The sequence below is a fragment of the Harpia harpyja genome, chromosome 7 (genome assembly GCF_026419915.1).
Source record: "Harpia harpyja isolate bHarHar1 chromosome 7, bHarHar1 primary haplotype, whole genome shotgun sequence".
Lineage (NCBI taxonomy): Eukaryota > Metazoa > Chordata > Aves > Accipitriformes > Accipitridae > Harpia > Harpia harpyja.
In genome coordinates this window covers 34,122,891-34,193,017 of record NC_068946.1, presented here as the reverse complement: position 1 = coordinate 34,193,017, position 70,127 = coordinate 34,122,891, and the positions used below count along the sequence as shown (strand labels likewise).

At 46.1% G+C, this 70,127-nt stretch overlaps 3 protein-coding genes across 4 annotated transcripts; 2 read left to right on the top strand and 1 right to left on the bottom strand.

Annotated features, from left to right (window-relative positions):
• The first annotated feature begins 12,743 nt into the window (after window positions 1-12,743).
• METAP1D (methionyl aminopeptidase type 1D, mitochondrial) lies at window positions 12,744-41,025 on the top strand. Its single transcript, XM_052792554.1, has 10 exons — window positions 12,744-13,841; window positions 19,073-19,239; window positions 21,732-21,881; window positions 25,315-25,463; window positions 26,133-26,175; window positions 29,957-30,120; window positions 38,813-38,910; window positions 39,553-39,600; window positions 40,523-40,601; window positions 40,732-41,025. The coding sequence occupies exons 1-10, from the start codon at window positions 13,778-13,780 to the stop codon at window positions 40,808-40,810; spliced, it is 1,041 nt and encodes a 346-aa protein (XP_052648514.1). The 5' UTR covers window positions 12,744-13,777; the 3' UTR covers window positions 40,811-41,025.
• Window positions 41,026-44,588: 3,563 nt separating this feature from the next.
• On the top strand, window positions 44,589-47,495 carry DLX1 (distal-less homeobox 1). Its single transcript, XM_052793553.1, has 3 exons — window positions 44,589-45,264; window positions 45,783-45,982; window positions 46,364-47,495. The coding sequence occupies exons 1-3, from the start codon at window positions 44,952-44,954 to the stop codon at window positions 46,616-46,618; spliced, it is 768 nt and encodes a 255-aa protein (XP_052649513.1). The 5' UTR covers window positions 44,589-44,951; the 3' UTR covers window positions 46,619-47,495.
• Window positions 47,496-54,430: 6,935 nt separating this feature from the next.
• On the bottom strand, window positions 54,431-56,656 carry DLX2 (distal-less homeobox 2). Of its 2 annotated transcripts, none has more exons than XM_052792551.1 (3): window positions 56,223-56,656; window positions 55,809-55,996; window positions 54,431-55,535 (listed from the first exon to the last, which is right to left on the bottom strand). In XM_052792551.1, the coding sequence occupies exons 1-3, from the start codon at window positions 56,545-56,547 to the stop codon at window positions 55,218-55,220; spliced, it is 831 nt and encodes a 276-aa protein (XP_052648511.1). In that variant the 5' UTR covers window positions 56,548-56,656; the 3' UTR covers window positions 54,431-55,217. The 2 variants fall into 2 exon arrangements, with proteins under 2 accessions (XP_052648511.1, XP_052648512.1); XM_052792552.1 differs by having other exon boundaries at window positions 55,809-55,993.
• Between the last annotated feature and the right edge of the window lie 13,471 nt (window positions 56,657-70,127).

Genomic DNA, 70,127 nt, shown 5'->3' with positions numbered 1-70,127 from the left:
TCAGTGACAGTTCTGCTGGTCCACTGCAAACTATGATTTCAAAGTAGTGCTTGATCGTGTATGCAGTCTGTAAAAGGCCTTTTCTGTGCTAAAACCACCTGTAGGACCCCTAGTTACAATGATCTTCTCAATTCAGGATTGTATGTATAATTTTCCCTCTTTTTTTTTTCTGTTCTTCCTTCCTCCTCCGCTGCCCCAAAACAAACACATTCCTAAGCACTTGGAAATGCACATCTGGCGAGAGACACTTGCTGCCTCTTCTTGTCTTTGACAGTTTGACATGACAATGTGCCAACCCTGAATAGCTTGCAGTGCTTCTAGACACCACATCCCAGTGCTGTCGATTGAGCAATATTTATTAGCATTAAAATTTAATTTGAAAATATCTTGAAGTAATGAAGTGGGAGGGGGGAGTGGGTTACAGGGCAATTGCTTTCTTTTTTTGGGGGGGGGAAGGATGTTGTGCCTGTTCAAGCTGTATGCATTTATCACAGTGGTTTCTTTCCTATGTATTTCTACTTAAAAATCAGTGTTTGTTAAAATATACTCGTGTGCCTGGTCTAACTTTCATATTACATATGTGAAAAAGCAAGAGAACGTATACAAGGAGCGGTCTGTATGTTGTACGCTCTCTGCCTTACAGTTATTGCATCCTGTACAAAGAGGCTGTTTGGCTACAGCCGTGTTTTAATTTCATTTTTTAGTTTTCAGTTACACGTTTCTGGAGTCTCCACGACCAGTGCTGTTACCTGATGGCGCCTATATTTCATCGAGTTTAGACAAGCAGTCTACCTGGACTTAGGCCCAGAGGAGCTGCTGCAACTGATGAACATGATCCCCTCTGCCCAGGAATCCAAGACCTATAGTACCACGATTCCCAAGGGAATTGAAAGAAAACTGTGTTCAGGCCTTACCTCCTGCTTTTTTTGTTGTTGTTGTTTTTACGTAGTGTTGCCTTGTACTGACAGGTCGTGCACCTCACCATGAGTAAAATCTGGTATAACATTTGTTGATAATTAGGAGAAAAGATTCTTTTTAACCTAGACTGAAAAGAAGCAGCAAAGAGCAAGAGCACAGGCAGTGACAGAAGTTACTCTGACATCTCTTGGTTACTGGTTACAAATAAAGTGACAAGTTATTAAACAAAATAACAAAAAATGTTGCAGCACTTGTGTTATCAAGTTGGGAGTTTTTTACTACATTGTCATTTTTATGCTCTCAGAGTTTAGTGGATACAATTGCATATTCTAATTTGTTCTTGCATGTTTCTCTTTCATCTGTTTCATTCTGTTGGAAAAGCTGCATTATATAAACATTGTATATTATTTTAGCTGCAGAAGATTATTATGGTGGATTTTTTTGTTTAGAAAATGTTTTTAGAATTTTATTATGATTGCAGAGTGAATGTTAGTGTTCAATGTAATTAAATTTAATTGCATTTCCTATATGTTTTATTTTTAGTTTGGTCTTATATGCCTTTATTTTCAACAGGAGTTGTAAATTTGACTTTTTTTTTTAAGCATGGAGTTGGAAGTCAGATACAAGCCCATTTTAAAGCAATGAAATAATTATCTTAGAATTATTCTAAATGTGGGGAACATGTAGTTTCTGCTTAATGACCAAGAGCTCTTTATTCATGTTATTTTGGATTGTGAGACCTTGTTAGTTTTTCTTGTGTAAGTTTAAAAAATTAAGATGGGGAAGATTAATTAAAAGCTGCTTCTTTCTTCCTGTTCTAGCTTTTATGTCCAGGTCAACTGGACAGGCAGGCAGGACATGTTAATTACTCTTTTAGCTACATACATTTTTGCTGTTGTTCATTTATCTTTTACTGCCCATGTTTACCTAACTAACATGTTATACCATTACTTGTAGAGAGCCTTTTTTCCTTGATATCTTAAGAAAAAGTGTGGAAAAACTTGCCTTCAACTATTTTTTGTTTTTCTGTTATTGCAACAGTTTGTCTGACTTATTTATTTTCCTAAACCTGAGCTGTTTACCCTGGGAGGAACTACGGTGGCTGGAGAACTTGTAAAGCTCTGGGTTCGCAAATGTGAAGACTGAACAGATAAGGATTCTCAGATTTACTTATTTAAATCTAGTGACTAATAAACATCTGAAATACAGATGTCATTACTAAAAATTAATTATTCTTTTTGTCTGTGTAAGGGAATATAAGGTCTGCTGTAGCACAGCACAGGTATTGTATTACAGTTCACATCTTCCAGGCTTCTTGTCTGCTCCAGGTTTGACATTCCTGGTATTTCTCAGGTGGTTTTTTTTTTAAAGCATGAAAAAAGATCATATCAGATCTTTTTAAACCTCAATAAGGTAAAAGTACAATCATGTGGTATAATCACATTAAGATTTTTTTTTTCCGGTCACCAGCAAGGGAGATAGTTACTGTTCTTGCTAGACAAAGCTCATTCCAAGTTTCTGATAGTTAGAGAATGCCTGAAGAGTGAAGCTGAAGTTCTTTTCTTGCATCATGGCAGTACTTGGAGGCCACAGGCTTCAGGTTTCTGTTGTCTGAATTGTAGGAATCTCCTGCCCTGGAGACTGTGGAGCAATTTGTGAAATAAATACGGGAGAGAGGCAGAGGCATTTGCCAGCGCAGAGGCTTTTGCAGCTCACTGCTCAGAGGCAAACTCACCTGCTTCAGAAACGGGAGGTTCTCCTGCTCGTCTGCTGCCGTCCTTCTTGCAGTAAGACAAGTTGTCCTACAGCTGCGTGGCTGAAGAGACGGCACGATCTTAACACAGAGTGGGGCTCAGGTCCTTCATGGGACTAGGAGCCAGGAGCTAGGGATTTTGGGGCTGGTGGTGTGCATGGCCTTGGATAAGCCATTGAACTTTCTGTGTCTTTCTCCACCTACAATGCAGATATTTATCTACCTTGCAGGTGCATTGGTTGAGATTAATGAGTTGTTTGTAAAGCACTTCAAAGATGAAAAGCACTATAAAAATGCTAAGTATTATTATGTATGAGCTCTTGAGTGCATAATGGCTGTTTGCCTGCCAGTATTTAAAGCAATTTGTTACACACTAAGTATGAAAGGCAGTGTATGAAGTCAAGTTCTAGTTTCCATTTAAGAAAAGTTCCTCATATTTTGTGTTCAGCAGTTCAGGTCACACACTGGTCTTCAGTGTTATCTAGAGTGAAAACAGACTCTAGAAGTTTTTTTAAAAGGAACCATTTCAACACTTCAAAATCAGGTTGTTATTATAATAAGGGTTTCTTCTCAATTGGTCATTTCTTACTCTCTTTATATGTCTTGGGTTTTGTTTGCCAAATTCCCAGGTCTTCTACCGTCTTCTGTTTTGCCAAATGCTTCTTGCACTTCTGTCTGAACGGCCATAGCTTTTCTCTCCCTGACCTTTCCATCTGTCTCTACAGTTGTCACCAAAGCTCCCGTTCTTTGTGCCGCTTCTGCTCAGCAGCTCTTGCCATGTTGCACAGGTTTCTTCAGCCCTTTGTCTACCCATTCCTCACTTTGGTCATTTCTGCACCTGGGCTTCCCCTGCGCTCCTGCCCCGGGTGCTCGCTGCCGGCCAGTGCTGCACAGTACGGTGCTCTTCTTCAGGATGCTTCTCCGATAAATATCAGAGTGAACTGCCTGTCAGACAGGCAAAAACATCCACAGAAGGGGCGACACTGCTCTGTGTTTGAGAGCAGACCTCCCTGTCCGTGACCTGTTGGTTCAGTGCTCTTCAAGCTTTTTGAGCATGGGTTTTTCTAAGCGTCCTTCAGTGGCAATGTGGACTCCCATGTAGGGAGCTGAAACAAATTGGTAACAAACTTGATTTCTAAAAAGAAGTCTTTTCACGGTCTTTGGATGTAGCCATGAAATTCCCAGGTTGCCTTGAATCACAAGTTGAAAACAACTGCATCTTTTTTAATATGTATCAGCACCATATAGTCTGTCCAGCTTGGATAATAAAATGCTCACTTTGGCCTCAGTCCTGGTTTACTGCATCAGGTTAGAGATGTGAAAGAAACAAATGCCCCATCTTAAATAGATTCACACTCAAATATAATTACTTAAGTGCAGTCCCCTTCACTTTATAAGGTCTGTCACATAACCAGAATAGCGCATGTTTTAACTGTAGGCATAAAATGTGAGAGTAGGCATGAAAATTCTTGTACCACGGAGTAAGGTCTTGTAGTTTATTGGATGCAATTCAGGCAGGAAAATATAGTATGTGGCTATGTTATTGCATTATCTTGCTATGTTTTTAAAAGGATCTAGGAGAAATCATTTAAGGTAATATTTACAAGCTGAACTGTTCATTGGCAAAGAGCTTTATCTGTATAACTGGCTGTTCCTCAGAGGTAGTTGCTACAGACGTTCCTGGACAAGGGAATTTTGAATTTTTTTTTTTTTTAATTCCTTTCAGATAGTTCATATTAAAAAACATTATTTGAATGGAAAACAATCTGGAAGTGTTTTATGACATAGAAACAAAGTATGGAAAGTTTGTTTGTTTATTTCATTAAATGACTGTTGTCCTTCCCAAATCAGTAGATGTCTTTCCCTTTACTTTTTAATTTCTGAACAAAGAGGAAACTATTGGAAACCAAGTGTTCAACAAACTGCCCTGCTGCATGGAAGCCTTAGAAAATGGGAATAAAGGGCTCTTCAGAGCTTCTCAGAGGTCTTTTGGCAGGCGCACTCTGTAGCATGCAGTCTGAGAAAACTTTCATGAGTGTTTTTGAAAGTCGCACTGTTCTCTTTCGAGTTTAGATGATAAATAACCAGCCACTCTAACCAGCTGTATAAAGTCTCCAACTTTCACATTTTAAAGATGTTTACTTTCAGGTATTTATGGTTAAAATACCTGTTTGAAGCTATGTTTCAATTTTAAATCAAGCTCATTCTGAACCATGAAGGACTACTGCAGTAATGAACATGATCTAAATTTATACATTAATACTTATGGCATATCAGATGTTCTGTAAAGGAACATGTACACTTCTCAGATTATCTGTTTCATGTTTAGTTGTACATAAACTTAAATTAGGTCCTGCCTTATGTATTTTTTAAATTATGAAAATCAACAGACATGCCATAACATTGAAAGAAAATGGCAAAGAAATTGTTTGTTTCTCACATAAATTCCAGCTGTTCAGTCTCAGATTTTCTGATAGACACAGGTAAAGATGGATTTGGAAAAAAGCAACAGTGAGGTCCTGACCTCCTTCCACAAGTCGTAAAAATGAGGTGCTTTATGTAATAGAGGGTGCAGCCACTGCAGATCTGCTTATATGCTGCTTGGGTTTGTAGCTTTTGAATGTGCTTGTAAACTCACTTAGAGTTTTTGAGTTGAGGTCCTTCTCCACTAGACAAAGTGGACAGTCGTCTTGCAAAGATGTCCTGGTTTGACACTGAGATGAAGTGTTGCCCATAGTGGTTTGTGTAGGTCTGAGAATTGAGTCACACTCTTGCATTGTGGATGAAATGGTAGGTCGTGATGAGGCTTAATATCATTGCCATGTGCTTTCTGAACTAACACCTGTGAGGTGACTAGGCAGGTCTCACCTCTCCGACCTATTTCTGGTTGTTCTGCACTGATTATTGTTAACATACTACTTATGGCTCATGACAGAGACATAAAGGAAATGGGTGTTCTTTAAAGAAATAAATAAAGTAGTGGGATTTGTTTGGACTTATAAAGATTAATTCATGCTCTGGTACACCCTACAAATTCAGCAGAAGCTCAGCTCGTGGAAGAGTTCTCTTCTGGGAATGCTTAAATCGGTTCCTCAAAAAGATCGAGTTGTACCATCAAGAATTATTTTGCTGGTATAGCTCTGTCCCAGCAGTTTTCTGAGTGATATCATTACATTGTCTAAGAGTTTTGGGTTGTAGAGTACTCTCCTTAACTAATACATGTTCTCTAGCAAAACTAATTGCAGAACAATGCAAAGGTTGCAGGAGAAGCAGCTGTTTCTAAAACCTGCTTGATAAAGACAGTCTTGCTTTTGTTCATTTGGTGTCTGTTTTGTCCAAATAACTCTTTTGTAAAAACTGTAACACAAAATCAGGTGTAGAATAAGGTAGCTGGTAGACAAACTTCAGCAGCTTTTGCTGCAACAGTATCCCCAGCTGTGGGAACCAGCTGGAGGTTGCAAACAGGTTGGCAGGAGGTTGGCAGCTGGAAGTTCAGCCAGCTGAAAATAATCTGCTGGGGTGGCTGGGGTAAAGGCACCGGTTCTCTCCTGTCCCCTCTGGTGCAACAAGTGGTGATGATGGACTACCAACCACTGCGCTATGAGCAGGCATGGCGGAGGCACAGGCACATCGCTTCTTCTGACCGTGCTGTTGCAGGGGGAGCAGTCAGGTCAGAATCAATTTTGCTGTAGCTGTTTGCTCAGTGAATGCAAATCGGAAGCACTGACATTTATGAAGTTGTGGCCAGGGTCGTAAAATTCGAATTCACAGTCATATCACTTTGCAGTAGGCCATGTGGGTGGATTGAAATGGACTTCACGTTTTCCATGATTAAAATATGCAGCAGGATTCTTAGCACATAATTGACTGAATTCGCTGATTTGGGGATGACTTTACAGTCAAGGGAGTTGAGACTTCCTCCTGTACACGTCTCAGCTATGATTTTGTCAATACACGTAACTTCTGTTATCACATCTTTCATATATTTTAGCGCCAAAGCTTCTCAGAATTTACCCAGGCATTGGACCAAAGTCTTCCAAGAGACAGACCAAAGCTATGAAGTCGAATGCAGAAGGTGCCTGGTTCTGTGGCTGGGCTTCTGCAGGAGGTTGTGGGAGCACCAGCGCTCGCTTCAGAGTTGAGGCTTTTATACTCTCTCTGTCCAGCTCTATTTTATAATTCTCAGAATAAGTTATAGTGCATCATGAATCGCATCTGGATAGAGGTTTAATGAACAACTTCACTGGCCTGATTTTTTAATTAGAAAAATAGTGCCTTTGCAGCTGAAATCACCAGTAAAATTGAGACATCAATGTTTCCCCATGCAGATCTGCAGGTTTAGTAAAGCACTGTCAAGATGGGTCTGCACTATCATCATATTTACCAAAGGCTGCCAGGATCACTGGCCTTTCTTAATAGCACCAATGTGTACTTCTTGCCACATGCGTGGCTTTAATACTAGCCCATATTTTATTTGTTTTTTCAGTCCTCCCCGTGAGGAATGCAATATGTGCCCATGTCTTGCGTGACACACAGACAGCTATGCAGTCTTCTCTTCCAGTCATGTTAAATTTTACTTAGAAGTAAAAACACCCTTTTTTTTATTATTATTAAATTGAATAGGAAGCTTCTGCAAAAATTTTTCTTTTTATGCAATTAATATCTTTACAAATTTTGTCTCTTGTGTCATTTCTGCCTCCGGAGCTCTTTCTATCTAACCAAAGCAACAAATAAATAAATACATAAGTGAGCTGATTTCTGGTTGAAACTTCCTCACTTGCAAGCAGTTGGCCCCTGTCAGAGTAACTGGGAGATCCAGCTGTGGACTCAGGTTGCTGCCCACACTGGTCGGTCTCTCCAGTGTGCAGAACTATTGCAAATCTGTATATTTAAACTGGAAACATGTAAGAACAACAACAGAATAAGAGAGTCAAGGTGAATGTTTGACAAATCACGCAAGACAATCTAAAAGTTCTGAGTTGAGTCTGCAAATTAGTAATTGTTTAAGTGGGATGTCCCCATGGAGGATTTCATGGATTACTGCCCAGCTTTGCAGACAAGGTAGCTAAGCTTGCTCTGAAGAAATGCCTGTTATATTTAGCTGGCAAGTTAGATTATCTTCATCCTGTGGAAAGCAAAACATTTATTGCTTCTTACAGATTTACTATCTGTGCATAAAAGAGCTGTGTAAACCCTTTTGAGTCTAGAAAAAGGAGCTGGAGACCTAATTTCTTGCAAAGACCCTTTGCTTACTCTATCTTAGAAAATCAGACAGTGGAGTAGTCCGATAAACTGTACCGAGTGAATAGCCTGGTGAAGATAGTTTAGAAATTAAGTACTCTCTTTTTTTTAAGTCAGTCTGTGTGGGGAGTGGCTGTTGTAGGCCTTGCCGTACCCATCCTTGGAGCACCGTATGCAGTAAGGAGGTGTTATGTGGGTGACTGATACCTGTAGAGTGTGCGATGCCTTAGCGCTTTGCACTGAACAGTTACTGCATCCAGTTAAGGTGCCTGCTGGACCCAGCTGTTTATTAGGTACTGGTGAAACACTTGTCCAGGGCATGAGTGTTGCAAATGAAGTCTTGTGAGGTCTGAATAGTTGGAAACCTCCTACTTTGCCATATGTTGATTAGTTTACTTTAAAAGCTGATGCACAGTTCCTACCCCCCTTCATTTACATCCATGGATTGGAAGAGCAAGCACGGAGAAGGCTGTAAGAGAAAGCTGGTGGCCAGTGCCTAAGCCATATTACTGGTTTTCAGATCTCAGAATCAGTAATCTGGGATTGTGTTGGCAAGTAAGTGACCAGTATAGCTTCTGGAGAAGAGATGTTATGGGAGCTGACACCTATTTAGCAAATAACAGCTACTTTCAATGGTAAACAAAACCAGTTTCAAGGATTTAAGTTTGTTCCTAGAAAATAAACTGAAATATTGATGGCTGTGCTGATACCAGTGTGTCTAAATAAGGATGGATGTGGGGAGTGGTCACTGGTAAATCTTCACCATCCATCGCTGGATGTCCAGCAGCGATAAGGGAGGAGGTAAGGAGTCCCACCGCCTGCCTGCCTGTTGCCTCGCAGCCTGTCCATCCCATCTCTGGAAAGCTCGGACCTCCTCCAAGTTGTCCAGCAGGATCTGCCCCGTGGTATGAGCAGTGTGGGGTTTCCCAGGCAAGCTCTGCCAGCCGTGTTACACCATAATATAATCAAATGTGCCATCTCTGCCTTTACAGAGATTTTGTGCTATGGCAGTACTTTTGTGTTTGAGACAATCTTGATTGCTTCTTTTTTTTTTTAATCCTAATAATATATTTATTTAATGAATGAGTCTGAATGTTTGGTACCTGATCATCCTGTTGCTTTCTGCCTGTTTTGTAGTTAATGTTCTTTCCCTTTAGCATTTATTAGAACAGCTTCCCTTTCCACAGAAGCGCCATTACTTATAAATTATCATTTTGTTTGTAATATGCCATGTATGAAATGGGCTGTAGATGATGGCTACATGGCTTGAGAATAGAGCCCTTAATTTTAATGTGTTTTATAAACAATTGGCAATAAATGGCCTGATCCTGTGTCCTTTGACTTTAGTGGGAGTTTTCCGACAAGTGTATTTACGCAAGAACAGCCCGGCTGCCAGCTCAGCGTCAGTGGGCAGCACGCCTTTGCATTCAGCGCAGTTGCATGTCCCTGTGCCAAGAACGTATTTTGCCGATTCAAATTTGTTCAGTTTGTCAACGCCCAGCTCCCACTGAACTTCACGGGACGAGAATCATTCTTGGCACGGGGCCGTGGGCAGCCCGGGGAGTGCTGCCCGCTGCCGGCACCGGCTGCGGCAGGAGCTGTGCACCCACGAGAGGAGCAGCACCCAGCCTTGGCTCCCCGGTTTGTGAGGCTCCCGTCTCCTGTAGCATGTGTTTGCTGTTGTTTGACTAGTGGGAAGAGTCGGTGATAAAAAGAGATTTCCTAGGTTAGTTTTCAAGGCTTTTTTTTTTTTTTTTTTTTGTGGCTGTCTGGATGATTAATGTGAATAGGAAAATACTGTTGACCCATTTAAATCATGTTAGACGACATCCATTGCTCATCTGCATAATGAAATACACACCGAACATTACAGCCTAAGTATAAGAGCCAGTGAACTACAAAAATAATATTTTACTCATTTAGATTATGAAGTAAAATATAGGACATTAGTACTAATCATAGTATTAAATTTTAAGCCATGCAAATTGTAATTGTCAGTGAAAAAGAACTATAAGTTGAAAAGGCTATTAGCATTTCAGCTTTAACAGTTAATTTGAGTAATCTTTTTTTTTTTGCCAGTGTGCAGCTTAGAAAAGTCTATAGGCAGAACATTTAATAGTAAGTACAGGAGTGTTTGTTTTATATCATTATTTAATTTCAGTCGTTAAAGAAATGTTAGAAATATTAATTTGCAGTATTAAAATGTATTAACATTTTATATTACTAAGAGTAAATTGTAATCTTTACTTGGATAAAATAAAGTCTAAAAGGCAAATTATTAGTAACCAAGAGATTAAATCATTTTAAGCATTTATTTAAGTACCAAAGCAAAACCTGAAGCCTCTAAAAATATGGATTTGGTCAAATAGAAACATCATTTTCAGCATTTTAAACTAAATACAAATTTTAAAGTACTGAATTTAGGCTGTCAGGTTTCTATGGTTACCTACCTTTCCAGCAGTTTGGTGAGATGTGTAAATAGGCCTATGAGTCACTTGTAATTATTTGTTTTTTGTTTGTTATAGTTGTAATTCTGTGTTCAGTTTGAATCTAATATAGCTTACACCACATGCTTTGGTTTATGTATATTTTAGTGCGTATGATTGACAGTGATTGAGCATTTCTTATGGAGTGCTTGTTTTTTTTGTCATAAGTGATGTATGTTGGTACTTCTGAAAATGTAAACAACTTCTTCCTGTATCGCTGTTTGATAAACAGGGACTTTTATGATATGAAAGAGGTCTTTGTAAATGTTAAGCAAGGAGATAAGTGAAAGGTATTTTTAAAAAAAATTAAAACAGCTCCTAAACATTATACCGTCCTCTTCCAAATTCTATCCATAATCATATTATAATTCATTCAGTGACCCAAATGTCACATATTTATGAATAAGCTTCCAAGTTACACATTAATAGCACATACTAATGACTGACAGGTTTAAAAATAAATGTTTTAATAAGGATGCTACAAGTTATCTGCAGCAAGCTCCTGATTGGAACATCTTCCTTGTGCAGAGCATCTTCCTGAAAAAAAAAAAAAGAACTTATTTCCACCATCACCACCACCACAGTAGTTTAGCAGAAACAGCTGTAAACTCTTATACCTCTCTGCTCATATATTTTGAAGTCCAGGTTTTAGGAAGTAATTCTCCAACCTTACACTCTTCACTCTAGCAAAGGACACCTACATGTTTTCTCAGTAACGACTCACTGTCCTAGTGTAACTTGTGTTTTCATGTGAAAACAGGACAATACAGGTAATTAACAACATCTAATACAAGGCAAGAAATACTGCTAGCTGTCATTTTTACCAAATGAGTAGTAATGTAATCTTATTTTATTAAGGTATTCATCCCAAAATTGCTAGCAGTGTACGCTTTTTTTTTAATTTTAAGATAAGACTGGCTTACGATTCAGAAATCATCTTGTATCCTTAGAGATTTGGCTGCAGGTGTATTGAAAATAATTATTACAATGGTCTTGTATTTTGTGCAGGGAAAAGACTCGTGACTGCCCATTCTCCTCCTGTGTCTCAAGCTATGCAGAAAATCCTGATACAATGTTCAGGAGCACTCCTAAATTTTCTATGCAAAGATTACTCTTATTTCAGCAGCCTTGTTCACCCACTGAAAGGGTTTCTGTGGGAAACGTTTTTTGTGGTGATTCAAACATTTTTTCCATTTCAGTTGGAAATTTAAGAGGTTAAAGTAGGATTTATTTTTAACATTTAATACCGTATCAGGCACGTATATAGGACATAAACATACCAGTTGAAAAACAGTTGTTTCACAGAGCACCTGAAAAGATTTTATCCCAGTAGGATTCAATGAATGTTGAAGCTGTGGGTGGGTGCATATTAACAACAAGATTCGGTATTGTGCGTGTGTGTAAGGACTATTTGAATAGCTTATTATTTTAATCTGAAACAACTCTTATTTTTTAAACTGAGTAACTTGTTCCAACAGTTGTTACTTCCCTACAAAATCAGAATCATGAACACAATAACCAATCTTTCAAGTGAAAGTAATTTCTCTGATCTTTTAAAAAAAATAAAGATAGATAGAAAGTGATTGAAACATGTATTTAAATATGCAAAGCTGAGCAGATATGTTTCTCGTTCTAATTTATTCACTTTATGATAAATTAATTTACTCAATATAGGAATGCAGTAACATAAGAGGAATGTTTCTCCTGCTAGTCACAGAAGTTGAAACTTGCCAGATGCTGTGATCTGGAGCCTAAATTCCCCTGATATTAACTGTGTGTGAAACTCTTAATATTGCTTTGTCCAGCTTTTGTACCTGACTTGTTTTGTTTTGCTCTGATACTGCTTTAGGCAACACTTTCGTTTTATTTTCTGCTTGTGTTATTCTATTGGAGAGAGAAAACGTAATAGAAATAACACTAGGACGGAAGGCTCTGTTGGAGAACTGCAATGCCCTGTTCCCGAAGTTAAGCCTGTACAGCCCAGTCCCATTTTCTGTAATAGACAATTAATTTCCTTTGGTATATGAATGAATATAATTCAGATATAGTTAGATTGTACTCTGTATTTTTTAAATCCTATAATAAAATTGGAAAGTGCTGTTTAATGATACCAGAATTTTACTCAGTCAGTGAATTTATTTCTTATACTGGCTTGGTGTGACTCTGTGTGTGTGTGTGTGTGTGTGTGTGTGTATATACACACCAGCTCAATTGGTCGAATGGGTTTTTAAGGATATAAAATTAATCTTTCCTTTTCTTCTTGTTTGTTAAAGTTGCACTGTCAGTTGCTGCTGATAAAAGGTGGCACCAAGCCAGCTTCCTGAAGGAGCTATGGGGAGGGTCATGGCTTGTCATGACCTGGGCACTGTTACTTGAATGTTGTTATTATTGAGATGAAGTACCCTTAGGCTGTCATCCTTCCTGTAAATAGAAGAGGTTCTGATTCTCTGTGGTTTCCCAGTTTACCAACTTGTAGAACAGCTATTTTGTTGGCCCTAAGTTTGACTGAATAATGAATCAGAAGAACGGCACTATTCCAGAAGGCACTGATTCATCATTTTAGTGTGCTGGTCTAGACTAAGTCATAATAAGTAAAGCCAAACAAGAATGTATTTTCATATAGTTTATAAATTTACACCCAATTAAAAAAACTCAGTTGTATTGGCATACGGCAAACAAATTGCCCGGTTCCGCTCTCCGTGAAGTAAAGGCAAAATTGTAATTAGCAGGGAGCATAACTGGTCCTGAGGGCCAAACTTGACTTTTTTCAGTGCTGTGGAGGAGTCCCAATGGTGTTGGCAGAGGGGCTGACTCTGCTCCCTTGCAGTCGGTCGGCATTTGGCCATTGCTTTGCTTTATTGCCTCTTAGGAGAGTAACAAGAAGAGCAATTCTGTTAATGCCTTTATTAACTAAACAACTTCTGTCATTAATTTCCAGTTAATTTCAATAATTAAATAAACCAATGCCAATTAGAATATAATGTTTACAAGATACTGGCCTGTGTTTCCGTTTATCAGGGTACAGTCACAAGCATGCTGTTGTCGAGGTTTTCACCAATGTGTTGCTGTTGTAACTGAAGTCACATCTATCCTGATGAATATTTCATCTCCCCAATCATGCTATTAAAAACAGAGTGTTTTTACCCTTTCATTTCTGTTTTCTCTTTTCCAGTACCATCATGACAGCTGTGGCTGCGTCCTGTTTACAAATTGCTGCTAGTCACATTTTCAGTAGTCCTTGTGTGTTTTGCTTTCCCCTAATGTGGGCAATTAGGAGGAAATATTTCTCACGAGCATGGACTTGCTCTTCTCCTTGTAATGACATAGTCCTGCAATCCAGGAAACCGTGCTGCATGGTGTCCATGTCCACGATTTCCTGATGTGGGAAAAACGTGTGGAAAGCATCTGGAGAGGAGGAGACCCCCTTTACCAGCTTGTTTCCTGTAAGCGAAATTGGAAGACCTTGTCTGTGCAAATAGATTTCAAAATAGAGTCTGCCCTTTGACTGTCTCCATAATTACACAGCGCTCTCTGTATTTTATTTGGCTGCCAGAGCAGTTAACCCCTGGAAGTAAGGGCTGATGATGGCGTGACCAGCACGGGTATGCAGACATGACCATGTGAATACACTCTTGTTTGGAGAAGCCTGTCGTTAAGACCTCGTTACAATATACTTTTACCAAATTTAAAAATTATTACATGTTGGGTTATGTTGATTAAGATATGTTATATCCTTATTGTACAGAAAACGTGGGGTATTAGTTGCAAAAAAGGAAAAAAAAAGAAACAGAAAAAAGTTCTTTCATGGCTTTGATGTAATCAACATCTGTCAACAGAATGAATTTGCTTTTGTTTAATTTCAAGGGCTCTTGTCCTTCTACTTTGTCCAATCAGTTTCAACTTCTGCCTCAGGCATTTCCCTATGTTGTTCTTCCCCCCCCCCCCTTTTTTTTTTTTTTTTAGCAAATGCACAGGTTATTGCTTGTGAAATGTGAGCTGCTCTTCTGCTACACAGGTTACACAGAGTTGGAGAGAACCTTTAATCTTTCCCATCCTATTTTTGAAGCTTGGATGTACCTTTGCAACACAGGGATTACAAAGTCAGTGTTTTATTAGACAGTTAGAATTACAATTACAAGTAAAGATCTTTCAGACCACAACCATTATTCCAGATTGAAAAATGGGAACATTTCATCATTAACAGTAAAAAGCTATGTATTCTTACCTAATTGCATTGGTTGGATTCCACATATTATTACCCACAGTGATTTTTAATACCTCACTTTAAACTTTCTTCCTCTGAAGTTTCAGCAAAATGAATATTTGCACAAGAAGCAAAATTATGACATAATATTAAAATGACCTGACAAGCCAAATTAAAGATCTGTAGTGTTTTACCCTCAAATGCATGTATACTAAGAAAATCTCCAGTCATTCTTTTTTCAGTTTAAAAAAAAAGATTAAATCACATATTTTGAAAAGAGTTATCAGAACAATGGTTTTAATGTTGTTAATTGCTCGTATATATTAAGTAAGATTTACTTTATCGAGAGCAAGTTGATTTTATTTCCTAAAGGGGTTGGATGTTAATTCTTGTAATCCTAAATAATTTTGGTACTGTGCTTCTGTTGATACCATGACTAAATTATTTTAAAATATGTTAATTTTATTTCTTGGCTCTTTTTAAGATGTACCCTTGTATTTATTGTAGCTTAGAACTGTCATGAAGTTTATCCTTTGGTAACATTTTTGCTAATTGCTTGGAAGTTTGAAGTCTTTCATAAATAAATACCAAAAAAATGGTTGCTAACAATCACATTTGATGAATCATGTAGACGAGCAGTTTTTTGCATGGCTACCCCACACCTCATTCATTGAAAACATAGCTGATAAATTGCTATAACTGATAAACAAGAAGCATTAGGAAAGGGCTTATGTGAGAGTTCATTTCCAACATCTCCCTTTAAAAATACTTCTTGACCAGAGGAGAATCACATTTAAATGACTAAAATCAACTTAATTAAGGGTCATTAATAGAGATATACATAAAAAAACTCTACTCTGTGAGTGAAATGGGAGCATTTCATTATATAGTGTAGCATGCATGAACAGATAACAATTAAAATAGACCTAGAGTAAAAGGCTAATAAATATAGGGCACATTGTGCTGCAAAATCAGTCACTTAAAATGCTCCCACCCATCATCATACTTGAATTCTGTATTCAGCCCCTTTGGCTGACTCATTTAAAAGAAAAAGAAAATGTAATTTCCACACAAGATAAATTCATCTGGTAATTCATAAAAGCTCACAGTGCATATTTATATTATTAATACAAATTAAGGTCTGGAAGGTATGCTGAGGAATCCAGCGGCTCCGGCAGGACATGCGTGCATACAGATTGCACAGTGTGATTCACTGTCGAGTCAGAGGAGCAGTTGTCTGTAATTTTCTGTGCTCAGTACCTCGCATCTGCTGATGTGATTCAGTAACGCTGGTAATAATTCTCCTTATTGCAGCTGATAGTAAATATTCTGTTACTCGTGGCAGGTGACGTAGCCTTGCTGTTGGGGGAGAGAAGAAATGCGTAAAGGGTCAACTTTGCATCCTGGCTGTGCTGGTGTGTCTCCAGGCTACCTGGCTTCAAACTCAGGGCTCTCTCCGGTGGCTGCAGTTTCCACTGGAAGCTGCATAAATCTCGCATTTATGAACTATCTTACAGCAATTAATATACATGGAAAGCTTAACAAAAAGGGTGTGCATGAGCACCAGTGTTGCAGAAGTAAATAAGGCGCTGAGAAAAGCTTTGATAGGTGTAAGGCATGGGGAGGAGGGAATATTTGAGCCAGACTTGGAGAATACAGCCAGTTGTTCCTGTCTCTGGTGATTGATGATGTTGCTATATCGAATTAGCTGAGAATATGGGAGGTTAAAAAATAAAAGGAGCTGTGGAGGCATTAGGAAGGCCTTCTTAAGGAAGGAAGTGTGTGGATGGAGTCCAGATTTTCATTATAAAACAGTAACTTTATTATAGTTTAATGCCATTTTATTTCATTTTATTTTTACTTTGTAGGAGAATGTTTTCTGCTACAATTTTTTATATTTCAAATGAAGGTTTAGTTGTCCTGTGTTTATAATCTTGTGATGTATTTTAGGAGTCATATTATACTATGGTGATATTTATTTGGTTGTTGCATTTCACCTGTTCAAGTAGTAGATATTTTTGTATGTGTCTGGTTTATAATGAATAGTTAGTAGAATAACAACAGACTACAGTACCTTATTATCCTGTTATCTTGTGACAACACTTACAGTGTATCTTTGGGAGAATAGAGGTAAAAATTTTATTCCAAATAAAAAGGTATCCCTTCTGAATGTGGGATGGTCAACAGGCATGCACCCATGCACCAATATAATCTGGTTTAATGTATTTCAATGTCTGTATTTGCAACATTTGGAGTTTTATTGTTGAATAATTGACAAGCACACTTGCACCTTTTCTTCCCTAATTAAACTTTCACACAGTAGACAAGGTGCCCAGGCAGCATGCCGTGCACCAAGGAGAGCATTTGAAATACATGTTCATATATTGATGTCCTCATGGGCTTTAACTGACCACATCAGTGAGTGTGGGTTTAAAATATATTTATAATACCTTCAGCTGTGGTAAAAGCAAGGTACTTCCACTGCACTCTGTAAAAGAGCTACCTTAGCTTACACTGGCGGACTGATTGCTACTTCTGATGGCCCGAAAGTTGCTGCCTCAGCAGATTCTGTGCTTCCAGGTTCTAGAAACAGGTGCAAACCAGCCAGGGAGTTTGTAGGATGCTTTGGGCTCTTTGGATGCACTTAGACATTGTGCAGGTTGGATGGCCCAGATTTATTTTTTTTAATTGGACAATGATTTTTTTTCATGTGAAGGAGACCCTAGGAAGGCAGTACATGATGAGGTTGTTGATTAAATTATAGTTAAAATGCCACCAAACCATTACGGCCCTCTGTTAACTGGGCAGCTCCACTTCCATGGAGACACTCTCTTCCCTTTTGAAGCAGGCAACTTCCATTGGGGTACCTAGGTTATACTGAGAGCTTGATCTGAGCCTCACTCTCCAACTCTGCCTTGTTACTTATCAACAATTTAAAAACACAGTAAAAATTTGCTTGCATTGAGTAAAAGTCTCTACAACCTTTCACTTACTGGCAACTAAACGTAGCACTGATCAGTGGGCAAAGAGACAGTCGGGAACACTTCTAAAGCAAACCCCATGCAACTATTTCATTCATTCTGGGGTTTGGGGCTCCAAAAAAGGTGCATAACTCGAATCTCCTGTATATCATGGAATGCTGGAATAGGGCTGTCTATGAAGCCAACTGTGCCTGTGGAAGGATAATTTCTGCATCTGGACGTGCTAAACGCATCCAAAGGAAAGGAAGAGAGGTACAATAAAATAAAAACATACAAGTTATGGAAGAAACTCTTCTTCTAAAAAAAAAAAAATTTTTTTTTACATAGTTCCAAAAAATGCAGTAGATTAATTTCTTAATTTCTGTGATATAAAAAACAGACAGGTGTTCTGTTTAAACAAAAACACTTCCTTTTTACTGAAGAGTAATCATTCATATGGGTTACTTGCCACAAAATATTGCTCTTCTGTTTGTATACATATGACATTTTTCAGAAGCAGATTAGCTATTATGTGAAACTTACGTTTCAAAAAAACCCTCTGTTTAGATTATAGAATGTTTGAGTAATGGAAATATGCTCTACATGTAATTGTAGTTTAATTGGGCAGTGTCAATAATCCTTTTGAATTTAGTATCTTTCCTGGTTTTGATGCTAGCATTGTCTTTTGTGATGCATTATTTTGGTTTTGATGTTTCTGACAACGTTTTTGCCTCAATGGCCTTTTTTTTCCCTTTTTTTCTTTTTTTTTTCTTTTTTAAGGGGGGCAAAATGTGTCATGCCCGACAACTAAGTTTGATCGATGCATAGTCTGATGAACTGTCATCCCAAATTCCCATGTGAATTAAGTGGAAATCTGATTTGAATATTCCAAGTCAATTACAAATTTTAATCCCTTCAATTGCCTTTGGCCGAGATTAAAAATATCTCTTGAAGTTTGTTCTGTTGCCCTGCTAGGCAGGACAAATCGAACCCCATTCCTTGTGTCTTCGTGCAAATGACAAGAGCAGCATTAACTTTATGCTCAAATCTGTGACCAATTCTGGAAAAATACAGCTGAAAATATTGTCTGAAATCAACATTAAATCATTTTTTTCTCTCCTCTTTTCTTGCTGTCGTCCCTTATTCACCGTTTTGTCAAGCCTTGAACAGTGCAGCTTCTAGCCATGCAAATTGCTCCAAGCAGGGGCCAGTTGGAGTGTCACTCCTGGCTGTAAGCTTTGGGGAATTTACCCATGCTACCTTTTAATGCATCAAACCAAAACAGATCTAGTATTTTATAAAGCTTCAAAGTATTGTTTGGGGAGTTTTTTGTTCTCATTGCTTCTCGGTGTTAATGCTCTTTCTTTAACAGTACAAGATTTGAACTACCCTTGGCTACTACATGGGTTCTGTGGTTTGTTTTACATGGTGCTTTTCTTTTTGCATACTTTCCATTTTTAATGCGGTAGTAGAAAAAAGTGTTAACCATTTTTAACTTGTCTGTTAACAGGTTCTGTGACTGGCTGCCACGTAATCTTTTCTTCCTGCAATTGTATCTGCCTGCACAGGCGGTCAAGCAATCAACAGCGAAGATGCTTCTTTTTTCAGGGACAAAGAAATACTGCTTATAGTATAGTTTGGCCAGCCACGGTTTCTCCAGCTCACTCAGTTCCTAAGGTACTGCAGTTTCTATTATCTAATCTGTTCTTCAGTCAATATCGAGTTTGACTGCAGGCTTGATCAAGTGTATTCATTGTCCGACAGTGGGGCGTTTGGATCACCGTCCTGTTGCTTGGTCTGGTATTTGAAATAGGAACGCTGGTGAGAGAAGTTTTCAGCTGCCTCCCATGTTAAACACAGTGGTATATCTAGTTATTAGGGAGTTTAAACCTGGGGCTTGTTCAGTTATGGTAGTATAAACATGGAATATTATAATCATCTGTCAACACTTAACACTTCTGGGTCCAGATTCTCATTTTGGACAATTATAGGCAATCCTACCAAAAGTCCATAGGAATCATTCATAATCGTCTGAGTCCTTTTCTGTATAAATCTCTAGCAAGCTAATTATAAAAATGTTTGTATTTTGCTGAAGGTTTTGTTAATTGGTTATGTCAGATTTAGGAAGACAACATACAATACCTGCTGGTAGCTGCCCCGCAGCCCCACTGCATGTTCTAAACTTGTCTTTGCTGTGCCTGAGTGTTTTTTTTTTCTTGCAACATATACTTTTATTTTTATTGACTTTGGAGCCAAAAGGAACTTTTTCATGCAATTTTAACATGTGTTCCACTTCTGTTTCCCCCTTTTTTCTTTTTTCTTTTTTTTTTCCCCCATTTAATTACAGCATACAGATTAACTGTTTAGTATCTTTCCTTTAGCCAAAAGAAAATCAAAGTACCCTCTCTAAACAGTGCTTTTCAGGATGTGTATTAGTACTTTTTTAATTTTACTTTTATTATAGATTTCTTATGCAAAATATAAAGTATTTCCATTGCCCAGAAATACTAAAAAGTTGTTAGACAGGAAAGCAGATAAGGATGCTGGATGTAGGGCTCTTACACCTAAGAAGCTGTGGAAGCTCTGTGTGCAGGGACAACATAGGATTACATGCTTTATATGTTTTCAGAAGTTTAAAAATTGTAGACAAACTTTTTTTTCTGTATTTAGATACTTCTTTTAGCATAAAGAGGGCAAAATATATTCTCATACTGAAAAGTTGTCTTCACAGGTCAGAGTTCTCAGACTGTCTAAAAATCAGTCCAATTCTTCCACTCTGAAAATTTGAGGGCAAGTTATTAATTTATACAGAGTATGCCAGAAATAACATTGAAATAACGGGTTTTTCAAGATGTTGGTGTGAAACTGTATACATAGACATTTGTATGTATGCTGCTTTGGGCTTCTCCCTTAACAGATCAGGTCAGCAGGGTCAGGTCTCAGCAGTTAACTAAAGTGCCCTCCAAGGGGAAAGCAGGGGTGCTGCTGTGTATGGAGTTGATAATCCAGCAAATGGCAGGGCAGTCTAAATTAAGTCCCAAACTACTACAATAGGATGTTGTTAGGGTTGATACACCATTAATCTGAACGAAATGTAAATCTGAAATTCCGTTGACATAAGCCCACTAAAGATAGTTTCACTTTTTATCGGAGTAGAAATGAAATACCCGTAGGAGTAACAATAGTCTTCCTATTTAAAGTCCTGCGAGAGCTAATTGGTTGCCCCACTCTACTCCTACACCCTGCTGTTTTATGGTCTTGTTGTGTACAGCCCAAGTGCCCACTTTGTTTTCTGCCTGCCAGCTTGATTCTGTATTTTGTGAAGTCAGTGCAAAACTCGCCCTGTGGCCAGCGTGGTGAAAGGACTCTTCCCCAGCCAGTGAAACAGCCCAGGACCCTCTGAGAGAAAGTACATTTCCATCTCTGTGCAAGACATTACCGTTATTATTAGTTGTGTTTATACATGTGTCATTAAATTGTTGTGGATTTAAAACAAATCAGAAATGAAATTTCACCTCTACATGAGGGCTGAGAACTTTATGTGTGGGAAAAATTAAGTTTATTACACTTTCCTTGACACAGCAAATTGGGATACCTGTGCTTAATGTTGTAGATGGACAAATTTGGGCACAGCATATGAACTAGATTAATAAGTAAAAACCTCTAAATTAAAATAAGTTAAATCTTAAGGTTCTTAGTCAAATCCAATCTCATGGAAGTTAATAGGAGTTTTCTCTGAATGAGAAGCTAAGGATTTGATCAGTTTTATTTTTGAGCCTAATTCTTTATGTTTGTCCCATTAGTTCCAGTGTTTAGGTGCCTTTTGTAGAAAGCGTGCCTCTTTGCAAAAGAAAATGAAGAGTTTTTAAGTCTCTTTCTCACAGTTTCAAAACTTGCGACTGTCTGCTGGAAGTCAGCTGCAGTATCTGGGGTTTCAGCACTGGAAGGCTAACAGACTGTGTAAGTCAGTAGTAACAGGCAATGTTAAGTTCAAAAGGGCAGTGGAAGAAATACTGAGGCAGCCTTGAGGGTTTGCCCTGATGGCTTAGGAAGGTCGATACTACGACAGAAAGGGCAAGCTGCCATGAAGCAGGAGGCAGTATCTGAGAAAATGATCCCATTGTCATGCTCAGTTTTCTGATCTTCATTTTCAATCCTTTTTCTCCAAGCACATAAAGAAGCCAGACTATGTGACGACAGGCATTGTACCAGACTGGGGAGACGACATAGAAATTAAGAATGAAGATCAGATTCAAGGGCTTCGTCAAGCTTGTCAGTTGGCCCGTCATGTCCTGCTTCTGGCTGGAAAGGGCTTAAAGGTAACAATTACAGAAGTCCCATAACAGCTTGGATGTCTTTTATGCTTTCACTTATTTGGGGTTTTTTTCTACTTTTTTTTTTAACTTTCCCTTAATGTGCATCTAACTTTAAGTTAGATCCTGAAAAAAGAAGGATTTATTAACTTTTGATTCAGTCCATGATAGGCCTGTTTAATTATTCCTGTATTTTGGACCTATGTAGTACTTTAAGTGAGTTGCTGGCTGTGATGCAATATCTCTCTGTCTGTAATCTTCCTCTGTTCAGATTGTGCCAAATCACCTGAGTTTCTCAGAAGGCCCACACTACATTTTTTCCTTTCATTTCATGGCCCATCTTCCTTGTATGTTGTGCTTTCTGGCTCTGCGTGTGTGCAAGTCCAAAGGGCTGGGCTGCCTCCTCCGTTCCCATCCATCCTTCAGCCCCTCGCTGTCCCGCGGGGTCCAGCGCAACTCGTAGAGCTGCTGTTGAAAAAAACAGCTGCCAAATTCCACACAATTTTCCGGAGTGCACTGATAATAAAGCTTCATGGTTTCCAGAAATGTTTCTACATTACGCTTTTTGGGATACCTCCCAAGTTAAAATGTCCTGGGAGGAGCTTACTACAAGGTTTTGCAGATGAGAGAGTGCTTTTTTAGCCTTGCCATGGTATTTCATGTAATAGCATACTGGATAGGGTAAAATGGGTTGAGTAGCTATGAGATGCAGAGATAGATGGGGACTGTAGGTCAATGCCATTGACTTAAAAGGGGAAAAAATTATCAGTTTACTGTGCATTTTTCTTTCAGCTGTCATCACACTTTCCCAGAGGTTTAATTCTGGAGCTGGGGTGGCCAATAACAAAACTGCCTGAAGCTTTGATCTTACATAGGCTCGTGCATGTTTAACTTCTTTATGTGCAATTATTTCCCAGTACAGTAAAACTTACTCATGTGAAGTTAAGGGCATATATATGTTTCTGAAGGATCAGGGTGCAATGTGGGTTTTGAATGAGAGCAGTTTTTCGCTAATACTCTTTGGTTGTTATCATGTGTAAAATACATATGTATGCAGCACGGTGTAGCTTATGATGCAGTTCATAGTATGTGCCAAATCATACATAATAGCAAAATACTACATACAGGTAATGAACGTTTTGGAGCAAGAAGGTGTATAAGGTAAGAATTACATGACCATGAGCTGTGGACTGGGAGGGAGGTGGCATTTGGAGTTGCAGTGCCGAGACCGCTGCCCAGGTCAGCCGCAGACAGGTGGTGAGCTCCATTTTACACCAGTAAGTGTTTGGCCAAGACTCCCCTGACTGGGAGGATGCTCCAAAGCCCTCCCTCATCGACAGCGAGCGTCTTCTGCTTTCCAGCCTGACGCTGCACATGGCCAGTTTATACCCATTTGTTTTTGTGCCAACACCGCTCTTTAAAGAGCTTCCTGCCTTTCCTTGAGTCTGTCCCCTTCACACAGTAACAGAGCTATTACAGCTTTCAGTGCACCAGACTAAACAAACTGAGCTCTTTTAGGCTATTTTTCTAAGGTAAACTCTGCATTCCCATTTTATCTGAAGAGACCCATCCCTCCACTTGTTCCTGCTGTCTTGCTGAACCCACCTTGCATGCAGCCCTCCAAACCAGCTCTCACCTGTTCTTTAGCTAATGGCAGTAACATCCCCCAATATAACAAAGGTGCGTTATAATGCATGGATGCAGAGAGACAAAGTTTGGGCTGAGCGTGGTTTTGATACTACCATTTACTGCCTGTGGGACTTAAAAATACAGTATGGTATTATACACGATAGCATTTCCTGGGTTTGAGTTGAAGATTTGGGAATAAAGCAGTAAATTCTATAACATGGAAGTATTTTGTTGGATACCATCAGGTTGCCCTGTCCCAAATAAGGGATGAGGTATGCAGTAGGTGCCTCCCCAACCTTAACCAGCTAGCAAAAGCTCCTTTAAAAGTAAAGCAGACACTGTCAAAAGCAGAACTTTTCGCAGTGTGTAAGCCTGCCATGCAGAGAGCACGGATCTGTCTGCTGAGTGTCCAAAAGCAACATCAAATTCCTTGAGCAGAGCAGCGGGAGACAGCACCCAATCTGGTACATAGCGGTTCAGTTTGTCTACAGGCTGAAGATAGATGGGTGAGCGAAGGCAGGAGCAACAAACCTGTATTTATCCAGAACCGATGGCTGCAGTACCCAGTGCATGCAGACAGTGCACCAGGGCTGCGGCTGCCGTCCCAGCACAGAGGCTGCAATGGCTACTGCAAAGCAGGGGGGTTGTGTAGTAACCCCAAATCCTGGTCTTGAGTGGGTTCATCGCTCCTCATCTGCCCAACCACGTTTTCATGCTGAACAAGATGCAAGCTGAGCAAATAGACCTGGTTTTATCCTCAGCGCAGTACACAAGTGCACTCCCCTGTATTCACTGTGCGTGATCACGCAGTATTTCAATATATGGATAAGTATGCCTCCTGCGCCACAGCCTACCTATATTCCATGTGTTACTAAAAAATCCTCCAAAATCACAGCCACTGTAGTGTATGTGTACAAAGTATGATTTTCAAAGGCTCAAAACTCATTCAAATCAAAATCAATTTGCAGAGGAACCCTCAAAGGCACTTCTTCTCAATGAGGGAGGTTTCCCTACCAAATTTCAAATTTCAGCTCTAACCATTTCAGAGACAGAGTCAATCCAAAAGAAAAGCGAGGAGAATGTTATTTTAAGCATGTGCATTTTCCACTCCATGGATACTCAGAAAATGACTGAATGATTTATGAGAGGGTTTTTTTAATATGTAAAATCGTGAGAAAAGGATGAATCTAGAAAACGTCAAGCATAAAAATGAAGATTTCTAAAAATGATGGATAAGCGCTTGTAGATTCACTGTGATCATCCAGGCTATGGCAACTTCAGGTAAAATATCCTCAAGATATGAAGCAAAATATTTAAATCTTTTATAAAATTAAAGAATACTTGGAAAACAATTTCATAAAATGCACAAGTGTATTATGATAAATGTACAGGGAAATTACCAGAATTAAGATCCTTTCTTTTACAAATAAGAAGGGAAAGTAATGTTGTGTTTGAAAGGATTGAAACCAGACATTTCTATAGCAGCTACTGAAACAAGATGCCATGGAAAATTGGTGTCTTTGAGAAAGCAAATGTGGAAAAAAGAAGGGAAAGGAAATAGACAGTATTTTAGGTTTTCTAGGAACCTTTGAGTGCTCATTTCTACTGCATGCTTTATTTAAAACCTTTTTCTCTTTAAAAAAAAAGTCCAATATATCAATAAAGTATATCAGACAGTTCAGTGTTTTGTATCAAAGCAGCGTATTTGAAACATCCAAGATTTCATTGAAACGGTTGGCTGCAATCACATTTAGTAAATATGAGAAACTATTTTTGCTTTTTTAACAGGATGTTATGTTTGATATTTTAGGTTGGCATGACAACTGAAGAAATAGATTCCATTGTTCATCATGAAATAATCAGACAGAATGCCTATCCGTCACCTCTGGGCTATGGAGGTTTTCCAAAATCTGTTTGTACTTCTGTAAACAACGTGGTATGTCATGGTATTCCTGACAGGTATTTCCCCAATAATATACATTTTACCACCGGGAATGAAAATGTTAAACTGAAATTAATAAATTGTGTTTAATATTGAACATACTTCAGCTTAACTAAATGTCATATGTAAACGTATTGCAGATGCATATCATGTTACCACACAATGCTGATAGATGTTATAGAAATGTATGTGAAATAGAAAAAAAAATATCCTGTTTGTCCAGACACTTAAAAAAATAGCATAATGCCTTTAGAGTTTAGTGTGTGGGGAAAAAAACCCAATACAGTCTGATTTTTTTTTTCTCCAGCAAAATATAGGGTAAGGAATAAATATATTTGAATTTATGTGGGTTTTTTTTTAAACTTGAAATACATTCAGCTACTCACAAAGTAAAATATGAACCCTAGTGAGAGAAAAAGAATAAATATAATGGTAGATTTTTCAGATGTTGATATGTTTTTCTGGTAGTTGTTTCTCATTATTTTATATTCAGCTACACTTGTTCTCTAAGTAGTGAGAGCTGAACATTAAAAATGATTATTCTGTTTGCCTCTGCCTTCCTCCATCACAAAATATCTACCCCCTGATTTTTTATGTATGTGTCATTAGGTGTTTATTCTTATATTCCCTTTGTTGGGAACTGTCTGTCACCATTTTTTTTTTTTTTTTTTCTGTTTATGTTTCAGTCGACCTCTTCAGGATGGAGATATTATCAACATTGATGTCACGGTGAGTAATTCATATAAAAATAGTCTTTGATCAACTTTAGAATCACTAGTAGCAACAGGAAGAATAGTGGATTGGAGATGGGGGATGCACAGATGGATGTGCTGTTTACTTCTGAGCCAAGGCACAAGCAGCTGGTTTCCTTTTTTGTTTTTAACTGTGTGTTTATTCCAGCTAGACCCAGGCCTGACTTGAATTTAGGACTGGAATCAGATGCACTGAGATCAATGTTGGCCTAAGTGAAATGTCAACCCAATCCTGCTATGTGTCATGTTTTTGAGAAGGTGTAATTGTTATTGATCCACTGTGTAGTTAATGCAGAGCACCACAGTACTGGGCAGCAGCTGAAGATAGATATGTATGAGATGAGCTAACATGAAGAAAGCCAGCATTTTTCCTTCACTCTGCCAAGATTGATCTTCCTCTTCCTGCTGATTTTGAGTGGGGCCTGTCATTATCTTACTCTGTCATTAGAGGCTACATTGGCCTGTGTATGTCAGTCTATTTGGACAGCAACTCTTTTGCTAGCAGTGTTCCCTACATTTATTAAAATCCCCGAAGGTAGTGTTGTGTTCCATTTCTGGTATAAAAGCCCTGAACCTTTTGCGCAGAAACAGAAATAGTGTGATATAATCGTGACTTAATATTTCCAGAGAATGGTCAATTATAGCTATTTAAATAAACACTGGCTGGATTTTCTTAGGAGCAAGAAAGTACAGAAACTGGAAACCTAATTCTCGTTTCATTTTTGGGAAAAAAAAAAAAAATTATTCGTCTCTTACAGAAGCTTTTTTTCTTTTTACTATGCGTGTTTTTATTTTCCCAAAATGCCGTTTATTTCCAATATGAATGCAGACGTCTTTTGAATCCCACCAGGTTTTTTTGCAATAATATGTCACGTACAAGGGAGTAACATCTCATAAAAACAAGCTTTTTTTAATCATTAAAGAAACTCTTGGTAACTTGATACTATTTTCCATGGCCCCAAATTTCATACAGGCGGAAGCGAAGAAACCTCTAGCAGACCTACGTCTGAGCATGAGTTTCAAGCTTTATAAAAATTTTTTTCTATTAAAATTAGGGTCGGTGACCTTTTTTGCATGGTATACTCACGTGTGATCCAGAACTGGGTTTGGTTTGGGTTTTTTAATCTTGCTAAATTCTTCCTCATCTCCATACTTTCTAACTGTAGAATTCCAACTATCAGGTTTACACAGTGCGATCTATCATTTTTAAAGTATATTTTTGGCCTACATTTTTACTTTGGTGATCTGGTGTAGCTTTGCTCATTTTATGAGACTAAATCAGTTTGCAACAGCTAAGGATTTAACATCTGATTTCTTTGTATCTCATTAAGGTTCATTTTATTTTTTTGTTTTATCTGTCAGGATAATAATGACGCCTTAGATTATAAAAAAGTGGAGATTCATATCACAGATACTTTCCATGATAAACTAAATGAAACATTTTTATATTAATGTGGTGTGCATACCCTGTCTACTCTGCTTAACAAATTATGTCTGACTAAATGTTACTGGTCTTTTTTGAAGACATATTTTTATTTGTTTTCGGTTTACTATCATAAAATAAAATAAATCTTGAAGTTGCTGTGAATGTGAAGATTCCTGCAAGGATGGGAATTGATGATTATCTTTGTAAGATTTTTTTATCATTTAAAACTGAACTGTGCTGTGTTTGATAATTGCTCAGTTCCAAAATAGCTGAGGAAAAAATATTACTTTTCAGCGTTGCTAACTGATCTTTTAGCTTATTTTTAATGAGCAAAACTGGGACGTTTCACAGGTGGACAGAATAAAAATCAAAGTAAATATTGCACAATAAATTGTTTATAATTGTGTACAGGTTCTATAAAATGATTAAATAATATTCTGGTTATTAAGTGTAAACACTTCAAATTATTTGAAGAAAAAATCCATATTTGCGCAATTAAGATGGGAGAATTTCATAGAGGAAATACAAATTTTATTGGCTTGAATCATGCAGCATTTGAATTGTATTTTAGTGTAGAAACAATAGCATTATCCATCACTGAATCCTCAGCATAGTGCAATTTTCAGCCTGCCATTACCAGGTTAATGTTTCTTACAACTTGGTTCTTTCATTGACTTTTAAGGAATTAGTGTGTTACAGTTGCTGTGGTTGTAGCTTATTAACGTCAAAAATATGTAATTGCAGTTGATGGGCTGCAGTAAATATTATTATTATTTTTAAGCTCGCCTGTTTTAAATCTGTATTTGCTTTTCCAGGATGATGATGTTTAATGGTGAGGTTTTGTGTGTGGTACTTGCTAGAGCTAAAAATGAACTAGTTCCATTTAAATACCAACTAGCTAGATTAAAACCTGCCCGATGGGCATTAAATTAAAAAAAGAAAAGATTTAGTGGCAGTCTGGACTGGCAGAGGAAGGTATAGAGCAGGGGATTGCAGCTGCTGTCTGCCAGAGCGGTGGCAGCACGGTTGGGCCCTTGCTGGCACTCACCTTTCTTTAAAACACCCCTCGTTCCTAATTGCCTGCATTTTCTTCACATCTCAGCCTGAACACAAACCGGGCCTTGGGATAAACTGTCTGTAGCCAATTTTTTTTTTTTTTTTTTTTTTTTTAGTTTGGAATCGACCAAAAAGAATGTGAGTCTGTCTTTCACAAATAGGTCATCAGTGGCAAAAGTTCAGTGTTTCGAGCTTGGTGAGTTATTAGTCCTAGAAGGATAGTTGCCCACTGTTCAGGAGAGAAAAAATGTTTTAGAAGATCAAAACTGTGCACCATTATAATCTGTCTTTCCGTAGGGAAATTTGGCTTTGTCTTACAATTACGTGCCTGCCTGCCGTAACTGTAAACCGCATTTTAATGGCACATTGCAGAGCTCCATAGCGCATAGCCAGGGTTTCCTGTGCCCAGCAGAGAATTTCTGGAGAGCTGAGGTTTAAAACCTATGAAATGTCAAAAAAAAAAACCAACAACAACAACCCAGTATGTAATTAATTCAACAGGGTGCTACATTTTCAGCACATGAAACTTTGTGGTGCCAGAACGGTATGTTTATTCTCTTTCAAAATTCATCTCTGGAAGTCAGAAGTAAAATCCAATGTTAATACCACTTTGTAGTTTAAAAATGAGATTGAAGAAAACGTGCAACAGCTGGCGGTGGATTTGGCCCGTGCTTTCCGTGGGGCTCCCTCTGGGTGTTGGTAGCAGGGTACACCTCTCACCCAGCTGTGCACAGCATCCCCTCAAAACCCCACTGGAGGATGCTGTCTGCGGAGGTACGGCTCTCCCTGCCAGCCCCTGCTGGGTCTCCCAGCGCCCACGGCCAGCACCGGGGCTCAACACCCTACCCCTGTGGGGTGCAAGCAGGTCCCTGGCCCCGGGGGCAGGTGGCCGGGGTGGGTGGGCACCCCACAGCCCCCAGGGCCCCCTTCACCCATGCACGGCCCCCGCCTGTCTTCTTGCATACTGCCCAGTTAGCCTCATGTCCTGTAGCTGAGCAATGTCGTCGTCTGGTGCACTGCTGGGCAGTGGTGCACAACTTCTGCTTTTCTTGAATTTTTAATTGGCAACCCTTACACACCTTGCAATCTTTCGTGCTTTTTTTTTTTTCTCTGCAATGTTTCACTTTTCCAGTCTCATTCTCGCAAATACAGCTTACCCGTGGTCTATCTGTTGCAATATATAGCTCATTCCTAGAAATAATGGATTTAATTAAGGAGATGATCTGTTTCTAGATGCAAAACAAGAAAATGTCTTTACATTTCTGCATATGTTTAGGTGTATTACAATGGCTACCATGGTGACACTTCTGAAACCTTTTTGGTGGGCAATGTGGATAAATCTGGTCAAAAGTTAGTGGAGGTTGCCAGGAAATGTAGAGATGAAGCAATTGCAGCTTGCAGACCAGGGGCTCCCTTCTCTGTAATTGGAAACACAATCAGGTAAGCCTTATATTGACAAGTAAAGGGAGGGCTGGCAAGTGGGACAAAGGTTATTGGTGGTTTGGTATAAAGCTGATGACATGTTTTATGATTCAAAACCATCATTTCAGTCTGATATCAGTATGTGAACTGCCAAGCTATAATGTTGTTCCTTGGGTAAGAGAGATTTTTTTTTTTTTAAGTGAATTACAGTAGGGTCAGCAAAGATAACTGTAGAAAGAGACAAAGATATTCATAAGGTAGATTTAAATTAACAGATGTAATTTGCGGTGGGTTTTTGTTTATTTTTTATTTGTGTGTGAAACTACACCACATCTGTCTAACAATGTGAGAAGGTTAGAAACCATTGTTTTCGTTGTATAGCAATAACAAATGTTACAAAGGAATTAGTCAACATAAATAAGTCTCTTTGTTTAAAAAGTACAAAAGTATTTAACTCGAGAGCTTCTGATCTTACAAAGAGCAGTGCATGCTAACGTCACAGGGGAAAAAAGAGTTCACATTCAGAGGTTTTTCCCTGTTTTGCATCTCTTCTATCCTTCACATAAATGTAGTCATGACTCTTCTTCTGCTGGTGGTTTTGAATAAAAATATGGCTTAGTTTTTTGAAGGTACCTATGGATTATTTTAAAATGTTTTCTAAAAAAGAAATAGACATATATTGTATACATTTCATTAAGCAATACTTCTCTGGACTATTAATGGTCCCAACATGCTATTGAATACATTCTGATTACTTAAAAGCTGCAAGGCTTAGTCACCTTGAAAGGATGCTGCTTTTTTTTCTTTGTAAATCTTCAAATACTTTAAGGAAAAAAGAGAATGGGAAAATATCAGTTAGATGTATTTATAGCTTTAAAAATATTGTAACAGAGTCTGAATCAAACTTTAGTAAAACCTCTTTGGGTTATATCTGAGAAGCTTTTATTGAAGACTTTGTATAAAATTGTGTTTTTGACAGTTTTAAATTATAGGCTAACTAGCCTGGAGAAAAAGGATAGTGTCTTTCTGTTCTTTCATAGGAAATGTTGAATCAGACCCCTACTGGGAAAAGAAATTTAATGCATATCTCACTATCTTACTGTCCATGAATATAATAGAAGTGAATTCAAAATGTAGTTTTATTTTTGCAAATGGGATGAGTCGATAGATGCACCTCATATTTTTGAACACCTAGGGTTCAACAAATTTACTGGTGGTGCTCTTGCATTTTAACAAAATTTATTCTTGAGTAGAAGGGGGCACAGAACACTGGATTCTTATTCAAGCATTCTATCGAGCTCTGCATTCATGGCTGTGTCTAAAGGGCATGTCAGCCTTTGATTCTCTCTGAGAGGTAATTATCCTTTTCCTGTCACGGAACAACAAATGATAGCTAACTACAGAGGCACATTTGCAGTAGTCACATTCATCAACTGCAGAAAAAAAATTCAATTTAATTGTGCAACACAGCTGCACATAGGCTTTTTGAGCATTTCTGTTGTTCTCCCTGTCTTGCTATTCCTCCCTCCAGATCTATTTTTTAAACTTTTTTTCTGGTTATTTTTTTCCCCCTTTTTGTCTCTTCTTCCATTTTTACTCTCTGTACTTTCTTGTTAAAGTAATTTTCCTTTGTGGCTCTCATTCTTTTTTCCCCATTGAAGGCTATGAATGTAGAAAATTATCACAATTACTCATATAATTGAGCCTCTTTGTAGCAAGTGCAACTCCAGTAGCCTTTCTCCATCATGAAAATGGTTTCATTATAGGGTTTTTCATATTCTCTGACACCATCTACACAGAGGAACAGGCGTGCAGATGAGATGTACTAGGAACAGGGTAGATCAGTAAGGTCACAGTAGGAATAATTAGCTCTGCTATGGAAAGAGCATCTAGGCCTTTTACTGCTACATAAATGTACTGTCCGTGGCTTTTAGTCACAAAAAAACTTACTAACAAATGGAGCTCCCGCCTACTACTTTGAAAAAAAGATTTGTATCAACACTACAATTTTCCATCATTAAGACTAATAACACAGAGCCTAGTATACATCAAGGGGAATAAAAAGAAAAATCTCACATTCAAGTGGCGGCTGGGTGCTGACCTTTGTTCCCTTTTTTTGTGTTCAACTTAACTCTTTACAAAAAAGAGCCACACGCCACACCAACATGCAGGTGAACTCCAACTAGTGCTAGCAAAGCATGGCATTCAATTGGAAAATCTGATAAATCTCCATGCAGGATAATGCATTTCATTACAGATTCACTACATTAATTCTAGCTGTATTAAAAAAAAAAAGGAGGGGGAAGAAGAAGAAAAAGAACAGAATTGAATGTGACATTGGATTTTTGCTGTGTTGGTACGGAGGTCAGTTTACTTGCAAAGTGTAAATATATAGTCAGCGCCCCCTTTGAAAAGAAGATTAATCAAAGCTAGTAGCTGTTCAAAACTACATATGAAATAGCAGGTCATTAACTTTATTTCTCAAGATTTTATCGTGTTGACGATTTAAGTGTACTGATTTGTTTAGAACTACTTTAACACTGCCTCTGCTGAAAGATCACCTTGGTTTGGTGAAGCTGTGTGTTTCTGGTTATTCGTCATTCGACATTTGCATGCAGACAGACATATATAATACATACATACATCACAATCTTAAGTTTCAGGAGAGTTGGATATCATAAATACCTGAGAACAAGCACCTACAAGCTGAAAACATTTAGGCCCATCAGAATGGAAATGTGGCTAGGTTTCTTTCATCAGTATTTCTATAAAGGTGCTCAAGTGATATGCAGAATGTATCTTAGGCACAAATAATCAGAATATTTCCTTTCTACAATAGGTTTGGGAATAATTATATTGCAGACAAATGCAAATAATTTGTGATATTATTTGCATTCAGTTTTCTAACATAGTCTTTGTTATGGAAGCTCGATAGCTGGCACTGAGTGTTTCATGGATAGCAGTTCCTTCTCCCATCAGCTACAAGTTGCAAATAAAAGATTGCATGGATTCGTGAGTTACTTTGCTTAGAAAAATTTGAATCTTTGCTAACCTGTTCTTATTGGTGGTGGCAAAACTGTTCTTCAGTTCCAGTGGAAACAGAATTGGGCCCTATGTTCCGTTTTCTTCTACCATTTCTGATGCTTCTCTTTCAGACAGAAACAAATCTAGTTCGAAATCTACTTCTTAGGCAGTGAGTTTAGGGACATGGAAGTGTTGTGAGTGTAGAGAGCTAAAAAACATAAACGTGATATTGTTAAACAAACCAATTTCCAACTCTTAGGAAAAAATAGTAGTGATGAAAGTATTAATAAATGGTTTAAAATGTTTAACTCGTAAGTATATGTTTTGATATTAATTTAGAACAATATAAAGCAGATTTTTTAAAAAATCTGTTTCTATCAGATTATGCACATTTAAACAATAAGTGGCTCAGGCAAAATAAGTCATTTTAATGTCATCTGTGATAGATTTTCCTTGACAGCTACTGTAAATTACAATTACACTGCTTCTCTCTGCACTTGAAAGTAAGCATTGCAATAAATTATCTTTTATTTCAATCCATCATGTCTGCTTTCAGAAACAGAGAACCTCAAATAAAAGTTCAGCACTATTGTAAGAAAAATACAGTAATTTGTGTTACAGTTTGAAACTAAAATGTACCTTTCCTTCAAAAAACAATTGTTGGCTTTCAAAAATATTACTAATTATACCTCAACATTTATTGTCATTATAGGGAATCCCTGAAGTTGTGCATTCCCTCAGTCTAGGATTACTATTTAAGAGAAAAATACTTTTAATATTTTCCCTGTAGAAATTTGTAATTTCTCAAGTTAGATAATATGGTACTATTCAAAATAGATATTTTTATCATGAGCAAATCTAGTTGAGGCTGATGCTGTTTTCAAGAATTAAAAAAAAAAAAGGCAAATATGCCATTCAGTGGTCATTTTGCTTACAATATATCTAAGAAAAACATTATTACTTCTAATTAAAAAAAAAAAAATTAATTCAGATCCCTAGGTAAGAAAACAATTATCATAGGTCTGTTATCTCTTTCAGTGTTTCCCAAGCGTGTTCACTGCCCAGAGGTGTAAGACAGGCTTGTTTAGCAACTTCAGCCATTCATGTCACGCTGCTCTGCAAGACTGTTGTTGATAAAGTTTCATCTCTGGGGAGAGAAAGTGGCACTGCAAGAGAAGCGTCCCTAGCTGGGAATCAGTTCACCGGGATGTTCAGCCTGGGTAGCAAAGCAGTTTGTGCCATCTTGTCTGATCAGCCAAATTCTTCCCTCATGCCACCAGAGAGCCCAGAGAAGCACTTGCTATCGATGCTCAAAATGGGATTTGTTTCACTTTGTTTCTTCAGTGAGGGCTTGGAATACTGGACCAGACCTACCTTGAGGAAAAAGTGGCAAAATTTGGTAAAAAGAAAGGAAAATGGTGGGGGGGTCCCCCCATAAATGGGAGTTCCAATCCTAAGTCTGAATGGATGGTTTTTCCTCTGGAGCTGGGATGCCTGTTATCCCGTAGGTGCTCCTGCACAGAGCCAGCCCCCTAAGGAAATTCTTTCAACCCGCTTTTCAGCTTCTTAGTGGGAAGGATTTATCACCCAAGAGCTCCTTTCAGGGCAGGCTCCAGAGTATCGGGGAGAGCTTTGTAGAGAGTTGATCCTGCCTGTTGCTGCTTTGTGGCAATTTCCCTGTTGGGCTGCTGGCAGGATGGCAATGCATGTCTCTGCACTCATCCCTCCTTTCGGGGAATTCACTGTTGTCTGGCAACGTGGGAAGAGGATGCTCAGGAGGGAACTGACACCCAGCTCTTCTGTCTCTGTTCACTCTCAGAAGCATGATACCACCATACCAGAGGCTCTGCCTATGGGTTTAGGTGGACAGCCTGGCCCTCAGTGATGTTCTTTTACCAGCTCGGCCGCTGCCGGTCCATCCCAATGCCAGACACTTTGCCTGGCTTTGCCATCAGCAAAAGAGGAGCAGCACTGCAGGTACTCTTGACTCCGCAGCCACTGGGCTGGAACACATGGCAGCAAAACATAAAACCAAGTACTGGGCTCATTAAATGATTATGCTTTTAATCCTGCCCAATTCACCTCTGCCCAAGCACACAACATGGCTCAAAGAATAAAATGTGTGATGACAAATGTTGTCAATGGATATTTTTAACGATTATTCCAAAGAACCCTTTTTTTTTCCTTGATGCTGTTGGTGTGGTGTGGCTCTGCTGCCCCAGCCTTTGCTCTGGAAGGAAGTCCCCGCGGCCAAGGGGAACTGGCAGACTGGCACATCCACCCAGCAGCGCAGCTCTCCTTTCCCACAGCAGATGCCAGGCAGCCCAGCTCAGCTATGCCGACTCCTGCCTCCCACCTTCACTGCTTTCCCACTTGCAGTCAGAACTCCTCCGGCTGCCTGATCTTACGCTGCCTATCTGCAAGGAGCAGCACATGGAGCTGGGGCTGCAATCTTGTAAGGTTGCCTTCCAGGGAAAGCTGGAAAGAAAGGCCACCGCTGACAGATCCTGAGCTGGGCAACGAGACAACAAGACCAAAATGTTGAGCTGTTGTCAGCAGCAAATGGCAAACTTGTGCAAAAATGCTCCACTCCATGGCATCCTGATTTTTAAATCAGATTCCACAGCCTGGGAATCCTGGAGGCCGGAGAGGCTGACGAAGATGAACAGTTCAATTCACTCTTCTCAGAGCTGTTTCAAAGTCCTCCCTGCCAGCATTTACAGCCAACACGTACATTTACAGGATTACCTTTGCAAGTTGTAGCTGGGGTTAGTAGCTTTGGTTTTTTATGAAAGCTAGGCGTTTTACTGTAACTCCACAAGGATGTAAGAGCTCACTAGTATTTTTTAAATACTCCAAAGTAAAGCTAGTAGTTGTGGAATGAAATTCCCTCTAAGGTGCTTCTGAAGCACATGCAAATGCTAAAACCAGATTGAACATGGCTGAGTTTCATACCTGCAGCTTATTTTCTCCACAGGTGTGTCACTTCAGGTTCATTGACCATGTTACATTTTATGTAAAGAATACCCCAGCTCTGTATGTAGACATTATTAAGCGGGAAGGAGGAGGGGCACCGGCGTCTGTCAGTGCAGATGTCAAAGCCCTGTGAGCTCCAAGGTCCCCTATTTTGATCACAGACAGTAACCACTGAAGTCCTGATGCCAACAGAGTTGTTTTCAAGCTGTTTGGCAAGGAAGTGGCAGAATTCACCATTGAAATGCACGAGAACCACTTCTTTCACCACGTGAGGACGGAATACTGTCTTAACACTGCCTTCTGTGTGCCCTGGTGCTCGTGGTGCCCGGCACGCAGCTGCTGCTGCTGCTGCCACTCTCCTCACCAGCAGCTGACTGATGGGGCGAGAGCTTCCCCTGCCCGCAGGAGAGTATGTAGCCATGGTGCTCGGAAGAATAGCTGCACAGAAAAAAAGCTTTCTGTCTTGTGACAGAAGACGGGTTTTTCTGGGGGAAAAATCCTGTAATAATACAAAACATCTCCAAAAATGACCATGCTCTTTCAGTGGTCAGGAATGCCATGTAAGGACATCAGCAAAGCAGAATAATCAGTGGGATTGTTTATGCTTTTGCAAAAAGACTTGCAGAAGAAGGTGAAAGAAAAGCGTATCAGGTGTTGCATGGACAGCTTCTCCCATCTCTCTTCAGAGAATCGCTTCACCCATATGGGAATCGTTATCTGCATTGCTCTGGGCTTGGTCACTGGAGATCTTCCGCTTCATTTTGTGTATGTTTCTGAGTAATCTGGCTTTCTAACTCCTCGCCATTCCCTGTGCTTCTTCCTTGGCCTTCAGCATCATCATAGCCAGTGGGCCAAGCCTCTGACCCAGACGTGGGTGATGTGATAGAAAGGCAGGGGAGAAAGTCTTTTCCATTTTTAGTAGGACTTTTCACTGCATAAACCTTCATGATCTTTTTCCACATAAAGGACGTATAAGGTAAAAGCCTGGACTTTGAATACAACCAAATGAAGCCCAACTTCTAGCCTTATCGGTAACCCTCTTTGCCAGTACTTAGGACTTTGGGGGCAGCTAAATCTGAAATTTCCATTCTTCTCCAGAGTTAATGAAAGAAATGTGATGAGTCTTTGTTGCAGGGCAATGGGTAGGTAAAAGCTAATATACAAATCCTGTTAAAACGTGCTCTTAAGGTCTGAAAACTGCAGCGTTATTAACCATTGACCTGACTCTTCTCTTTCATTGCCGTTTCGCTGTGGTGGAGCACCATGTCTCTCAACTGCAGTGACATTAAATTCTGGGACGGTGACCCACGGGCACTGGAGCCAGCACTGCAGGGTCTGTGAAGCTTGGTGTGCAAAGGGATTGCTGTGTACAGCAAGCTGAGGCCACTTTGCACCTGAGTAAGCACCTCCCCATGGGATTTAACATGCTTTAATTTCTGTGAGCGTTTACACATTTATTTGAGTTTCTTAACTTTTCCGCTTTTCCATCTGTAGTCAGACTCTGAGAAAGCAATTGTTAGGGTGTAAATACAGGCAAACCTGAAGTTTTTAAGTGCCTACCTTGATTTAAAACAAACAAATTAAGCTTTTAATGTTGTAGGTGACATCTTTTCAGGCGAAGTGCCTTCCTGTCTTGCTCCTGTTTGATTGTAGAAATAGTGTGGGGATGATATGCAGGGACAGGGGTAGCTTCCTTGTCACTTCTAATCCACCTCCAGGCCCCCCCCAGTCTCCATACATTTCTGTTTTGGCTGTGGGCAGCCCTCCTGGCTAAGCTACCTCAAGTCACCCCCTCCACCGCTGCCTCCACTGCTTGAGTAAGGGCAGAGCCTGAGAGTGAAGCCTGCAGACATGGGGTGGTGCAGCAGCCAGAGGACACCCCAAATATCTCCAGGTCCTCCAGTTTTTAGGGACCGGGATAGAAATTTGCTTTCCCAACATGGGTGGGGATCAGTGCCCAGCCGTGTTCCTGCAGGCAGCTCTTAGAGACGCTCCTCCCTGAGGCAGGCCATGAAGGACAGGACAGATCTCCCAGGCAGAACTGAAACGCCATGATCATTATGATTTGGTGTTGCTAATGTGGTGATGGGTTCATCAGAAATACGTTGTTAATTAGCGTGAACGGATTTGCTTGAGTTTCAATACATTCTGGTACTGAATGTTTGCAGTATTCCGAAAGGGAAGCAGTAGGGCTCTTAACTCTCCCTGTCGGCAGCAGGACCCTCTTCTCCTGCAGAAAACCTGGTGCAGGCAGTGGGTAGGCAGCTCAGCATGGGCTCTGCACCTAGGGAGGACTCAGCAGAGGCTGCAGTTTGGTGCTGTGCTGGCCGCGTGACCTGGCTGCTATTTAGCTGTCCCATGTTAAAATGAGTTCCCAGTGTGCTCGTGGAAAAGGTTGCTCTCCATCAGACAGGGAGAGGACACGCTGCCATCTTGCTTAGACAGCAGGGCTGGCGCAGGAGCTAGCAGTCTCCGCTGGCAGGCATGTTAACTCTGAAACCTAAGAACAGCTCACCGGTGCTAGCTCTGATGGCTGCTGGCTTTTGGAGCAGGTGCAAAGTGGTGACCAGGTGCTAGGTGGGGGTGAGAGCTTGCAGAAGCTGGGTGATGCCGCTGCCGGTACCAATGCGGTGGCAGGGGCTGGGGCCAGCTAGCGGATGTGGTGGTTGTTGGGGCATGCTCCCTCACGGTGTCCTCTTTGCCCCTGCAGCTCTGTGGCACAGCGGGGTGGCTTCCAGGTCTGCCCCTTCTTTGTCGGCCACGGCATCGGGTCGTACTTCCACGGGCACCCCGAGGTGTGGCACCACGGTAAGCGGCCCCCGCCGGCCGGACCCGCTCCCTCCCCGCGCTCGCTCCGCCACCGGCGACCGAACGACTGCGGCGGAGGGGAGAGGGCGGTAAAACGAGCAAAGCCCCCCACACTCACCCACGCTGCCGGTCCTGGCGGGGGTGCCGGGGGTTGGGGGGCCTTTCCGCGCTGGGAAACTGGCGGGCAGCCCCAGCCTCGTTTTCTGAAAGTCGCGCGGGTATTTTTGAGGGTAAATCGCTCGTTTAGCGGAGTCGTCGGGGCAGCTGGGCCCCGCGGACCGCCTCCCCCGCCCCGCTCCGGGCGGCAGCCGCCCTGTCCCGCGTCCCCGCACCCCCGCATCCCGCCCGCGCCCGAAGCACGCCGGCAAAGTTTGTCACGGGGCAAAGAAAAATCACCGCCGAAACGTTAAAGCCCCCAGACCCGGGCTGGAAGGAGCCGCCGTCGGGGCGGTCCCGCTGCGGCCGGGGTGGGATCGCTTTCGGCGGGTGCTCCGCTTCATAGCGGGGACCGGCGTGCACGGTACCTGCGAGCCAAAAAAGGGTTTAAACCAAGTGCTGGTTGCGTCTACTTAAAAAGAAAAAAAAGAAAGAAAGAAAGAAAAGCCCCAACAGCCATAAACACGATTTTATCTTCTTTTGTAGCCAATGACAGTGATTTGTTAATGGAAGAGGGAATGGCGTTCACAATAGGTTAGTAACCCTCTGCTATGGTTTGTTCTTTTTTTTTTTTCTTTAAAAAAGCACACACGGGGCAGCCCAGATCCGTACCGTTTCTTTACTGGGATATAGAAATATGCACGCAGGTAGGGGGACGTCGGCGACACTGACCCCTTAGGAAGCCGATTAAAATTTCATTTTTAAAGAATGCATTAAGGAACCAATTGGGTGAAATAGCTTCCAAATGATAAGTGTTAGAAAATGAAATGCTTATTATAAATCTTCTTAAATTACATATTTGGCGCCTATTTTTGGCAAGGCGGAGACTCTGCCGGCATACTTGGGCTGTGGAGGATGAGAAGGATGCGATTGTGTCCCCGAAGCCGTGGTTCACCAGCAAGCAGCCTGGTGGCTCTTATGTCATTTGCTGCCTGCCAGAGCTGCTGTTTGGGTTTGGGGACTGCAGCGCCGGGAACCAGTCAGAGCCTGGCCCCGCAGACTGAACGTGCTAAATACCAATCATGGAGAGCTGATGGGGGAAAAGCCCTCTTTCTCACTGTGTGGCTAAATGGCGTGGCAATTAGAGGGAAATAAGAAAATTGTTGTTTTGCTGATTTAATGAACATTTTAAGCCTGTCTAAAAAAATTCAAATATTTAAAACTATCTGCTGTTTAGAAGTGTGGTTGGTGCTTTGGTTATTATCCACGAGGTCTTAATTAAAGCTTGATTAAAATTCCCCGCTTTTACAAAAGAGGAATGGGCAACTTCCTACCTTGATATTTTGTCTTCCTCTTTAGTTCACATTTTAGTGTTGCAAGAGAGTGCCGCCCCAGGGAGGACAGGACCTGTGAGGAAGGGGAGCTACCTGCTGGGACACCCCCCTTTCTTGCTTGCTTCACAGTCCACACAGGAGTGCAACTAACTTTAGAATACATTTTGTTTTTCTTGCTGCAGAGCCAATAATAATGGAAGGATCCCCCGAATTTAAGATTCTGAAGGATAAATGGACTGCAATTTCTGTAGACAATAAAAGGTGCCTGATATTATTTTTTGATCTTCCTGAGCTGTGGAACTGATCGCTGACAGCCAAAAAAAGAACGCGTGAGTTTAACGGGCGTGGTGGCCACGTTTGCCCCCTAATAACTGCTAAATGTGCATTTCAGATCAGCGCAGTTTGAACATACCATTGTGATTACCTCAGAGGGATCAGAAATCCTCTCTAAACTGGTGGAAGAAGCCTAAAGATGGAGCAAGGAGTGGAGGCACTTGCTGTACTTCTGGGATTTCCAGTTTCACTCGGGACAGAGAGGAGGTTTCTGTAATTTCTGTGGGGAATGGGTGCTGCCTAAGTTGCTGCAGGAGACAGAAAAAGCAGCTTGAGGGGTCAGCTCTGGACATAGTCCTTTCTGTGTGTTACCTGGTGAGTATTTAATAAAAGTCCCTTGGCTTGTTTGTGACACTGGAAGCAGCCACACACAGCCTGCAAGTGCAAAGGGTTTGGGTTATTTGGGGTGAGGGGCAGAGAGCAGGTCCCCTCTCTTCCAAATCCTCTGTGGGACAAACACGTATCAGATGACACTGTCTCTGTGCAGCTGAGAGGACAGAGGAGCATAGTATTTTCCCTTTATAGCTGAGCTATGGAGTCAATTTGTCTTCACTGCGATTAGCACAGTGCTGTTTCCCAGGCTGTAACTTCTGCTAGGATGGAAAAAAGTTTCCCAAGGGTGGCAGGCAGAGAGAGGCAGCAACCTCTTCCCCTGCAGCCTTCTCAGCAGCAGTCCCCCCCTTCCTGCCTCGGCTAATTTCTCTTTGCACAGCACAAAAAATGATTAAAAATTAGATGCGAAGCACGCCTCTCTGGAGATCAATAATTGCCCTGCTTGAAGAATTAGCCGGTTTGGGGTAATCATGGCTCTGCGGTGCCCATGTTAGTTAAGGGAGAGGCACTCCACAGTTTAAGCGTTTAACACAAACGGAGGAGTTTGTGGTCTGGAGGATGAGCCCCGGCTCCTGCCCGGAATTTGGAGCTGATGGTCCTCATGAGCTGTGGGTCCCGCTCAGCCCCGTGCTCGCTGCGGTCCTGCCGCAGGCCTGCAAGGGGTGGAGGGTTTGATTTGCCATTAGCCGGTTGCTGACCGCCCTGTCGGGCCGGACGGATCTGGCCTTGGTACTTAGAGGCTACCAGAGCAGGATCTGGTCCTGTGAAATGCAGGGTAGCTTTGGAGATAAGCAAGTGACATCTAGAAGTGCCCCAGACCCACGGCAGCAGCGGATGCGGTTTTGGTACAAATAACTTGCCTTTAATTGTAGGCAGATGCAGTGCCGTGCCGAGGGCTGGCCGGTTGCACATGCAGGCAAGGGGGGCTGCTCAGCACTGGCTCCCTCAGTGGTTCAGGGCAGAAGTAAGCCGCTTTCTTACAGCTTTACTCTGCTGTTTGTTTTCACTCGAGTACAGCGAGCTGTCAGCTCCAGTAGTTTCTAACAGCATATTTTCAAAAAGCAGGAGCCCCCCAGAACACGGCTAACGCCGCGGGCCAGCCGCTCAGCTCCGTCCTCCCCGAGAGGAGCTTGGAAGGCCTTAAAACCTGTAAAAACAAACGATGCAGCCAACAAGTTCAGAAATACACAGAGGTTAAACAGCGTGCTGCGGACGCGGGAGGCGAGGGGCACCCAGCACTGCCCGGGGAGGGAGGGGGGGAATTCATTTTGTTTCCTGACACCCCGCCGCGCTGCCCGCTCCGAGGGGGGCTGGGGGTCCCGCGCGTCCCGGGGACAGACCAGGGGGGCCTCCCGGGGGCGGTGGCCGCGCCGGGAGCCCCCGGCTGGCACCGCAGGTGCTAAGCTTCTCCCCGTCCCCTGCCCCTCGGCCGTGCCGCCTCCGCCGCCCGTCCCGCGCTTACCGCGGCGTGGGGTGAGGCGGGAACGGGGCAGCCGGGAACAGGGACACCCCCCCGCCCCCTGCACCGCAGCCCGGTGTAAGGGGACTGCTTGCAGCTCCTGGTAGTCGCTGTTTGCTCTGAGGTCGCCCCGGTAACTCTGATGGGACTGCGGGTTTTACCGGCCGCTGCGGAGCGGTGGCGGCCAGGCGCTGGCACTGACGGCGCACGTTCGTGATCCTAATTGCGAAGGAGACTAAAGAGATGCGTCGGCTGCGCGGGGACAGCCAGCGCCTCGCACAAGCCCCTCACGCAGGGGGTCTTGCCGGGCAAGCGCGGTGAGAGCCCTGACGGGGCGATCGCCCCCGCTGGGTAGGGGCGTCCCGCGGCCCCTTCGCGCCCGCCGAAGCCGCGCTGCCCGGGGCCGGCGTTGCGCGGAGGGGCGGCGGCGGCCCTGCTCCGGAGGACGGGGCTGTGAGCAGAGCCGCGCCGTCCGGTCCGCGGGGTTTTGGCGGCCCCGGCGGGACTGCGGTTCGCCCCGGGACTACCTGCGCCCGGCCGACCGGAGGAGACCCGGCGAGCACGGAATAGTCTCCCCTCCCCGCAGCCGCCGGGCTGGAGGCCGGCGAAGGTGCCGGAGCTGCCGGGGCGCCCCGTCCCCTCCTGGGAGAAGCGCGCAGACCCGCCTCGGGCGGTCACTTACATGGCCAGGGGGGCAGAGCCGGCTGCCGGAGGAGTCCGTGTGGGGACACACCGCTACCGCCCCTTCCCGCGCCCAGCCGCGGCGATTTTGCGAAAATGAACTTTGCGCATCGCGAGCAAAACAAAAAGGGGAGAAAAAAAAAAGGAGGGGGGGAGGAAGTAAAAGAGGCGTTAGGAAATGGGCAATTAAAACCGACAGAGCCACTAATGAAAGCAAAAAAAAAAAAAAAAAAAAAAGACCGGGAGCAGAGGGGCTCGGTCTTGTCAGCTTTGCACAGCCAGGAGCCGGTTGCTTCGAAGACCGTGGCTGCCCGAAGGAGCCCGAACACCGCGCGGGCGCTGCCGGGGGTGGCCCAGCCCCGCTGCCGGCAGTGCCCGCCGCCGCCGGCGGGGGAAGGCAGGTCGGCACTAATACCTCTAACGACATCAGCGCCGCGATTTGTTTTGAATGTTCACTTTTATTGGTGTTCTCCCTTTGCCAAAATGTGCTTGATTACATAGACGTGGTGCCGTGATAACTGCGCGCTCTAGACGGCCTAGGTGTAACCGGCAAAGTTCAGCCCAGGCCAGATCAAATCCCAGGCTGTTTAATGCTGGAAGGCTGCATGTTGCTATTAGTGTTAAATATATGGCTAATTATGCGTATGAAAATTAAACATCAGTGTTATGCTAATGGGGCCGCCTTCAGCTGTGGATCAGAGCACTTGAGACTAGCATTTAATCAAATGAATCAGTAACTAATACATCTGCACGTGTGAACTTTCACAAGATCATTTTCCTGTTACAGTCACACCGCTGAATTATGAAAGAAATAATTATCAACACTTTCTAATTATCTAACAAAGTAATTTGGGATTCATCGTGGGCTTTCTGGGGAGGATCTCCCAAGTCCCACCTCATTTACCGCTCACGCACGCGGAAGTTTTCATTTTAAGCTCAAATGCGCCGTTTGGCCCGTTCGGGGCGATTTTTGTTTCGCTGGGCTTTTTTCTTCCCCTTTACGGACGACCACGGCAGCAACCGGGCGGCGCGCCCCCGGGGTGCGGGCGGCGCTGGGACCCGCGGGCCGGAGCGGAGAGCCCCTGCGCGCCCGCGGAGTGTGCGCGGCCGGGCAGGCGGGGGGTCGCCCGCTTTGTCCGCGGGTCCCGCCGCCGGCTGCCGGCGCGGGGTGGGGAGCGGGGCCGGCGCGGCGGGCCGGCACCCCCGCGGCCCGCCGGGGCCGGCGGAGCGCGGCCGCCGTCCCCCCCGCGCCGCCTGCGTGGCGAGGGGCGGAGGAGGGAGGTGCGCTGCCTCCAGCCGGGCTCCGGCTCGGCGTCCTCCGTCGCCGGCGGCGGGAGCAGGGGGCCCAGGCGGCTCCTCTCCCGGGGCCGGCCGGGGCGCGGTGCCGGGGAGCCGGCGGAGCGGGGCGGAGGCCGCCGAGCAGTGCCGCCAGTGCCGTCGAGGCGTGCGGCCGGCGCTCGGGGACGCGCGGCGCTGCCAGTCCGGCTCTCCGCGCTCACCGGGGTCCGGGCGAGCCCCGAGCGCCTTGGACCAATCCAAAGCGATTATGCAAGACGGCGGACCAATCAGCTCCGCCAGCTCATGAATATTCATAGGCTTGGCTGAGTCAAAGCTTTTAGGCGAGTTTGTGTAGATCTACAGCATCATGCTTAGACTTTTCAAAGAGACAAACTCCATTTTCTTATGAATGGAAAGTGAAAAACCCTGTTCCGCTTAAATTGGGTTCTTTCCTGTCCTGAGAAACACAACAGACCCCAAAAAGGCAAGCTGAAGAGAGAACACACACACAGACCAAGCGACAAGAAATGACCATGACTACCATGCCAGAGAGTCTAAATAGCCCCGTCTCAGGGAAGGCTGTCTTTATGGAGTTTGGGCCGCCCAGCCAGCAAATGTCTCCTTCTCCCATGTCCCACGGACACTATTCCATGCACTGTTTACACTCCGCGGGCCACTCTCAGCCTGACAGCTCGTACAGCACAGCTTCGTCCTTCTCCCGACCGCTGGGCTACCCCTATGTGAACTCGGTCAGCAGCCACTCGACCAACCCCTACATCAGTTCAGTGCAGTCCTACCCCAACAGCTCCAGCCTGACTCAGACCCGGTTAGAGGAGACAGGTAGGTGCACTCGGCTTTGGGGAGGCGGGGGGGGGGAGAGGAGGGGGGAGGGAAGGCAAGGAGGGAGGGAGGGTGCTTGTATCAAAAAAAAAAAATCTATCAGGGGGGAAAAATTAAATTAAATTACGAAATATTAGTCAGGAGAGGCTGAGGATCACAGGGGAGCAGTACACAGAGCACACAATGCCTGGCTGGAAAATAAATCAACCCAGATGTGCACGTATTAGTCTTCGTAATTATTTATTGCGTAGCGCTATAAACAATGTATGCAATTAAGGGTAATTAAACCTAAACTACAGCCTGCAAAAATAGCAAACTTTCTCTGGGAAGAAGCCTGGGCTGCCATAATCGCCCGGAGCCTTTGTTAGCGTTACTCGAGCTTCACTTTTCTTCCTTCTCATTATTGTTATTGTTGATGTTGCTGCTGTTATTGTTACTATTGCTGCTGCTATTGCTGTTACTGCTATTATTACTATTGCTATTATTATTATTTATTCTGCATCGTTTGTTGTTTGTAGGGGCCGAATCGGAGAAAAGCACTGTGGTAGAAGGAGGGGAAGTTCGCTTTAATGGGAAAGGGAAAAAAATCCGCAAACCCAGGACTATTTATTCCAGTTTGCAGCTGCAGGCTTTGAACAGGAGGTTCCAGCAAACCCAGTACCTGGCTCTGCCCGAAAGAGCCGAGCTCGCAGCATCTCTGGGACTCACCCAGACCCAGGTACAGCTCCGACTGAGCCGGCCCCTTTCCTGCGTCCTCTCCCTGTTCCCACCGCCGGCGTGGGAGACGCCACTCGTGATGCAGACGGGTCACAGCCGCGGGCAACGGAGCCCGGAGCGACGTCCGCCCCGCCGCGGAGGCGCAGCCGGTGCCGCGGAGGCCCCCTCGGGGGCCTCCGCGGCACCGGCTGCGCCTCCGCGGCGGGGCGGACGCGGGGGGGATCTTCCCGGGTGGTTTGGCATCACAAAATGGCAACGGGCACAGCAGCCACGGGGGGGACAAGGGGGAAAAGCTGGGGGTCCGTCGGCCCCCGGTGGGGGTGGGGGGGGGGTGCTGGACCGTACCGAGGGATGCTGAGCCCTGCCCCGTTCCCGTTTGCAGGTGAAGATTTGGTTTCAGAACAAGCGCTCCAAATTCAAGAAGCTGATGAAGCAAGGAGGGGCCGCCCTGGAGAGCAGCGCCTTGACCAACGGCAGGGCTCTCTCGGGCAGCTCGCCACCGGTGCCCCCGGTGTGGAATACCACCTCCGCCTCCGGTAAGGCCTCGTCGGGGACCCCGGGCACCTACATCCCCAGCTACACGTCGTGGTATCCTTCGGCCCACCAAGAAGCTATGCAGCAGCCGCAGCTGATGTGATTATAAACCCGTTTTCCCCTACCGCAAGCACTATCGGTCCCGAAAATAATTAAAATAATTACGGAAAAAAAAAAAAGAAATTAAGTAAAATAAAAGGAAAGGGGGAAAAAAAGAGAGGAAAAAAAAGAGGGGGGGGAAGAGAGAGAGAGGAAAAAACACAAAAGAAACCCAAGCAAACAAACAAACAGGAGGTCTCTTGCCCATCCAGCCATTAGGACGCTGCACTGTAGCTCGGTGCAGAGCACAGATGTGATGCGGGCCGGTTCCCACCGCTGACAGCTGACGGAGCGGCCCCGAGCACTGCACAACAGCCTGGGAGCAGAGCGAGCGCCGGCCGCGGCTTTGTGGGACAATCAGAAAAAGATGTTTGGGGGGGGGAAAGCCCTCTCCTCTGTCCTGTCTGTCTGTCTGTGTCTGTTGAAATGTAGGTCATTTATTTACTATCCCGATCTGACGGTCTCTTCAATTGCAAGGGGGAAGGAAGCCGTACAATTTCCAGAGCTGCTTTCCCTCGACATTTTCTGTACCTTTCACTACCCATCTGTGTATTTTTCGTTGTTGTTAAAAGGGGAAGACAGGGGTTTTATTTATTGATTTAAATTACCACTATGAGAGTGCTAGAAACAAACGGACAATCCGGCTTGCTGAGCGCACTGCTCGGACACGGCACAGTTTACTTTAAGCAAAACCACACACGGTCCCCCGGCCCCGGCCCCCCCCCCCCCCGCCCCAATAAATCACCACAAGAGAAGGATGCGATTTTTAACTTTTACAATAACTTTTATACTTCGCTGGCGTGGAGAGGTTTGGTCCGAATGATTTGCATTTCTCGCGTATTTAACAAAGGAAATAAATGCACATTGTTTGGTACTCTGAAGTGGAATCGCAGCAGCTGCCGAGCGCTTTTGCTGAGGTGAAGCAAGGCGCGGAGGACGGAACGAGAGCCCCGAGGGCGGCGGCGGCGGCGGCGGCGGCGGCGGGGGGGGACCCACCGGGCGGGCGGCGGGCGGGCGCACCCGCGCAGCTCCGCGCAGCCACGGCGAGGCTTCCCCACGGAAAGCCGGCCCGAAGTCGAAATGCACAAACCGACGTGCAGGAGCTACTCGCTGTACATATTTTATTCTTTGTTATTATTATTATTATTGTTCTGTAAACATGTTGCACAAATTTAGCCTTTTTTTTAATTATTATTTCCGTTCTGTTTCGTGTGGCTGTAAAACATGATGCTTTGTGTACTGAGATCTTGACATTTTACTTGTGAAACTCGGAAGATGTGATAAACTGAGCTCGGCTGTGTTTAGTGTTCTATATGTCAAAGTTTAGTTTTATATTGAGAATGTTAACTTATTGCTTTGTATCTGGGGAAGGAAAGGAAAACAAAAAAACACACAAATCTTTGTACATAAGTTATAAAGTTTCTTTGAGACAGTAAAATTATGGTTTGGAAAAGAGACACGCGTGCTCTCTGTCTCCTAGCGCGGCCGGCAGCGGGGCCCGGGCCAGGCTCCGCGCTCGGCGGCGGGCCGGCGGTGCCCGTAACCGGGAGGCGAGGCGCGGGAAGGGGGGCGGCCCGCCCCGGGCCGGGCCCAGCCGGGCGGCGGCGGCCGTCGCGACGGGCGGCGGGACCCTCCGCGGAGGGACGGCCCGGGGGGGTACCCGGGAACAGCTCCCAGGGCCGGGAGGGGGATTGCGGGCGGGCCGGGACAACCCCGGCCCCCGCCCCGGCAGCCGGTCCGGCTGCCGGGGCCGCGCATCCCCTCGGCGGCGGAGCCGTCCCGGCGCGGCCGCGGCTATCCCGGCGCCGGCCTCGGCCGTGCCCGCTCCCCGGGGCGGCCCAGCGCCGCGCACAGCCCGCAGCCGCTACCGGGGGTAAAGCGCTGCAGAGGGGAGGGGAGCCGGGAGCGGCTGGGCTCGGCCGGCTGGCCGTGCGCGGCTCTGCGCGCAGATTCCGCGGGGGAGCCGGCGTGCAGCCCCGCGGGGGCCGTGCTCACCCTGCCCGAGATAAGCACCCGGTCGCCCCTGCGCGGGGCCGGCGCGCAGCCGATGCGCGGCCGCGCAGCATCCGCCCGGGCGCGCACACGCGGCGCGGCGGCCCGCGGCGGCGCGCCCAGGGCGGCCCGCGGGGGTGCTGGATCCGGCCCGGAAAATTCTTCCCAGCCCCGCATGTCCCGCGGTGCCACGGCCGAAGCCCGGCCCCGAGAAGCCCGGAGCCCCGAGCGGAGCGGGAGCGGGGCGGCTCCGCGCCCCCGCCGCGCCCCAGACCCCGCGCAGCTCCCTTGGCGGCTGCAGCCGGAGAGCAAACGCCTTTGACCGGACGGGAACGGGGTGGTCAAGCTGCTCGGAGCGCTTTTAAAGATACATTAGCTTCTCCTAATTCAATAACGTCTTGCTAACCGTTCAAATAGAGAAATTATTAGTTTTCTCTCAGCGAGGCGGTCTTGCGTTAGAGTCTACTATAATTGTACATTTGAAAATGTTAATCTCAATACAGGCCTAATTAATTCTGCCTTGTTGCTGACAAGTAGTTCATCAAATATCTGATTCGAAGATTTTCGTAATGAGGATATTAATTAAACTATGAATAATCCAAAGGTGCTTATATTGAAACAATACCTCATTACAATGATTAAGTCCTGATTTTGAATATTATACCTTTAACAATTGTCACCCCGCAAACACAACCTTATGGATGAGCCTGTAAATGGCAAAATGTAATTTTGGGATATATTTTTTCCTTGTTGGGGAAAAAAAAAAGTGCCCCTCATTTTCAAACACTTCTGAAATAGGTTACACACAGCTTAATGATGATCAAAATGACTCTTTTCTGCAAAAAAAGACCCCAAAGTGCGCGTACAGCTGCAAACCCAAGAGGGTCAGCATCATTTCACTGTATTCTCTTCTTGATTACAAGCCGAGCCCATCAAACACAACATAATTACAGTAATTTCAGGTTTATTTATTCTAATGCAGTTTCCCCATCTCTGTGGTAATTATGAGCAATTTTTTCGCCCAGGGAATCTTTTTGCATTAACAAAAGAGATAACGCACTGAAAGCCAAATTTGCTGTGCATTGAGAAAAGCGAAGAAAAAAAAAATAAAATAGGTGCGAGCTGCCATCTCTGCAATTCTCCTATATTGGAGCTCTGCAAATTGCTTGCAGGTGTATGGAGCAGAGCTGTCAATAGGAAGGGGCTTCCAAATTAGCAAATGCACAATGTTGAAGTAATGAAGACAGACTTAGCAAAATTGCCAAACAACAGATACCTCTTTAATATCTTCCACCCAAAAAGAAAAAGGAAAAAAAAAATCCCTTTGGAGTGTCCCTGCGAACCCCCTTGAATGGCTGGGGATGTTGTACATGTGTCAATCTAATTGCAGAGCACAGAGCGGCCCCTGAAACTAGAAAAAAATCAAATATCAGAGCCCAAGCCCGTCTGCATTCGGAATTTGCTCCCTTCGTTTGACAGAGGGGGATCAGAAATCCCCGCCGCCGCCCGCACGGCTCGCCCCGCCGCCGCCCGCCCGCCCCGCTCCCGCCACCGCCGCCGCTCTCACGCCGGTGAAAAAGTGCCATGTCCCGCCGTCGTCGTCGTGTCCGTCCCCCCCCCCCCCCCGCGCCGGTGCCCTCCCCTCCCGCCTCCCGGCTGGGAACCGGACAGTAACGCTCCCCTTCGCAAGGAACCGACAAACGCACACCGCGAAACCACCACCGAAAACGGGCGCTCCCCGGCCCCGCGGAAACCCCGGGCGGCGAGTGCCCCCGCTCCGCCCCGCCGCCGCTCTGCCCGCGCAGCGCTCCGCGGCTCGGCCGGCGGCATGTCCCGGCGCGGCGCGACTCGGCTTGCCTCGGCTGTGCGCGGCGTCCCCGCCGCCCGGCCCGGCGCCCCGCTCCCTTCCCTCGCCCTGGCGCTGGCGGCGGGAGGTTTTGCGGGGGAAATTGGGCCGGCGGAGCCGCTGCCGGTGCTTCGCCCCCCCTCCGCGGCCCCGCGTGGGGCATCCGTCCACGTCGCGCCCCGTGCACTCACCTACCCCCGCGAGAAAGGAGCCTGTGTCGCCACCCTTACCTTCCGCCTCAGTCCCTGAGGCTCTGGCACAAGTCTTTGCTTTACAACAAACCAAAGGACCGAACGCGGCTTTTTGCTACCAAAGTTACAGGAGCAAGAGAGTGTGAGAGACGGGGAGAGGATCGGGGAGGGAGAAAGAAAAGGGAAGGGAAGGGGAAAAAAAAAAAAAAAAAGAGAAGAACCCGAGCACAATAATAATATCCTGAGAGTGCAAATGTGGATTGAGATCCCCCAGAGATGCACATGCCTCTGAGCGCAGCAGCCTTTTTGCAGCTCTGCTCTTGCAGAATATGACTGAAATTTTCTGCTATATAGCCTCTGTCTTTATAGCTGATGAAAAAAATTGCAGATTATTAGCATAAATGTTTACTCTTCATTACGCTGATGACATTGTGCACTCGAGATCTTGGTAATCTTTGGGAAAATTATGAGTAATTTTTAAAAATTTTAAAGCAGCAGCAGTTACCATGCAATTCAGGCTAATTCTGCGTAGGCTCCGAACGGATATAATTATCGAGGAGTCAAGATGTTATGCTAAAAACTATGCATTGATATTCCCATTTATTATGTACATACAACTTTGACAATGTTGATGCTTGAAATAGCAGGAAATTGTCTTGCGCAAAAATTACAGTCCATATTAGGACATGTGAAATTGCGAAGAATTATATAGTAATTGCAGGCTTTCAGATGGGAGAGCCAGAATGCTCAAACTAGTGCAAATGTGGATAAAATTACAGATCAGAGCAAAAATTAGGGAAAAAAGGGGTCTGGGATTTTTCAAGTTGGCTATAGGATTCCGGAAGTGTCTAATGCCACATGATTGCTGCAGCTTTAGGGGAGACATTCATGCCTCAAATAACTCCTTTTGCCAGAGCCGCTTTAATTGAATTTCTCGTGCTTTTTCTTTTCACCGGGGCAAATGAGTAAATTGCCTACCCACGGCACAAGCCCGGCCGGCCCCGCCCGTGCGCCGGGGAGGCAGAGGGTGCCCCTCGCCCGGGCGGCTGCCGGGCCCCCCCGGACCGGGCTGGCCGCGGAGCCGTCGCTTATCCCGGCCGTCCCCCCGGACCGGGCTGGCCGCGGAGCCGTCGCTTATCCCGGCCGCCCCCCCGGGGCCGGCCCCGACGGGGCGGGGAGGGGGGGACCGTCGGCGCTGGGACGTGGGGCGGAATCGGCCCACCCCCACCCGCTTCTCGCAGTGCTGGGGGGGGCAGGGGCAGTTCTCGCCCCTCGGCTGCCCCGCTCCCCGCGGTTCTTCCCGGTCCCGGGCGGCCGAGCCCCGCGTAGCTGCCGCCTTGTGCGGGGGGCACATGCTTCACAGCAGTGCCTGCCCCGTCCTATCGGACAGGAGAAGAGCATGAGAAAACAGATCACAAACATACACACATCTATACGTATGCATCTAGGGTGCGTGCGGCGGTGCAGCGCGCCTATGCATCCGCGGTGCCTTCGACGCCCCCAGCACGGTGTGAGCCGCGTCCCAAGCCCCTGCGAGCAGCGGGCGAAACGCGGAGCCTGGCGGGGCTCCGGGAGCTGCGGAGGGGCTGCAGGGGGAAGCAGGAACACACCCCCCCGCACACACCATGTGCGGGCAGCCCGGGGAGAGCTGCTTCTAGCAGGCAGCACATAAATACTACTCAATAAACCGTTAATAAATTAATAAATAACTAAAAAGGAGAAGGAAAGGGCGGAGGGCAACAGGGGCGGCCTGCGGTCTGCCCCGTCCTGGAGCGGGGTGCTCCGCTCCCGGACCGCTGACAAGCGTCCCCCGCCTGGGCAAGCCCCCCCCCCCGGACCCTACGCCGCCGTCGGTACCCTGCCCGAGCCCACGGGGCCGAGCCACGCACCGCACCGCTGCACCGGGCTGGAGTCGCGGGGCGAGGACCGACGGCGGGGAGGGGAGGGGGCAGGTGTTTGGGACGACGACGACATTATTTAACAGCGAGAAACGCCCGTAAAAACGACGGGGCGGGGGGTGGGGGGGCTGTCCCCGTCCCGGCCATGTCCCGCGCCCACGGTTTCCTCTTGCATCCCGAACGAGTGGTTTAGCAGAACTTGTCACCTGGTAGAGGGGTGTCCCAGCCCCCCGACACCCCCCGCCCCCGCCAGACCGCGGGGGCGGGGGGCTCCACCGGGCTGCTCGCCACGCGTGCCCCCGCCACGCGCGCCCCCGCCACGCGCGCCCGTTTCTGGAGGCGGCCCCGCCGCCTCCCCCCCTCCCCCCCCCCGTCCTGCTCTGTGGCCGCCTCCCCAGCGCTTCGCCACCCGCCAGCGGGGTAACTCCTTCCCCCCCGGCCGGAACGGGCGGCGGAGACCGCGGCCGCCGGGTCTCGCCGCGGCCGGCGGGGGGGTGACGCGGGGGAGAGGTGCGGACCGGGCCGGCCCCGCTGTTTCCCGGGGCGGCTCTGGGCTCTCCTCCCCGTCCGCGCCGCCGGGGCAGCGCGGAGGCCGGCGGGCAGCTGCCGCTTCCCCCTTTGTCTCCCGCTCCCTCCTCTCGCCTCCTTTCCAGGCGCCCCTCTCGTCGTCCAACGCCCCCCTCCTTCCTCTCTTTTCCTCTCTTCTCCTTCGCCCCCGCGCCCCCCCTCCCCTCGCCCCCAAGCTTTCCCCAAGCTCTCAAGAGCAATCCGCCCTCCCGAGTCCCCCCCACTCCGGCGTGTCCCCTGTGGGGCCGCCTTCCCCGGCCCCTCCCGGGCTCCTCATGCCAAGGCCTGTCGGGAGAGTGCCAGCCGGGCTGCACATTCCCTGCCCCGGGCCAGTTGGCCTAGGCCTCTTCATCATCTTGTCTGCAGCGGGATCCTCCGCACCCGTCCCTCTCCCCCCGCACTCTCCCAGGCTGGCGGGGGCCTCGGGGCGACAAGGGGCAGAGACACCCCCCCCACACACACCTCCCTTTACTTCTTCCAGCCGCCAGGACCTCCAGGGGCGCAGCCCGGAGGGGTACGCCCCTCTGGGTTACAGCTTGGAGGGGCACAACCGGGAGGGGTACATCCCGACGGGGGGCAGCCCGGAGGGGTGCAGCCTAGAAGGGGGTTCAGGTCGGAGGGGCGCAGGGAGGGGTACGGAGCCTCGCACAGGGCTACATCCTGGAGAGGTCCAGCCCACGAGGGGGATACATGCCGGAGAAGTGCAACTTGGAGGGGGCGCAGGCTGGAAGGGGGGTTCAGCCCGGAGGGGTCCAGCCCTCGCGGGGCACATCCCAGAGGGCTTCAGCTATGAGGGGTGCCCTCGAAGGGCCACAGAGGGGCTCGGGGGCACCCACCACCTCCCGCCGAGGCAAAGCTTCCAGGCAAGCTACCGGCCTGGGCGCCACCGACGGGGGGGTGAAGGGAGGGTGAAATTTCTCCGGGGCGGGGCTGCGCCCGGCGACCAGCTGCAGGCGTACTCCAGTCCCCGGACACGGCCCTGCCCCAAACCCCTCTGGCCCGTCTGGGAGACGGCAGGAGCCAGTCCCGGGCGAAATGTCGCTGGCGCCAGCAGGCGGGGGGTGGGGTGGGAGAGAGGGGGGGCAGCTCTGGGCTGCTGCAGGCAGCGCTGAGTGATTCATGGCCTCGCCGAGAAGACTGGCAGGGACGAGATTTTATTGTAGCCGGGAGAGGAGAGGGGGGGGAAAGGGGGGCCGTTGCCGGCTTGCGGCAACAGTTGCAATGGGGAGGGGGTGGAGAGGACGCAGCTCTCCCCGCCAGCGAGCGCCGGCGTCCGGATCGACACCCCCAACCTCCCCCATCCCCAAAGAAACGGCGCGGGCACCATGGAAACAATAATTTATTTAAATAATCTCTGCTTATTGTAAAAGAAACATTAAAGAGTGTTTAAGTTTTCCATAATAAATAACCCAAAATACCCTTTTTTTTCCACGACTCTAGACATCAAACGGCGCAGGGGCAGGACCAGTGGCTGGGTTGCCGGCGGGGGGGGGGGAGGAGGGGAGGGCTCGGCGCCCGCCCCGGGAAGGCCCCGTCGGGTCACGAAACCCGCCCGGAGGCACCGCGCGGGCGGGAGCCCTCCCGCCGCGGGGAGCAGAGCCGCGCCGGTACCACTGCCTGCGACCGGCCCCCCCTCGCCGGACGGTTTCGTTCACGGCTAAAAAGGGTAACTTAGACACGGGAGGCTCTTGTTTTAAACCTACATATAAAAATTATCTTTTTTTTTAACATTTTATTTTTTTAATCCCCAGCATCAAAGTGAGGTCATCCGCAAAGGCACCTATCAACTTTAAAAAAATAAAAAATAAAGTTAACCAAAGCTCTGCACCGGTGGTTTGATGAAAAAGCCGGGGAGGAGGAAGGGGGACGGAGGGAGTGGAAGCAGGTGCTTGCTCCACTGCGCGGTTATTTTGGCGGCGGGAGGGCAGGCCCGGTGGGGCCGATCGCACAGGGGGTCCGCCGCCGGCGCCGCGACGTGACGGGACGGGGCGCGGAGCGGTTCCTCTCCGCCGGGACGGCCGGAGCCAGGCTTCACCAAAACACCAGTGCTGCACCTCGGTGCCCCGCGGCCGCCGGGCGCGGCCCCGCGGGCTCAAGTCTCTGCGGCATCTAGAAGATGCCGCCGCCGCCGCCGTGGTGGGGCGGGGGCTGCGCCGGCTGCGGGAGGGGGGCGGCCGCCGGCAGGTGCGCCGAGCCGCCGGGCGCCGGCGGGTACCATGAGTAGCTACCGAGGAAGGCGGCGGCGGGGCTGGGGCTGGCGGTGCCGGCGCCGCCCGCCGTGCGCGGGTGCGGAGCAAAGTCCCAGGCGGGGGGCGAGGAGGGGGGCGGCGGCGAGGCGCTGCGGCGGGGGGGCGGCTCCGCCGGGATCTCGCCGCTCTTCCACATCTTCTTGAACTTGGAGCGACGGTTCTGAAACCAGATCTTCACCTGGGGGGAGAGGGGCGTCAGGCGGCCGCAGCCTCCGCGGGGCCGCCCCGGCGCCCGGGTCGCCCGCGGCGGGGTAGGGACAAGCAGCTTTCGCAGCCCCGAGCGGTGCCGGCGCTCCCTCGGCGGCGCGGCCACTTCTCCCGCACTCCCACCCCGGGGCCGTCGAGGCGCCGCGGGCCGGCCCCCCTCCCACGCCCGCACCCGACCCCGCGGAGGGCGAGCGGCCCCGGCGGGGCGGGACGTGCCCGGGGCGCCGCGACGGGAGAGCCCTACCTGTGTCTGGGTGAGGCCGAGGGAGGCCGCCAGCTCCGCTCTCTCGGGCAGGGCGAGGTACTGGGTTTTCTGGAAGCGCCGCTGCAGAGCTGCCAGCTGGAAGCTGGAGTAGATGGTCCGGGGCTTCCGCACTTTCTTCGGCTTCCCGTTCACGATCCTGATCTCCGGCTCGCAGTCTTCCTTCTCTGCTATGGCAGAAACGGCGGTGCCAGTGAGGAGAGGAGCCCCCCGCCGCCCCGGGCCCTGCCCGTAGCGCGGCAGCGCCGCCCGCCCCGTCGGGGCGGCCCGCCGGGGACGAGCGCCCTCCCGGCCCACCCCGCGTCCCGAGCACCCACCGCCTCCTCGCCGGGCGTGGAGGGGCCGCCCGGCTCCCCACCGGCTTCCCCGAGCCGCCCCCCCCGGGCTCGGACGTACCGGAGTCGTTGTTGGCCGGAGAGGCCCTGCTGCCGTAGGGCCCGTAGGAGCCGTAGGCGCCCGCGTAGCCCAGGTCGTAGCCGGCCTTGGCGGAGTAGGGGGCGGTGCCGCCGCCCGCGTAGGGGTAGGAGCCGACCGGGCCGTAGGGCGGGCCGCCCGCCGCCCCGTGCTGCTGGTTGGTGTAGTAGCTGCTGTCGGTGGCCGTGGAGACGGGCAGCGTGGGGGACTCCTGCGGCTTGTGCAGGCCGCCGTGTTGGTGGTAGCTGCCGGCGGAGATCTGGCTGGCGTGCATGTCCGGCACCAGGCTCTCCAGCACCCCGGTCATCCCGCGCCCCAGCCCGCCGGGGCACGGGCCGCCGCCGCCCCGCGGCCGTCCCCACCGGGGAGAAGCGGTCAGGGCCACGCCACCATGCTCGCCGCGCTGCGCTGCGCTCCGCGCCCGCGGGGCCGGGCCGGGGCGGGCAGCCGCGCTCCCGCCGCCGCCAGCGGGACGGGCTCTGCGGCGCCGCGCGCCGCCGGGACGGCATTTAACACCGGTCACGTGGCGCGGCGCACGTCACCTAGCAACAGCCAATGGGGCGCCCGGCCACGCCGTATCCCCGCGGGTTCGCGGGGCGCGGGCACGAGCGGCCGCGGGGTCGCGCCCCGTGCGGGGCCACGGACTGTCCCGGGACCGGGACCGGGACCGGGACCGGGACCGGGACCGGGACCGGGACCGGGAGCGGTACTGGTACTGGTACCGGGACCTTCCCCGGCCCCGTCGCACGGCTCATTCCGCCGCCCCTCTCCGCCGGCGCGGTCCGACGGGGCGGTCCGACCCCCGCCGGCGAGCGCTCGGGCCTGCGGCTCGGCCCGGCCGCTCCTGCCGCACTGTGCCCGGTGTGCGCCCTCGCCCGGCCGGCGACCGCAGGGAAAGGCTCGCGGCGTCCGTCCCCCCCGTAAGCGGCATCCGCGCGCGGGCGCCGCCGGGGGAGGGGGCCGCGGTCGGGGGTCCTTCCCGGGTGTCCTGTCCGCGGAGGATCGGCCACGTGGGGGGAGCGCTGCCCCCCGCCGCCTTCCGTGCCAGCGCGGTAGCGCTTTCCAGCGAAACCTCCGTAACGTTACACGCGGAGGGGCGACGCTCCGTCTGGTACAGGCGCACGTGCATTTTACGCAGCCGTTGCTGACGGCGCCCACGGGACGTACCCTCCACGCAGCAGCCGGTAACGGCGCGTTGTTGCGGCCCCGGCACGACGGCGGGAGCGGCCGCCCGTCTCCGTGCCCCGTCCCTGCCGGCTTGCGGCTGCACCGAGGACGACGCCGGCCGTCGGGGGCGGGTGTCGGGCGGGCGCGGCGGCGCTGCCCTCGGCCGCCCTTTGCCGGGGGGAACGCCGCGGGGCAGCTGCGACCGGCGTGGCGGCCGTGGGCGGCAGGGCCGGGCGGGCGGGTGCCGTCGCTAGCCGGAATGGTGTCTCCAGAGCCGCAGGGACATGGCTTCTGAACCGATTTTTATATTTTATTTTTCTCCCTCGACCGTCTCGCCGTGGAGCGGAGCCGCTTGTCAGGAAACGCTTGTCTTTCGCAGGGGTGACCGCGTCCCTGCGCGGGGGGGGAGGGGGGGAGGGCATCTCACGGGTGTTCAGCGTGGGCCCTCGCGGGGAGGGCAGGGAGGGAGGCGGCACTGGTGCGAGGCTGGCTGCGAATGGGACAAAAAGGGGGGTAAAAAGGGAAAAATAAAAGAGAGACCGGCCGCCGTGGCGTTATTTGCAAGGGGCGGGGGGGGTGCCGGCGGCCGCGGCGCGCCCCCAGGAGCCCCGCGCGTGCCGACCGCGCGCCCCCGCGGGCCCCCGCGCCTGCCCCGCCTCGGGAGCAGCGGCGCGTGCCCCCTCAGGAGCCTTCCTCGCGCTCGGCCCCGCCCGGCGGCGCGGGGGGCGTCCGTTCCCTCACGGCGCAGGTGCCGGTGCCGGGCGGCTCTGCCGGGCGTCCCGCCCCCGCCGCGGGGCGGCCTCGCCCCGGCCCCGCTGCGGTCGGTTTGAAGCGGGGCGCGGCTGGAGTCTGTCCGTCTGTGCCCGGCGGGGCGGCGGCGCTGCGGCGGGCGCCGGGCGAAGGTGAGCGGGGCCGGGGCGGGGCCCCGCGACGCCGGCGGTGGCAGGTGGCCCCGGGAGTGGGACCGCGGGAAGCGGGTTGCTCGGCCGGGCCGGCGTTAAGGCCGGGGTACAGTCTGCGAGAGAAGCGACGTGCCGAGAACCCGGGGTGACACCGCCGGTCCCTGGCGCTCGGCCCTGCGGGGGCGAGCGAAGCCCGCGGGGACCCGGAGAGGGGCCGGGAAAGAACGGCGGCGGTTACGGAGAGGGCACGGCGCCTGTACCAGTGGGCTCGCGTACTGCTGCCTCTCTCAAGCACAGTTAGTATTTGATGCAAAAGAAAGCCTCTTTATAAGACCCGCAGTCTGAGCTTACTGCTGTCCCAGGTTACATCTTCGTACGGCTGTCTCTGGCCATTGCTGCATGGGGCCCAGCAGCCCGGAACAGCCCCTGACTGGCACGGGAGAGAAGGGGAGAGACAGAGAGCTTTTAGTGATGATCAGTAGAGATCAGGGCTATCAGCTACTTTTCATTAGTCGCATTTTGAAGCATGCGAGATAGTTTAAAAAAAATACAAAGGAGAAAGGACACGTCACCTTATGTTGTCTCATTCTGAGAACTTAATAACGCAAAGGATTTTTCTTGGAAATCTGTCTTGCTATGTGGCAAAACTTTTTTTTTAATTAAGATAAATATTTTAGTGCTATACAGCTCCGTGCATGGTGATTTACACAAAAAGTGAAGGGCATGGTTTTGTTTACTTCAGCTTGTATGAATAGTCTTTTTCATGCAAGTTTTTCCTCATAAGTTAGTGCAGGACTTGCAGATCTGAGTGAATTGTCATGTGGTAGCGGCTCCAGAGTCTATGGCTTTGTTCCTGCAATTTGTTTTGCCTGTGTGGAGGCACAGACTCCACTGGAATGACCACTGCAGAGTTATTTATGCACATATTCACATGGCTGATCTTGTAGATCTGATTTTATTGTTTCTCATTTACTTGAATTTTGCTCGTGAGTAAAGTGGTTGTTTTAACCAACTTGTATAAATAAGGGCATGGCTCTCCGGACCATGAAGGTGAACAGGTTAGGATGCAGGGAGGGAAGACATCAGGCAACCTGAAGGAAGGAGGAAGGGTTGTACTAGGTAAGAGACAACTTGACTACCATGAATGTTTTAAAACACACTCCTCTGAATTAGTCTTGCTATTAGAGAGGAGTTAAAAAAAAATGGCATTAGCCTGGCCCATGTTTATGTTTTTTCGTGTTCTCATGTCAAGTTAATAATTTTAGTTCTACTTTTTTTGTCTCTGCTTTGGGAATTGTGAATGTTGTCTGGATGGGTAATTAGAAAGGACCCAGGGAGACTGGGGCATGAGGTAGAACTCAGAGGAGAGGAGGAGTGTTTTGTGTACCTGCTATCACTGCTCGGCAGTCTTGCTTGGTTTTGGTGTAATAGATGATGTTTTTATTATTTATGTCCTGTGAGAAGGAATGTTTGGGTGCTGCAAAATATATATCTTATGGGCATTAGTCATTCAGTTGCACAAGGGAGAAAGATGCTTGCCTTCTCGTTGCACAGCAGTTCAGTGTTCAAAAGTTTTGGTCATGAGGTTTATGTAAATGTACAGCACTTACTGCCAGAGGCTGCAAAACAATTGAGCTGGCTTTGTTGTTGTTGACTTTTTTTTGTTTTAGAAGCATCCTCATGCTGCTAAGACTGTGGACATATTTTGTTTATCAAGTATACTAAACACAGTGTGTACAAACACAAGAAATGACCATCAGTCTTCAAAATTATTATCTCTCCAGCTGATCAGTTTGTATTAATTAATTTTTTATTTATTTTTTTTTAACAGGGCAGTTGTATGTGGCTCATAGAAATGGCTACAGTAACTCCTGCCTGGTAGGTTTTGTTTTATTTTTTATTAACTATTATTTCTATGATTCTTTTCCTAAAACAGACTTCGTCTGAGAAAAAATGTGAAAACACTTAAAGGCTGGTGTCCTCAGTCTTTATATATGGTATAGATTTAACCTAGAGATCAACACAGCAAGTTGTTCCATGATGTTTTATCTCAAGTTTGACTTGAGGAGAACCACACTCAGGATTAAGAAAGGGATTACTTTTTATTCCGCTGTAGTTGTTAATATTTTATCCATTATGGTCCACATCTGCCTGAACCATTTCACTTATTTCAGTGGGAATGTGGTGAATCTTGGAAAATGGGCCTGTTATTTCTGATAATGCTGCAAAAAAGTAATTGGACAGTAGTCTCTACTGCAGTGACATGTTAACAAGTACGGGTTTCTTTTCATGGCTGTGGGAAATGCTTTCCAGTGGATTTATGGTGATACAATGCATGGTATAGTCCTGAGCGTTTGCCTTCATAATAGGAGGGTCATTTAAATGATGTGCCACATGAAGCCATGAGGAGGGTTTATGCTTGCATTGTACCTATGAGATCCGGTATTACACTCTGGTGTACTGGTAACAGTTAAATCTTCCTTTTCCAAGGGATTAAGCATATCAGCTTTTAGGAAATTCTGTGAGTCTTTTCAATACCTTCCGGAAGCTTGCTACCTGCTGTGCTTAGTTTCAGAATCCAGCATTATCGTTTTCCTCTCTAAAAACTGTTTATTGTCTCATCCATCTGTGCATCAGATTACTTCATTCCAAAAATCACAGAACTCTTCTGGGAAGAATATGCCCTCTTGTGTGGCTCCCCGAGGTTTCCTTTCTTAGCCCCTTGTTGTGAACAGCTTATACAAGTGTGATAGGAGACATGGGCTGTGTAAAATCCTTTCAGAGTTGTTTATTAAGCTGTCTTGGCCTCAGATTATCTTTCTCAGTGAAGATTCACTGGCAGCTCAGCACCTTTCTTCAGTAGAAACCTTTGCAGACTGGAGCACAGACTGGGACTTCTAATAGTGGATTAGTCTGGTGTTATTTAGCACAGGTGTTTCTCATTTGTTTCCTTGTACTATATTGAGGAAGTGCATGGCCTGATGCATGGGGTGAGTGTTTAATATCAGCACGTTCTTGGGTCTCATTATTGCTACAGATGCGGGGGGAAGGAAGGTCTGTGTGCAGAATGTGAAGGCAGTAGAGCAGCAATTGTCCATGTGTGGCACAAGGGTGTTGGGAATAAAGCAGAGCACGCCTAAGCAGTCCCTCTTACATCCTTTATGGCTGTGAAATCCCACCCAGTGCTTAAGTAGGGCCCTTCAGGCTGTTCTGACCAGCTCTTGTGTTTCTAGATTTTTTTTTTTTCCTTTACCAGCTGTATCTTAAGTAACAACACTGACAAAAGCTATATGCTTTTTTCTATAGAAGGGGATTGGTAGGACAGCTAGAAAGTAATCTTTTTGATAGTGTTATATGGGAATGTTAACCAGCCACAGGCTGGGCAACCATGGCTGCAGGTACATGTATACTCTGAGCCCACTTTATAGTGGATTTGAGCAAACTCAGGTTCAGCCCACAGGTAAATCTTTGTTGAAAGAATTTTGTGTGTGAATATTTAGATGGAAAAAATCTTTAGTAAGAGCATGCATGAAAAATACTTTCAAGATGAATCATGCGATAATTTCCAATATTGCTGTAGATGACCAGTGTGAGAGAAGCTGAGAGGCGTATTTTGTGGGAGCAGATTTAGGCTGAGTTGATCATTTGTGTCATTGTGAACTCCCATTTTTGTACAGGTAATGGAGAACAGATTTTTTTGCCTTGCTTGTAACATGTGTACAACCTTCGCCTGTGCAGTCTAAGCACAGTTTAAGCAAACTGTTCAACACAGAATAACTTAGACTGCTTTGGATTTAGTTTAAGTGTGATTATTTTAAGGGTTGAATTTAGTGGACAATGGTAGTTGGAGCTGAGAAACGCTGTATCACCTCAGTGTGCTTGGGTGAGTTTTGGTTTGTAGGGCCAGTGAACCGCCTGAGGTGTGGAGTGCAGTTTCTCCTGTAGCATGTTGCTTTAGCTGACACCTCCTCTGATTGGCAAATAAAAAGGTCTGTTCCTGCTGGAAAACATGAATGTCTTGCTCGGAAGGATGGGATGTTTTGCTTTAAAGAAGATATGCTCAAGAACAGACCTCCTAAGTGGATTATACAGCTGCAACACACTTGGGGCAAGTCCTAGGTGGCTGCATTTCCATCTGGAATGCCACACTAAATGGACTCAAATTGTGGGCCATGCAAACTGCAGAGCCACTTCACTGGAACACTTGGACATCTGCTCTGAGATTTGGCACTGATTATCACCAGCCTTCATAGGCAGCTTAAGTAGAGACAGTGAATTGCTTGAAGATGTAAATTTAAAAGAAAATCTTCTTCTTTCCTGTAGTGAGAAAATATGCACATACAAACCATAGAAAATAATTGTCATTGAAGTTATTTTGCTTTTTGTTTTTAAAAGTGGTAAAGTCAACATGATTAGAAGTGAGTTGAGATTATCTTGACTTGTGAAGCCACAGCTGTCCCATGAACTGGCTGGGGGACCTTTTCCTCGAGCTGTATAGCTGAAGTCCATCATGTAAGTATGAAAACAGAGGGAGTTTTGCGCAGTGAGTTGTCTGTGAGGAGCTCTCAACCTCATAGTCTGCACACATATCTATCCTGAAGTTGTTCCTCCCTTGGATGAAAGGGGATGAAAAGAACTGTGTTCAGATTCACAAGAGTAACTGGCCTTTCGTTTTCTTGTGGTTGCTTAGCTTACAATATTGGCAGGTGCTTTACACACGTATTTCATCTGATAGTATTTTTCCTGGTGGGAGAATGCCTAGATCTGAGAATTACATGCCTTTTATGAACACTGCTATAAATCTAAATAAATTAAATTAGAATGTCGCTTTTGACTTGTATGCATGGCTGTCAGGGGTTAGTGTTGCCACCTAGACCAGCTCAAGCTCCTTAAATGTTCAGGGTTTTTTTGACTTGGAAACTATATAACCCAGAAGAGAAGAAACTAAAAACTGAGGTAGAGCACAACAACTGCTGAGAAGGGATTACATAAAGTGCTAGGTGGGAAGTTTGCTAAGCAAATTCTGTTGCCTTCAGGCCTTCTTACATTATTAAGTGACTTTGCATCTAATTTGCAAAAGTGGTTGAACAAATGGATTAAAAATAATAATGGGAACATTCGCATGTAAAGAATCTAAGTGGCCACAGGATGTCCCCACTGTTCCATGCTGGTGCATCCCGATAGGCCATTTATCCTGTAGTACAAAGCTTGACACATGTCTTAAGTGTGATACTTTTATACGTTGGAGGTTTAGCATTCATTTTCATATTCCCAGTGCTTGACAGGGCAACCAATTAACATCTGGTCTGATGGAGGGAGAAGGGAAGAAGGGGGATGCTTTGCTTGGCTGGCTTGCTTGAGGTCTGAGTTCTTTTTAACTTCCAAAGATTGGGAATGGACAAGACTTGATTTTTTTGAAGTAATGGTTATTCATTCCATGTGAATGCAATTTGGTCACTCAAATTAGAATGAGAATTTATTCAGAAAGGTAATTTTCTGCCCACTTCTAAAAGCCTGCTACAGCTGGTTTGCATGTCAACTAAGAAAGTGAAAGGGCATACTTATGTAAGGGCTTGTCTGAACAAAGGTGGTGGCATCGAATAAACTAAGGTGTGAAAGTAAAAGTAATGGGTTTAGGCTGTTAGGGTAACCTACTGTGGAATTGGTTTAATTTAAACAGAAGGGAGGCATTCTGCAAAATAAATGAATCCATGCAGGAAGTTGGTGCAGAGAATAGCTATGATGATAAAACGTACACCCTGGCTTCTGAATAACATGTGTCCCAAAACTCTGTATGTACCATATGTGACGGACCAGACTGTGGCTGATGTTGCACAACGATATATACAGGGAAAAGTATAGAGCATAATGAGCTCTATGTTAGGGCTGGGACTTCATATGAAAACAGACTCCCCAGTCCAAGACCGTGCTGTTACATGTAGGCTATGGCAGTGATGTTTTCCTTAGGAATTCTTCATAGCTACAGCAACTATATCCAGTTGCTTTGGTTTTTCAGCACCTCTGAAAATCACAGCCTGTGTTTGGAAGTCAGATAGTATTTGAGATGAGGAATAATAACATCTTGGGTAGCCTGTTGTGCCTGGAAATCCATGCAGCGAGGCTTTGCATGCTGGGTACAGACAGACATATGTCTACATTCATACTTTTTTTACATGCATGTGGCCATTCAGCCTTCTGGGAAAGCCTGAAGAGGAAACTCTTCTTCCCCGAGCAACTCGTTGCTTTTGATTGTTCCTTCTGCAGTGCAGGAGCTGTGAATTATATTTTTGTATCAGTGGCACACTTGCCTTTTCTTACTGAATTGAATGCTGCAATACTGGCAACATTCTGCAGTCTTGTTTATCTGGTAGCTTCCAGGCTTGGATTGTCCATCCTATTTGAAATAGCTCTGTAGATCAGACTTGTCTAAATAACTACAGTAATTATGCTGCGAACAACAGACGACTGGCATTTCACCTAGAGGTGTTATTTCCTTGGGAGTTGGTGAATATGAACTTACTTTCTTAAGAAGAGCTACTCTAGCAGTAAGCTTGGAGTGCAGCACTGAGTTAACAGATAAACGAAGTCAATTCTTGTCCATGAGGACATGCTACCCAAATCTATATGATTGTATATGCTTTTATTATTGAAAGGGCTTGGGGGGAGACAAATGTTTTTTCTTTTCCAGCAAGCTATGCCTTCTGGGTGTTTTATGTGGAAATATAAGTTAGCTTTTTCCTATCTATGGCTTTCATGACCATTGTAAAAGAATTTTTATAAAGGAGGCATATGCTGTCATCCACTTCAGTATATGCAAGATTCCCACCAGACGAGATTCATGCTACTACTACCACTGCCTGCTTAGTCAGTTGGCTTATTGACATCAGAGGTAGCTTTGCATGAAAGACAAAATGCTGATGGAGTTGTTAGTGGGGCTAGCACTGTTCAAAACAATGGGACTCTTATGTATCCAGAGACTGCAAATCTTGACTCGGACCTAGTCTTTCAACTCTTACATTGGCTGATGTGAAGTGATCCAATGATGAAAGCTGATCGCCAAGTAGATAAAACTCTTACAGTGCTTCTGAAACTGAAAGGCTGGAGTTGCAGTACAGTGTGTGCGAGGTACCTGTGAGCTGGGAAGGTGATGCATGGGCAACTGGGCTGTTGAACTTGGAGTGGTCAGGTTTTGTAAGGAGCCTGCAATGCTGCTAATCGAGAATCCTGTGGTATGGATCTTAGTGCTGGAAGAGTAACTGCATTACTAAGTGCGCTGCAGTAACGGAAAAGGCCACATTACAAGCAGGGGATTTTTGTGCTCTAATTGAAGAACTGTGAACAGTTGCACTTGAACAATGTGAGGCAGCACATATTGGAGGAATAATTGCCCTACAGACATAAACTATACAGTATATGGGTTGCATGCTTGCTTCATAATACTTTTTATGTCCCCTTGGCTGCTGCCTCCCTTTTTTTCTTCCTGCATATGCATACCCTTCTGGAATGGGGAATAATTAGTGCAATTTTTCAGTGAGAGAGCCAGCTGCCCAGAGGTTATGAATTCTCTCCTTTCCTCATTCCCTAGCGGGAATGAGGCAGGAGATGCCGTTCCTGCCTGGGTGGGTCCAGGTCACTTACTACATCTCATTCTGTGTATCTGGGCCTGTAAATGGTTAGGAGAAGGCAGCAATACGAAATGTGGTCTCAGGCCTTCTACTTACCGTATGGCATTGCTGGCATGGCTCTTTTGGCTCTGTGTGTCTGAGTGGCACAGAAAAGCAGCAGTGCTGTGGTTGGAGTACAGCAGCTCCCAGCTTGCTGTGGGAATGGAGATTTGGATGTTGCTGTCTCTGACCAGAAGAGCTGTGTGCCATGTCATCAGCCAGCTTGACTTTGGGAAAAGAAAAACAGGGTGGGGAGCATTGCCTGTCCAGGTTATTGGCCTCTATGTTGGCTGGTCCAGTCTTGACAAAACCTAGGAGCAGAGACAGATAGGAAGGTGTCTTTGTAGCCATATTGTTAGGAAAAAAGCTTTCTTCCAGGAGATGGCACATTTCCACCGGGTTTGTGCCAGCACAGCTGTGTTGGCAGGAAGACTGCAGCCCCCAGCCGAGAAGGAAGTTCTGTGTTTCACCTTTCATTCGTCCAGCAATGAAGCCAGACCTTTCCTGGCAAACTCTGGGAAGGTGAAATAGGTATGACAGGAAGTATTCCTCTAACTGGTAACTGGCTGTGGCTGTCAGTTGGTACTCACGTAGCATACCTGTAAATGTTAAATTCTGTTGTTATATCAACAGTTGGGGAGCTGGGGAGGGGAGAAGAGAGTGCTGTTGAGTGTGAAACTTTTCTGGCTCTGGAAGGGGAATGGGAAAGGAGGGAGCATTGTCATCACTCAAGTGGGCTGGGGAACAATGTGTTTTGCAGTCTAGAAACTTGCTTTTAATTACATAAAACATAAAACATAAACACTGTTAAGTTGAACCAGAGATTGCTTTACTGTAATTGAACTTCATTTTTGTTATGTGCAAAGAAGACACTAAATATTTTTGAATTCTAAAAGTGTCCTCACTGTTCTGGGGAGGATTGGATAGAGAAAATTTAGCAGTTTGTAGGAGTATCTGTCTTTTAAGATGAAGATGTGTTTTTGTTGATCTCTGGTTTGTATGACCTAGTTAAATACTTAAGTTTCTTAGAGCTCTGCAGAGACTTAATAATAACCTTGTGTTGTAATTAGCAGTTCTTCAAAGAAATACCAAGCTTCAACAGATGTATTATCATTGATGATTTGCCCAGTGAACTGATAGCAAAGGTAAGTAAATAAGCTGCTATGCCAGCTTCTGTCCTGTTTGCCTGATGTGCTGCCCAGCAGTTACTTAAGCATATTATAGGGAGGTAAATAAATTGGACCTTCATTTTTTCAAGTGACATTTCTGACAACTAGCTGTTTTCTTATTGTCTCTCATGCATTTTCTTTTTTGACAGCAGTTCACCTGACAGAGTTGATGTGCTGTCTTTTAACACAAGTCTAGTGTCTGTTGTTAAGCCAGGAAGTCAGTGATGCATCATCTCTTGAAATTCTGTTAAATTCTCATTGCTGTATCCATTCTTTCTTACTTTCTTATACTGTTTTGTTTTGTTTTGTTTTTCCTGCAAGGGTGGGCCACATTCTCATGGGAATTGTTAAGGAAGCAGTGAAATATGGCATTTGAAAAACAAATGTACATCATATCTGTTGCTTAATTGCACAATGATGTATAACAATACTCAGTTCATCCACATACACAAATGTGGGGCTTGCATTGGCAGTTTTAACAGGAGGTGGTGGAAACTTGGGCTTTCTCCCTGGTGATGGTATTTGAAGGTGAAAAATACAGGTGTATAGTTATGAAAGCTGGCAGAAGAATCTCTTTTGCAGTAACAGTGGTTATACTCTTGCATCCTTACTCCCTCCCATTATGCACTATTGAAAATGGATGATTGAAATTGGAGTCAGTGTAAACCACAACAGTCTTGATGAAAAATGTGAAAAATAGTTTTAACAGGTTTGCCAAGCAGCTTTAAATTGTGCTTAAGGGTAATATTAGGAAATGTCAGGCAATCCTCCGCAGAACCCGCAGAGGGAATAGCAACCATCTTGCAGACTTAATGCAGTTCCTTCAGGAGGTTGTGTGCAGGTAGTGTTTGGACTTAATCTGCACATAGCATTCAGGAAGAGAAACATCCCTGGCTAATTCCCTATTTGCATCAGGTATTTGCACTGTTCTTACAAGAAGAGCAATGTCTGAGCTTTCTTCTGTGTTAAACTGAAACTTCAAAACCACTTTGTTACCAAATGTGCCTGGTGTGGTTTTCTTTTCTCTCTGTCACTGGAGCATGGCAGCATCTCTTGCACAAACATCACTATTGTGACAAGCTGATTAATGGATAAGTGCTTTCTGAATGTGTCCACTTGGCTGCACTGTAGATTTATAAATGCTACTTTAAAAATCTTCCTTTCCTGGCTTGTTTCCTAAATTAGTACTTCACCTGAGCTTGAAAAACTTCTAGTTTCTTGGGATGTTTCCAAAGTTCCAGCATCAGGTATTCTGTGAGAACAAAACTTTGGAAAATCATCCTGAACATAACGTAAAGGTCTACACTTACATCCTCTGCCAGATTTTTTGTATCTGCTCTTATATAACATGTTGAATACAGAAATTGTGAAGTTAAATGGTTTTGTTGGTCTGTCTTTGTGTCACGTTCAGCATAGGTTTGGGCAAAAGCATTTTTTTGGTGCTAAACCAGCTCTGGACATAGGGTAGGGGGTATATGAGCTGGGTACAGCCACAGGGACTGGCACCCCATCCTGCTGGGGCTCACCTCCCTGGTGTGCTGCGGCTGGCCCTGCGTGCATGCCACGGGAGAGCCTCCTACCCAGCCAAAACAGCTGCAGAGGAGGGCTCTGCACCATGCTCCCCGCTCCCCAGCAGGGCCACCTGCTCCAGTGTCCACCCTGGCAGGGCACTGGGCCTATGGGGACAAGTGGGGCAAAGCCAGTGGAACTTGTGCACTATGGGGACATTAGGGATGGGTGAAGGGAGGTGAAGAAACCTACTTGCTTTGTGATGGTTGTACAGGCTTTCCCTAGTCTCCACCCATCTTCCTCCCCCTTGGTGGTTTTCTGCAAAATCTACTGCATCATGTGAGATGTGGCTGATCTCCAGTAGCCTCATAGTGCTACAACCTCTGCTGAGGTACAGGAAAATTAAAACAAGAGCAATGCATTGTCACAGATTTCTAGTATGATCTCTGCTGACGGGTTCCCAAGCAAAGATCTAGATGCCACCTGATTTGAAAATTGTTTTGATTTGATAGGTGCTAACAGTTCTACTTGTTTTGTGTCTCTAGCATTGAATATTGTAAATTGGGAATTACATTTCGGTAGAATCCCTTCTTAGGATAGCAGAGCATAGCCATCAATTTATGGATTACTTAATTCAAATACTGTCTATTACTATTACATATTGCTCCATCAAACACAGTATTAGCTTTAAAGATCATGCATAGAGGAACAGTGTTTAGTAATGCATAGCATTAACAAACAGCATTACTTGGCAGCCTGACCACCTAGCTTATAATAAAGGCTTTGGCTTTCACATCAGTGAGATCTTTGTATTGCTGCCAGCATGCTTTCCACAACACTGCTTCATGGTTGTGTAAAACTTCTGAGAGGAGAAGACTTACAGAAATAACAGGCTACACCATTGTGCAACAAGATTATACACTGCTTATCATAGATGAAGTGCTAAGTACTGGCTGAATCATCAAAGAGATTGAGATTGCTCTGTGTGTGAGTGGATGGCTGCATGTTTAACTTCTTCCTTGTGTTCCTTGGTCTAATATTGTCTTAGCTGTTGAGCCTGAGTACTTTCGCTAATACTTGCTATGTTTAGCTACTGCCAATTTTGACTAAGCACCAGTCACAACAAGGAGCAGAAACTTTCTGACTTGTTCTTCCTTAGCTATCTGGGATACATCTGCCAAATAACTTAAAAGAAGTTTTATCCTTCTTACCTGATGCTTCCAGCTGTCTAGTACACATAGATTACCTGGATTTATACCTCCAAAATGTGATCGATCATGATTTAAGAGTGATGGTTTTTACAAATCTTTTAATTCAAAAAAGTTCCTTTTATAAAATTAAATGGCTTCTTCTCTATTATATAGATGTATAGCACTTTTCCGCTTTTTCTTGTGCATATCAATGATGTTTACTTCAAATACATCTTAGTTATTGCAGTGGAATCAAAGACATTACAGCATGTGTCTGTATCTAGGG

Coding starts and splice junctions, on each gene's coding strand:
- DLX2 (XM_052792551.1), bottom strand. CDS start 56,547: ATGACCGGGGTGCTGGAGAGCCTGGTGCCGGACATGCACGCCAGCCAG. Junction 55,997..56,222: donor TCCGGCCAACAACGACTCCG/GTACGTCCGAGC, acceptor TTTCTGCCATAG/CAGAGAAGGAAGACTGCGAG. Junction 55,536..55,808: donor TCGGCCTCACCCAGACACAG/GTAGGGCTCTCC, acceptor CTCTCCCCCCAG/GTGAAGATCTGGTTTCAGAA.
- METAP1D (XM_052792554.1), top strand. CDS start 13,778: ATGTGGGAAAAACGTGTGGAAAGCATCTGGAGAGGAGGAGACCCCCTT. Junction 25,464..26,132: donor TGTCATGGTATTCCTGACAG/GTATTTCCCCAA, acceptor TTTATGTTTCAG/TCGACCTCTTCAGGATGGAG. Junction 38,911..39,552: donor CCCCGAGGTGTGGCACCACG/GTAAGCGGCCCC, acceptor CTTCTTTTGTAG/CCAATGACAGTGATTTGTTA.
- DLX1 (XM_052793553.1), top strand. CDS start 44,952: ATGACCATGACTACCATGCCAGAGAGTCTAAATAGCCCCGTCTCAGGG. Junction 45,265..45,782: donor GACCCGGTTAGAGGAGACAG/GTAGGTGCACTC, acceptor TGTTGTTTGTAG/GGGCCGAATCGGAGAAAAGC. Junction 45,983..46,363: donor TGGGACTCACCCAGACCCAG/GTACAGCTCCGA, acceptor TCCCGTTTGCAG/GTGAAGATTTGGTTTCAGAA.